The sequence below is a fragment of the Ostrea edulis genome, chromosome 1 (assembly GCF_947568905.1).
Source record: "Ostrea edulis chromosome 1, xbOstEdul1.1, whole genome shotgun sequence".
In the NCBI taxonomy this organism is placed as follows: Eukaryota; Metazoa; Mollusca; class Bivalvia; order Ostreida; family Ostreidae; genus Ostrea; species Ostrea edulis.
Window position 1 is genome coordinate 7,627,811 of NC_079164.1, and position 72,089 is coordinate 7,699,899.

General features: G+C 35.7%; 3 protein-coding genes across 3 annotated transcripts; all 3 read right to left on the minus strand.

Moving 5' to 3' along the window:
• Positions 1-7,073: 7,073 nt before the first annotated feature.
• On the minus strand, positions 7,074-10,987 carry LOC125664252 (toll-like receptor 2 type-1). Its single transcript, XM_056152557.1, has 2 exons — positions 10,803-10,987; positions 7,074-9,965 (listed from the first exon to the last, which is right to left on the minus strand). The coding sequence occupies exon 2, from the start codon at positions 9,957-9,959 to the stop codon at positions 7,872-7,874; it is 2,088 nt and encodes a 695-aa protein (XP_056008532.1). The 5' UTR covers positions 9,960-9,965; positions 10,803-10,987; the 3' UTR covers positions 7,074-7,871.
• Positions 10,988-12,085: 1,098 nt separating this feature from the next.
• On the minus strand, positions 12,086-23,610 carry LOC130051179 (solute carrier family 22 member 4-like). Its single transcript, XM_056152558.1, has 8 exons — positions 23,286-23,610; positions 22,633-23,054; positions 22,291-22,518; positions 22,059-22,193; positions 21,685-21,767; positions 20,685-20,811; positions 16,037-16,109; positions 12,086-15,159 (listed from the first exon to the last, which is right to left on the minus strand). The coding sequence occupies exons 1-8, from the start codon at positions 23,592-23,594 to the stop codon at positions 14,971-14,973; spliced, it is 1,566 nt and encodes a 521-aa protein (XP_056008533.1). The 5' UTR covers positions 23,595-23,610; the 3' UTR covers positions 12,086-14,970.
• Positions 23,611-49,465: 25,855 nt separating this feature from the next.
• Positions 49,466-56,852, minus strand: LOC130051180 (solute carrier family 22 member 4-like). The gene is made up of 8 exons (XM_056152559.1): positions 56,528-56,852; positions 55,876-56,297; positions 55,534-55,761; positions 55,312-55,446; positions 54,937-55,019; positions 53,938-54,064; positions 50,829-50,901; positions 49,466-49,908 (listed from the first exon to the last, which is right to left on the minus strand). Exons 1-8 carry the CDS (start codon positions 56,834-56,836, stop codon positions 49,720-49,722), a joined length of 1,566 nt encoding a protein of 521 aa, XP_056008534.1. The 5' UTR covers positions 56,837-56,852; the 3' UTR covers positions 49,466-49,719.
• Between the last annotated feature and the right edge of the window lie 15,237 nt (positions 56,853-72,089).

A 72,089-nucleotide genomic window follows, 5' to 3' on the forward strand; every position in this document is an offset into this window, starting at 1 on the left:
GTCACAGGAGGTGTGGTACTATAAAGATCCCTGCCTGCTAAAAGATCGTAAGCGCCGAGCATAGGCCTAAATTTTGCAGCCCTTCAGCGGTCTTGGTGACATCTCCATATGAGTGAAATATTCTCGAGAGGGATGTTAAACAATATACAATCAATCAATCATAAATTGCATACCATCTTACTGTATGAGTATTTTGTTGCATGTTGCCAAATTTTCCCTAGATTATTTTGTTCTTTGGTTAAAAATATTCTTAACGTAATTTTCCATTAAGCGTATAAAAGACATAATAACGATTTTACAATAAAATGAAAGTGAAAGTTATAAAGACCATGAAATTTGCGAAATGCTGACTTTAAACGAGACTTTTGAAACTCTTGTAATATTAACGTGGATGAAATCATCCCGTTTGTTATAGTTGAGTGGCTGCAACAAGGTAGCCCTATCCGACTTTTTTTTATTCTGACGTTTTCAGGAAAGGGCTACAATTCCATAGGATCTCCGTAATTGTTCAAAATAGTTTTACGAATAACCGATAATAAGCTTTGTGTATTAGTTCCCAATGTTGTTTACACTAAAAGGAGTACCAACTTTGTGCTCAGGCATGTCTAATAAAAGAATTTTTCATTAAATATCATGCACAGCATGCAAAATTCTTCGTCTGCTTCGTTATGCTTGTTATCGCGAGAATTTGTCGGTGGCTCTATTAAAACAAACCTAAACATTGATTGATTGAATATTATTTAACGTCCCTCTCGAGAAAATTTCACTCATATGGAGACATCACCACTTCTGGTGAAGGGCTGCAAAATTTAGGCCAATGCTCGGCGATTATGGCCATTGAGCAGGGAAGGATCTTTATCGTACCACACCTGCTGTGACACAGGACCTCGGTTTTGCGGTCTCATCCTAAAGACGCGATTTTGATTGTAAGACGCGACTAGATGGAGCGGTCCGTCGGTTGAGACCACAAACACCGAGGCCCCGTGTCATAGCATGTTTGACAAGTTAATATTCCCTCCCTGCTTTTTCAAGAACATAAAAGGAAGCACGAGCTATTGATACGATGTTTGTATAAAATATTCATGACCTGGCCTGGATGTTATAAAACTTCTACCGTACTCATACTCAAACTCAGCCATGTTTGTTTTGAGTACAACTCTGAGCAAACTCTCAGCATACTTGAAATATCTTGAGCATGTACTCCATTTGAGTGTGAGAATAATTTCATAAAAGTTTTATGACATTCACTTTTGAGATTGAGCACGATTTAGAGCACAGAGTTGGAGCTTGAGTATGAAAATGTGCTCAAAAAGTTTTATAACATCCAGGCTGCCTTACATACTGATAATGAGTTTACTTGATGACAATATAGAACTCACAACGTGTGCGACAGGGATGCCTACCGATCCTAGGCACCTCAGTATCAAACGGAATAAGGAATTCACAACACTTGAATTAGTTAGATTTAGGCTCTATTATTCCAATATTGAAATGCACACTTAGGGGTATAAATATTGACGATTTAGCCCTCCTAGGCACCTGACCCCACCTCTAGTGTGTCCAGGGGTCCGTGTTTGCCCAATTCTTGATTTTATATTCCTTGTCGGAGTTATGAGATTGATCACTGTTCGTTATCTTCGCCTTTCATTGAATAAAACAAATTTAGTAAAATCTTGTAGAACAGTGATTGTTGATTAAACAATCCTTCTACCACAAAATATAGACCTATCCAATCTCTTTCAAAAGTTTAATTGACATAGATATTGCCAACTGGATAGGTTTATTCAATAAACGTTTATTATAGTTGGACCGATGAATTAAGTGTTCTGTGCCTATACAGTTATAGGATCCTGCGAGGTTGAATTCAAAGACTAGGGAGCTTACGTCCTTAAAGAGGAGCAGATAATGTATTCGTGTTAAGTGTAAATAACACAAAAAACCCTAATGCAATGTACTAGGACATTAATCCCATCTGTATCATGTTGCGAACCGCATATTGTCACTTTCTACAAAGATAATTGTATCTATTTTCTACAAAGATAATTGTATATATTTCCTACAAAGATAATTGTATCTATTTTCTACAAAGATAATTATATCTATTTCCTACATAGTTGTTTGTACGTTTTCTCTATGAAAATATTTGTATCTACTCTGTCTACTTTTAACACATTATCTCTGCATTCCCGTCTACATTTTTAAGTCACAAAACTTCGGAAATCTGCTAATGAGATTTGTACAGTGTAAAACAGATATCATTAGTAAATGATTATCAACTTTTATACCAGTAATACCGTTGATTTTGATTAGGAGATATGAAAATATGTTCCTTGAAATCGGGCTTTAAAACGTCATATATTTTGAAATGCTTATTGATATAAATAACCATTTAATTTGTCAAATTTTATCATTGAGTACAAAATGGTTAATCTTCATTTTTAACACTTTATCCTAATTTGTAATTCATCAAAGAGCGAACATTTTCGCCGTGTTTTGGTCTGTAAACATATGTCCTTTGTGATACAACAAACGTTTTTGGTATAAATTTGCTACATGATATTTTATAATACCTGTAAAAAGGAAATTGTGTTTCACGGGCTGGGGTACATGTTTGTAAAATATATTTTCCGTTGACATTTATAGTGAAATACGTGATTTTAACCCAAATTATAGAATTATCTCTGTTTTGTTAAATAAAGACTTTTATGAAAATGCATATAAATATCTATATACGAGTAGACATAAAAATCATTTGAAAATGACAACATTTAAAAATTGACCAGAAGACAGGCGGCGAAACAATGCTATCGCTCGCAGTTCTTTGGGAATTATTACCAAATATGAATCACGTTGGGTGATTTTAATCTGAACTTACAGGGCAATAAATATCTATATCATAAGTACTTAAAGGTCATAGGAGACGGATTTTAACAATACCTTTTCTCTCCATAATTATTAACTTTGTTTCATAGACTCCTCATAAAAATGCTTTATTAAGATTAATAACGATATTAACTCGAAGAAATTGAAGTGAAAAGGTACTCGGATTAGAAAATCGTTACCCGATTATCGTTCCTGATTTCCTGAATTTGTGACGTCATAAGAGACCACACTCAGATTTGCGAATCAAAACAAAAGAACGCCGAGAGACGATTTATTCGCAACTGGAGGAGTTTTTTTAATGGGGAACCATAGTTTGTTGCACAAGGATATGACCTTGAACTCATAATCAATGCAATTGCGAGCCACATCTACGATTTTTCATCGGAGGACGAACAAAACGATCAATCAAGGTCCTATTTATTCCGAATCGGTTGAAATAATACTGACTGGTTAGCGGTTAATGATAAATGTATGATAATTTCAGAGTACATTCTCTGATGACAATTCGAAAAATATAGATAGTTATTACTTGTGCTATTTCTAACCCCATGCAGACACGCAACATCGTTTTGTTTTTTCCAAAGGGGGGGGGGTGTCAAGTTGAAGGTTGACTGACAAAAAAGGTGGGCAGCCCCTCACCCTCCTTTGGTTTTATTTGCCCAAGTCCCACCCTAACTCGGATATATTTTATAGCCAGATCGGAATTTCCTTTGCACACATCGTGAGCGCCGTATTTTGAATTTATTTTCATAAGATTTTTACAAGTATCGTGTGCAGCTATTTTAGTTTAATAGATGAATATAATAACAAATATAAGTAGCTACTTAACATTCTTTTACAATGAAATTTGCGATATTAGGGCCTATGTAGTGCTTCATTTGAAAAAGATAAATCATCCCCCAACTCTTGCATGACCGTGAAATTTGGTTTATTTCACTTAGTTTAAAAACATGTAATTTCAATATCGCTCCACCATTTGCTTTGAACATTCTTTTTCAAGAAGAAAAGGGGGGGGGGATTATGCAACTTTCAACATATAAAGTTAAACCTATCCATTTTCAATTTATTTACTTATATATTCAGAAAAAAAGATTCTGATCAGAAGAGATTCATATGACTATTTCATAGTCACATTTCATTTCTAAACAAATTACCGTAGATAATGTTGATGCTTAATTATGAATATTTGTACTACCGTCATTATACAGTCAACGTTTTGCGTTTTCGCCATGCTTGCAGTTGGTCTGTAGTCGAAAATAGTTAGAACTGCATATGGTCAAAGAATTGATTTCATAAACTCATTGGTTTTTGCCAAAGTAGAGTGTATACGATAACGAAACTGATCCTCATCAACCCCCGTAATCACGTAAATGATTGTCAAACAACTTCGAGTTTTGTGTTCTCGGTGTAAATTTCACAGCCAAGTCTTTCTGAACGTTGGATCATTTAGACAAAAGTATATTGAAATACCTGACTTGCTACATTACAGTTGGATGTAACCACATTGAACATTTTGATGGCTAAAACCCGCAGTTGTTAGTATAAACAAAGACACATTTGCGTCAGGCTGGTCTCTTTTGACGTCATCAAGCAAGGGAGATAAGTCATCTTACTATTTTGATACTTCACACCACAGCAACATTTGACACTCTGTAGTGTGTGTTAACTTACGATTTTTTCCCTGAATGACTTATTTACATATGTTAAGTAATTAAAGAACACATTTTCCTGCAAAACATTTTTTTTTTTTGAAAATCGTCTCCTATGACCTTTAAGCGAGTTCATATTTTAAAAATAACACAGAAAAAGTATTAAAATTAACATGTCTTTCTTTAGATTGTAAAATGCTATACAGTTGAGTTGTCAGTTTGCCGTTAATGTCTACTTTCAATAAAATATCCAAGTATGAAGCAGAAGTGGACGAATCTGTGGTGTCTTTTATTTCGAGCTCACAGGGATATATCCAATCGACATATGAATGAAAGTTATCATTGTTGATAAACAAAACATCGTCGATATATCTAAATGTCGAATTGAAGGCCACAGCAAGAAATTTCTTCTCGCGTATAAGTTTTTGAATTAATTCTGCTTCATATGAATATAGAAACAGGTCAGCTAACAAAGGAGCACAATCCGTGCCCATGGGAATTCCAACAGACTGTTGGAAGACTTGATCACCAGAGACCACGAAGATATTGTCAATGAGGAACTCTAGCATATTTTTTTTATTTTAACTTCAGAGTACTTGTGCGTGGAATCAGAGTGGAGTTTAACAAAGTAAGTTTTTGAATGACTGATCATTAGATATATGAATATTTCCTTTTTCCATTTTTGTTGAAAAAGCAACTGTCTATGATGTCAAAAATAAAAAATTCGTTAGTTCATTTCAAATGTACTTTCGTCATAATTCTGTTGTAATATTAGTTCAAGAATGCCATATTATTTACTTTCATGTAATGGTTAATGGAATCTATCAAATAATGCATGTACGAACTACGAAGTCCTTATTCTCCTAACCCTTACCCTCCTTATATTCATGTGTGATTAATGATATTATTTCGATAGTTTTCATACATCTTTCATCACTATTGCTTGGCTAAAATTGAATATATCATGCATAACTTTATTAACCATGTTGACCAATATTAAACTAAATGAAAGACATGAGATGGTTATGAGATTGATCACTGTTCGTTGTCTTCACCTTTCACATGCGGTGTCTGCTTTCATATCCGCAGTCTCATCGTCGTCCAACTGTATTGCTATCGATGCCTGATCCTTAAATATTTCTACCTTCTTTCACAAATAATGTGTGCGTTATTTTGACATTTTAGAGAATTTTATGTGCATGATAATTATTTCCTTGAAAAAAAAAATTTAACATACACTGCCAGTCATACTATATTCAACTGGGTATGGGAGTGGTAGTGAAGGCGCTATGCGATTCGACTCAAAAACCTGCAACATATTCCTTTTTCATATTTATTTTATATGATATTTTGAACAAAAATACACATACACGACCAACACACATACGTACTATAACTATGTTTGTCTATTAGAGACATTTGAAATGTTAATATATAGAAGTCAATTATACATGTTCGTAATATCAAGAAATGAAAAATATCTTCCATTAGCATTATGCAAGCGCTTCTATTTCACAGGATCTCATAAACTAATTTTATGATGCAAGAGTTGTTGTCCCTTTTACTGTAGTTTGTTGAGTACAATGTATTTAAAGCATGTATGTTCAACACACACAAATTATCTCCAACAAAATTAGAAAATTGGTCAATTCAAAATGACGATATGGATCTTGTAGTAGTAAGAATATCATCAAATGAAAAGTATGTAAAGAATATTACATCTGAACATTTTGACTCAACAACAGAAATGTATGTAAAGAATATTACATCTGAACATTTTGACTCAACAACAGAAATGTGTGTAAAGAATATTACATCTGAACATTTTGACTCAACAACAGAAATGTGTGTAAAGAATATTACATCTGAACATTTTGACTCAACAACAGAAATGTATGTAAAGAATATTACATCTGAACATTTTGACTCAACAACAGAAATGTGTGTAAAGAATATTACATCTGAACATTTTGACTCAACAACAGAAATGTGTGTAAAGAATATTACATCTGAACATTTTGACTCAACAACAGAAATGTGTGTAAAGAATATTACATCTGAACATTTTGACTCAACAACAGAAATGTGTGTAAAGAATATTACATCTGAACATTTTGACTCAACAACAGAAATGTGTGTAAAGAATATTACATCTGAACATTTTGACTCAACAACAGAAATGTGTGTAAAGAATATTACATCTGAACATTTTGACTCAACAACAGAAATGTGTGTAAAGAATATTACATCTGAACATTTTGACTCAACAACAGAAATGTGTGTAAAGAATATTACATCTGAACATTTTGACTTAACAACAGAAATGTGTGTAAAGAATATTACATCTGAACATTTTGACTTAACAACAGAAATGTGTGTAAAGAATATTACATCTGAACATTTTGACTCAACAACAGAAATGTGTGTAAAGAATATTACATCTGAACATTTTGACTTAACAACAGAAATGTGTGTAAAGAATATTACATCTGAACATTTTGACTTAACAACAGAAATGTGTGTAAAGAATATTACATCTGAACATTTTGACTTAACAACAGAAATGTGTGTAAAGAATATTACATCTGAACATTTTGACTCAACAACAGAAATGTGTGTAAAGAATATTACATCTGAACATTTTGACTTAACAACAGAAATGGATATATAACATTAGGAAAACAACAATTATTGTCATACAAGGTGAAGATAACGAACAGTGATCAATCTCATAACTCTCATAACTCACTATCTATTTTGTATTGCTTGTAGGAGTTATGAGATTGATCACTGTTCGTTATCTTCACCTTGCATAAGCAATACAAAATAGAAAGTCGGGCAAACACGGACCCTTGGACACATCAGAGGTGGGATCAGTTGCCTAGGAGGAGTAAGCATCCCCTGTTGACCGGTCACACCCACCGTGAGCCCTATATCCTGATATACTGTAAACGTATTATATTTGGCGTGTACGATATTTGGCGGAAATCGTTTTTTCAACAAGTTAGCGTAGATTTGATTTATCGCATTCCTGAATTACTTTAAACATCTAGATTTACGGATGGCATTTAGCGATGTACTTGATTTAGCGGAAGCTGCGTTCCTCCAAAGGCGCTAAATAGAATACACAGCCAAATGTAATACATTTACAGTATGACGTATATATATGATATATGTAATATGACGTAACATTAACATTTGAAGAAAAAAAGATTACTGTAGAATGACATTTAAAATAGCTGATGCATTATTTCAATTACAATTCAAAACGTAAATTTTGAATGTGACTATCTTATTCAAAAACAAATATAAGAAATATACTAATAACAAGCACCAAACTTATCTTCCCATGAATTGCTTCACGGTTTGCCAGAACAGCTTCTGGCCATTTCTATTCATTGTCCACTCCACGTGCGATACTGAATTTAGAAGTACCTTCAGAGATTTATTGATGTGTTCAGAATGAATGTCCTGTAACAGAATCAGCAATAACTTGTGTCCACCTCCGTCAACCAAAGTATGATTGGCAATGGCGGTTTCGTACTTACACCATTGATCGTCCATGAAATTATTGGACAACACCAACATAAATTTTCTGCTGACTTCAATGCTTTCTAAAATGTCATCTACAAAGATTCCACCCGGTAAAATATCTCTCTCGTGCAGACAAAGCTTGTACTTGTTATTTCTTTCCACCATCTGAACGAGTTCAGACATTATCCATTTCCTATCATTTGTGTTATAGGCAACAAAACCATCATACAGGAATTCATCATCTGTAAATCTTTTATATCCCATTGGTTTTCTGTTTTTGCATGTGTATATATAATATTTGATGTCCCAACGAAACTTTCTCAACAGAACAATAGTCACAATCACCAATGAGACAAATGCAAACGAAATGCACGCGAGGATGACATAGGGACTTATTTTGTGACATTCGGATATAGGATCAAAGTTTGCTATACTTTTGTCTTTTAAGTCTGATGGAGAGGCGCAAATGTACTGAGCAGGATATCCAACAGTTCTATTTTGGTTGTTTTCGACCCAGAGTCGGAACCATTCAAGCTGGCATCCACAGTCCAATGGATTGAATGATACATCGATCCAAAAATCCTTCTTCTTCCAAAGTAAAGCCGACAGAGAAGACTCCTTCATATTGCTCAAACGATTGCCACGCAAAACCAATAGTTTCAATGTAGTTAAATTTTGAACAACGCTTTTTCGGATTTCCTTTATCCTGTTGAAACTGAAGTCAATAGAAGTTAAGTTTGTAAAACTATTTAGTGCAGTCATTTGCTCGATTTCACCATTAACAATAGCTAGATATGACAGATCCTTTAATGGTGATAACATCTCTACTACATCCGTTTTGGATAAACCGGTGTTCATTATTTTCAATGATTTTATATTTCTACATTCAGAGAAAATATCTGCAAAGCCTATTAAACTATTTTGCACCATACGTCCGATAGAGAGTGTCCGGAGTGATTTTGAAGATAATGACCTACTATCTAAAGTGACTCCATGCAAGTTATCGATGATCAAAATTTGCAAATGACTCAGACTCAAAAAGGAATACAAAGAAATTTCCTGAAATGAAGTATGTGATACGTTTAAGAATTCAACATATTTCAGACAGAAACCCTCTTTTATAAAATTTGCTGTTTCCCGGATATCGTTCACTGCCAGATGCAATGTTTGCAAATTTGGGAAAGCAGGTATACGTCTGGCATAGTCTAGACAAAACCCGGGGACCTTCTTAAAATAATTGTCTGTAAAATTCAATTCTTGTAAGGAGGGTACCGAAGTATTGGGCAGTATATAGTTTGAGATCAAGTTGTTCCCTAAATCGATTTTGCTGATATTGGTTAACTTAGCGAAAGATTTAAAAGAAAAATATCGTATGCCACAAGACCGGATGACTACTTCCCGCAGACTTCTCAACCAACGCGTTAGAAATACATTATTATTTCTTACAGGAAAAAGTCTAGAGTCGAAAAGAGTTCCTGACATGTTAAACACTCGTAAGCTCGACTTTCCGAGATATTTTATACCATTATTGATATCCTTCACATTCAAATTATTAAATGATAGGTCGAGGTATTCTAATTTTTCTAGACTTGCGAAAGAGCGTTCCGAAATATTTTTCATCTGACAGTTGTCCATTACCAAATTCGTAATATTGAAATTTGTAATAGGATCAAATGTGTCATTCCTGAGAATGTGAAACTTATTTCTTGACAATATGAGAGTTCTGATACTGGAAGGTAGTCCTGCTGGTATAGATTGAAGATTTCTGTTTGAACAATCGGCCGTCAATACATCAGGACAAAAGCACAAGCTATCGGGACAAAAGGAGCTTTTCACTGGCCCCAAAGCAATCACCGTCAGGGCGAGGACGGAGACAATGAACCCCCTCTCCATGAGTATCTGAAAATTAAGTGAAACTGAATGAGCAAAATCGAGTCCTTTAATCGAATCAAGTAAAGACTCATCATAGATGCTTACTTAACGCTTAAGTAGCAGTAGCTAGATTTTCACATTTATTTTGAAATTGAATTTAATAACGTGATGAAGACACCAATAAAGATTTTTTCTCCGGACGTTTGTACACTCAACAACTTTAAGGGACCATATACTTTAGTATTTGCAGCATTGAAATCCTAGTTTAACATAAGCAGCTAGCATATTTGCAAAACACTACAAATGAGTTCGTTGTCAATTACAAGTGAATATATTTTTTTCAGATGAGGTTTTCAATTCATTGGGGGTGCAATAAGTCAGTAATTTTCCAATATATATTTTTTCTTCGAATAGAAGAAAAGACGGTTACATTCAGGAACAAGGACATATAATTTGATTTTCTAGAAAAATAAGACGGTTAAACAGGGAAATAAAAAAACTTTGAAATTATTTTCTGTGAGCGAGATTTATATCCACACTTATAAATTATCAGATAGGAAAATTCTAGATTTGTAAAGACAAAGCGTTTGATTAGCTAATCAATTTAGAAATAAATATACCTTGCAGCAGCTGATACTTGTTTCATGTAGAACTAACATATCTCATGACGTGTGTTTGACACTTGTACATCTACATGTATATGCCGTGTTTTTTTTTTTTAAATTACGTGTAGATACAATGAAATGTATACACATGAAAATATTCTAAAATCAAACATTAAGCGCCCTAACTAACAACCTCAAATATCCCCTTATAGTCTCTTGTCCTAGAAGTTCTTCTGTAACTGTAGATTAAACCACATACCTTTCGTTTGGAAACTGGAAAGGTTATTCGCAATGTGGAATATCTAAAACTTCAGGTTTACCTCTGCCTTTAGATATTGTACAGTTTCCTGAAATTTAACAAAGCACATTGAGAAAATAAGTGTGGTACGTTAATCGTTCATTTCCGGGTTAGCACTTGTTCTATAATTAAAGCGCTGAGTATGTTGAAATCTGAGTGACTATATAAACATGTGATATAATTGTATTGAATCATACCAAAAGCCTTCAGTGACAAATGCCTTTGGGTCCGATAACATTACATCCAAATTGATATATATACATGTATATATTACCAGAAGGGACACGAACCGGGCGTGTGTCTTGAGTGTGCAATGTGGCTTCTTACACATATGTCTATGGAGATTATCATTTCGCAGATATTTTTATTAGTTGTATTCTTCTTCAACGGTCTATTTTCCATGAAAGTTATACAAGTTTCACTTTCCTCAATCTGAAACGAATGAGGTAATTTAAACACATTTGTTTCCTTGACTTTGAGCGAGAGTAGAAATCCACGAATGATTTCGGACAACCTTCGGACTTCCCTGATTAAGAGATGACTATCACATGCCTCTCTCTGTAAGTGAGTGTTGGTATTTTTGAGGTTTTGTATCCTCATTTCATCGTTTCTGACTAGTACGTTCATTATGTTTGTATAATGATTGTTGAAGTTTAATTGAAGAACATCATGTTTTCTAACTTTGATATATTCTTCTGACACAAAACGACAAGTTTTGGATAACAAAATGTAACGCAATATTTTAAATTCAAGATGAATTAAGTATTAAAAAACTAACGATAACGAACAGTGATCAATCTAATAAACCGTATGAAGAATATGAAATTGAGAGTTGGACATAAACGGACCCCTGAACATCCGGGAGGTGGTTTAGGTGCACTAAAAGAAGTAAACATCTCTTGTCGGACCGTCACACCCGCCGTAATCCACATACTATTACGACTAGATAAAGCTTTACTGAAGTTAAAACTTGTTTGATGTCTTGTAATTCCGTTTGCAATGTTCTGCAACATAAAAGGGTGAATAACGAACAGTGATCAATCTAAACTCCTAAAAGGAATACAAAGTAGAGAGTTTGGCAAACACGGACCCCTGATGGAGGTGGATCAGTTGCCTAGGAGTAGTAAGCATCCCCTGTCAACCGGTCATACCCGCCGTGAGTCCTATATCACGATCCTGTACGGGTGTATGTAACATGTTAGTATCTTTTTATAGGTATACAAATAAGTCAACAGGATTGGATCTAATGTTCTAGATTTTAATTAATGATATGTTTTGATAAAACATCGCCCAAATATCAAAGAAATAGAATGCTTCTTCTAAATGCTTGAATACATAAATATCCACTTGAAGTATGGTTTAATTGTAGTGGAATTAAAAACCTACCACAATCCCCATCATTACAGATTAGTAATACTGAACGAGCTACCCAATAGCAATCTCAAATCGAAATAGCAATCTGATATGGACAAGAAACTGCAAAAAGACATCAATGAAAGGCAATGATACTAAGTAAAGCAGTGATAAAAACTACCCCAAATGCATGAAAGGTTAAGATAACGAACAGTGGTCAATCTGATAACTCCTATATGCAATACAAAATAGAGAGTTGGGCAAAATCGGACCCCTGGATATACCAGAGGTGGGATTTATACAGGGTACTAGTAGTGAGACTGAATTAATTACAGAAATGTATCTACGCAATGTAGTAACACTAAAAAAATATTCTGAGATTACTATGAAAGAAATACACGTCCCCTACTGGCGCCCCAAGTTATTAAGCGAAGTTATTATATGCAGAACATGTATATTGGTAGATTGGAAGAGAGAGTGGATATCATATATGTAATACCAGGAAGTAGTTATATTTTCTAGATCTCATACATAGATGCAGCGAATCCGAAGGACTCGATAACAAATTGATATACATTAGATTATGAATATCAAATTACAGGAGTTATGAGATTGATCACAAATTATATGAAATATAAGATATAGTATAGAACTTAATTCTGTCAACCATGAGGATAAGTGTAACAATTTTAAAAGAATAATTCAACTGTAACCAGAGTGAAACTTAAAGTACATCTAGTAATTCAATAACCACATAAAATCACATTCCTTAACTTAGGCATTGTAGAATAAAGTCTGGAAACTACATTTGGCATAAGGTCGCATGAATTTGTAAAAGAAAAAACACCAGTCTAATGTGACGAAACTTAAAAGTTGATTGGTAACCGTATATTAGTAAATCACATATTCTCATCAGGTAACCACATATCAAATTTCAGATTCCCAAGTTAGATCATAGTGGAAAATGATTCGGAAAACAATATTCGGCACAACATCCCATAAACCTACAAAAAAACCATTCAACATTCAAATAAAACACACTCGATCTATCAACAAACAGTTGTAAACAACAAACCAACTGCAAATTTCAGCTTCCTTAAACGAATTGAAGCATGGTGAAAAATGCGAACTATACATGTATCAGACACAAAGTCCCATAAATCTCGCAAAAATCACTCAATTGTGATGAAACGACATTTCTGAATCTGTAAACCTGCAATCGTAAACTACATACCAACTTTCAGCTTCTTAAGTTACAAAAAGTGTGGAAAAGCTAGTGGGACAGAAAAGACTGTTAGAGAATGTTAGTGGGGCAGACAGACAGAAAAACGTTAGTTGGACAGACAGACTGACAAACGAAGAAACCTTTAGTTCTTTTCAATAGTGATGCTAACAAAAGTGATCCTTAAAAACGACCCTAACCGCATCTACACAGGGTAGTGACACTAAACAAAGTAGTGATACTAACAAAAATTATTATTCCAAACACATCTACACTGAGTAGTGATACTGAAGAAAAATGACCTTAAACGACTTTACACAAAGTATTGATAATAAACAAAGTAATTATACTAAAAACTAACCCGAACGTAGCTACATAGGGCAGTGATACTAAATAAAAACTACTACAAACATATCTACTCAATTTAGTGATACTAACAAAATTACCCAAATACATCTATAGAAAGTAGTTCTACAAAATAAGCCTACCCTAAAGTCGTATACGTAGGTTAGTGATACTATCAGATTATCCACAACACATCTACAAAAGGTAGTGATACCGACAGCCTACCCCAAACCCATCTATAGCGGTCTTAATTCCAGTGCACTGCCCTACATCCATCTACACGGGTAACCATGTTAACACGTGACCCACACTATGCATTCTTCCTTCATCATAAGATCCATGTCTAGCAAAACGACTGCCTGAAGAGAATGCCAATCACGCAAACAGCGCATACACGTTAGAGGTACTGGATGTTTAACACATACACGTTAGAGGTACTGGATGTTTAACACATACACGTTAGAGGTACTGGATGTTTAACACATACACGTTAGAGGTACTGGATATTTAACACATGAAAAAGAGTTTGGGGTACTGGATATTTAACACACGAAAAGAAGTTAAAGGTATTGGATATTTAACACACGAAAAGAAGTTAGAAGTACTGGATATTTAACACACGAAAAAAAGTTAGAAGTACTGGATATTTAACACACGAAAAGAAGTTAGAGATACTGGATATTTAACACATACACGTTAGAGGTACTGGATATTTAACACATGAAAAAAAGTTAGAGGTATTGCATATTTAACACATGAAAAAGATCCCGGTAAATGGCAACACATGTATCACCCGTCAGATACATATATTTTTGTTTTCTCTTTTATCTTAATAAAATAATACTTTGCTGAATTTTCTTTTGCATGGATTTAACATGCTCTGAAGCTTAATCTCATCAAATACTCCTATTATTTCCCTTCCAATGTGAATATGAAAAACACCATTTGTGACGAGAATGTAAAAACGAGAGTAAACTACAGAGTTTAAAATGTTAATACGTTTATAGTAGATCCCTTTGTTTATTACACTTATCTCAGAGAAAGGATATTGACTTTTTTGGCCGTGGTGATGAAATAGAATGCTGATATTTTTTAAATACACGGTGATTTGATCTACCGTTCAACGATAAATCTCGGGGGTCAGACAAACATTCATCTATTTCACTAATTGTAATTAAACTGATACGTTGCACATTGACATTCATTGTTTTAAGTGTTTATCTCATCATTTTCCCTTTGGCTATTTGCTATAAGCTGCATTTGTTCGACAGACTCTTCAACCACAACATGGTCCTCCAGAGGGCGCCCTTTAGTTTCCGGAAGAAGAAAGGCAAACACACTAGAGACCAGCAAAGTGCTCCCGATCACGAAATACAATAGACCAGGAATTGTCTTGCTCTACAAAAGATATATAATGAAAGGTGAAGATAACGAACAGTGATCAACCTCACAACTCCTATAAAGGTGAATATAACGAACCGTGATCAATCTCACAACTCCTATAAGCAATACAAAATGGAGAGTTGGACAAACACGGACCCCTGGACACACCAGAGGTGGGATCAGATGCCTAAGGAGGAGTAAGCATCCCCTGTTGACCGGTCAAAATCAAGCATCGATAAACAATGAATTAACTTCACATCGTATTGTTCTTGTCATTTAAAAAAAGAAAAAGAACACTGGGTTAGGATCGCCACCATTCCTCCATTTCAGGGTAGTTCATCGAAAACAAAAGTACGTTTTTAATTGATTTTACAATACATTTTGTATTTACTAATCAAGCAAGATTCTGATATAACTTACAGACATATGAAACAATATTAAAGGTACAAGCAGTAGCTCTGGAGCAAGTCTTTAGGAGTTTATTGGCAAAATTTGTTAATAGATAAGTATAGATATTTTCTGTAAAAGAATTGTTAAATCTTCGAATTCTTTGTGATTAATTTTCGCTGGCCTTCTGTTATTCTACCGTAATGGCAAAACTTAGTCTGATTTCTGCCATTGATCAAACATACTGTCTAATACGACATATATATCTTCAGGCGTTAATCCCTTGTATTGGACACCCAGGGAAAAGTGCATAGTATGGAACCAACTCCCCTGGGGGAAAAAGCTGGAACCTATCAAGTATATGAACCTACGCTTCCCTAACGGTAATAACATCAGCACTATATACATGTAACCCTCCTTGTATTCAATACAAATTCTAAGGCCTATCCTATCCAAAAAAAGTCAAAATACCTATCTATCTATTTATTAATCTATCTATACTTACAAGGAAAATAACTTGTGGGGCCACCATCGCACCCACTCGTGAGACAGCACTGAAAAATCCGTAAGAAATGTTCCTGAAATACAGTGGAATAATAGTTCTTAGAATAGTTTTATAACAAGAGGCCCATGGGCCACATCGCTCACCTGAATCACCTTGGTTCATATAAGAAGATTTTCCATATCTATTTGCATGTAAAACCATAGTCCCTATTATGGCCCCAAACCTACCCCTGGAGGCCATGGGTTTTGCAAACTTGAATCTACACTATGTCAGAAAGCTTTCATGTAAATGTGAACTTCCTTGGCCCAATGGTTCTTGAGAAGAAGATTTTAAAAGATTTTTCCTATATATTTGTATGTAAAACTTTGATCCCCTATTGTGGCCGCATCCTACCCCAGGGGACCATGATTTTAACAAACCTGAATCTGCACTATATCAGAAAGCTTTCATATAAATCTCAGCTTTTCTGGTTTAGTGGTTCTGGGAAGAAGATTTTTAAAGATTTTTCCTATATATTTGTATGTAAAACTTTGACCCTCTATTTTGGCCCCATCCGACCCCCGGGGGCCATGATCTTAACAATTTATAATCTGCACCATATCAGGAAGCTTTCATATAAATCTCAGCTTTTCTGGCTCAGTGGTTCTTGAGAAGAAGATTTTAAAAGATTTTTCCTATAAATTTGTACGTAAAACTTTGATGCCCCCCTTGAGGCCCCATCCAATCCCCGGAGTCCATGATTTTAACAAACTTGATCTGCACTATATAAAAAAAACAACAAAAAAACAACAACAAAAAAACCGAAAAAAAAACAAACAAACAAAAAAAAGAAAAGAAAAAAAGATAAACTTTGACCCCTATTGTGGCCCCATCCGATCCCTGAGGGCCATGATTTTAACAATTTAGAATCTGTACTATATCAGGAAGCTTTCATATAAATCTCAGCTTTTCTGGCTCAGTGGTTCTTTGGAAGAAGATTTTTCCTATATATTTGTATGCAAAATTTGACCCCCTATTGTGGTCCCATCCGACCCCCGGGGGCCATGATCTTAACAATTTAGAATTTGTTTTATATCAGGAAGCGTTCATATAAATCTCAGCTTTTCTTGAGAAGAAGATTTTTAAAGATTTTTCCTATATATTTGTATGTAAAAGTTTGATCCCCTATTGTGGCCCCATCCTACCCCAGGGGGCCATGATTTTAACAATTTAGAATCTGCATTATATAAGGAAGCTTTCATATAAATCTCAGCTTTTCTGGCCCAGTGATTCTTGAGAAGGAGATTTTTTAATGACCCTACCCTATTTTTACCTTTTCTTGATTATTTCCCCTTGGAAGGTGGCCTGGCCCTTTATTTCAACAATTTAGAATTCCCTTTACCTAAGGATGTTTTGTGCCAACTTTGGTTGAAATTGACCCAGTGGTTGTTGAGAAGAAGTTGAAAATGTGAAAAGTTTACAGACGGACAGACGGACAGAGGGACAGACGGACGAACAGACGGACGGACGCCGGAATACGGGTGATCAGAAAAGCTCACTTGAGCTTTCAGCTCAGGTGAGCTAAAAACAAAAACAAACTAAACTGCACACAATGAAGAAGTGCATGCAAAACTGGAACATTTATTCCATGGTTTTCATTCAAAACGGAGAACTAAGAAAATGAATATTGCAAAAAGCACCACCCCTTCAATTTTCTTGATGCAAAGTTTTGAACAAAGTTAATTACCCTATATTCCTAATTCTGAAAAAAAATTGTAAACAAGATTTCTACTTTTAGAGAATGCATATGTTAGCCTCTAAAGTTCGATGGTCGCTCCAAAGTGCGATAGTCACGCCGAAGTGCGACGTTCTGCGCCAACTGCAATGGTTTGTTGACATTCATCGTTGGAAACCTACGGTTGATTCCTGTCTCCATCACCCGTGCCTACATTCATTCATACTCGCTCGTTCTCATGAATAACATATTTAAAATATCGTCCACTGAAAGTTATCTTTATAGTAAAGGCACTTTTCAGTTTTTAAAGGTAGCATTAACTTAACTTTGCTATCACAACAAGTACATACCGTAATTGGGCTGAAAGCGTCTTTTTGATTAGACAAATTTGCTCAGGGTGTACTATAAGCGCCCAATCAATTTGCCTCAATAATTATTAATGAGAACGAGTGAGTAGGAATGAATGGACCCACGAGTGATGGAAAGAGGAACGAAGCGTAATCAACCGTGGGTTTCCGACAATGGTTGACATTGCAGAGGCCAAAGTGCGATGGTAACGCCAAAGTGTGATGATCTGACACGCCAATGGTGAGGGGGTTTAGTAACATTTGTGACGTTATGTTATTGTGATGTCGTTTGTAACGTCTTTCATAATCTAACCGAAGAAATGCAACTGCAGTTTTCACCAACGAAGGTTCTTTGTGTTGGCACCAACGTGTTCGGGATATTGTAGGAAGACATGGGTGCTTAAGATTGACATGGACGATAACAAGGTCAAGTTTACAAGGTTGAGAATTGTGAGACCAGCAAATTACATTTGTTGTCGAACTATCTTCTTCGCTTGAGCATGCTTTGATTCATGATCATGAACATTTGATACTTGTTATATACACGTAATAAATTCCTGGGGGAAGGTTATGCTATAATGCAAAACATTCTATGGGATTTCGCGTTTGTAAAGTTTGTGTTTAATAACACAACTAAACGGTAATGAAATAAATTATCATCTACTATTATTTTGCATTGTCATTTTGGTGAAACAAAACACGGTTTGTATAATTTGTACCAAAACACTATCCATTCAGTTTCACAAAGCAACGGACTTGTACCATCGGACTTTGACGTGTCACACCATCGGGGTATGGCGCAGATCATTGCACCTTAGAGTACTACATACATAAAATCTTCATCATGAATTTATGAAACATAAGAAGGCAGTTTAGAAGGTAATGAACACCGGCTTTTTTGCTATAATAACTAGAACATAGTTAAATCATTGCTGCAAATCTTCATTTAAATTCGCTCGTAATTAAATTGAAGTTTGTTGCAAGTTTGATTGAAACAATAATCGATAATGAAATGACAAAAGATACATAAAAACAACAATGAGGACGTTGGAACAATGTTGATACAATGTATGTACTTAGGAAAGCCACGCATCGTTTTTTGAAGTGTCCAATGAAAAGATGAAGATAAAGAATAATGATCAATGTCAACTCCAATACGGAATACACCATTAATGTAGATCGCGGGTTTGCTTACGTCATCGTTTTCGGGTACGCAAATCCTATGACTCAACGTTTTTTACGTGCACATTCCATTGTGACGTAACAGTTGACTAAATAAAGTGTACATGGGTCATTGACTGAATATAAAGAACGTAATACTTTACCGATATCACATAAATATTACCAACAGTTATTATCGAAGTAGAACATGCTTCGTTTGATTTTGTTGTCTTTCTTTCGTTTCCGGTGCAAAGTCTCGGCTAGTAATATGTTTTATCCTGTTACTGTATAAAGTTTAGCAGCGGAGAACTTGGGGAAGCGAGACAGCTGGCGATGTTGGGAATGCAAACACGGACCCCAGAGGTGTGGTCAGATTCCTAGGAGGAGTAAGCATCCCCTGTCGACCGATTATATTCGCCATGAATCCCATATCTTCATCAGGTAAATGAAATAATCCGTTGTCAAAATCAGTGTGTAAAGTACGGCCTAACAATAAGTGTATTTGCAAATGGTCAACGTGCGTCATTCGTTAACGATTGAATATTTTTGACTTTTTGATAACTACCATTCTTATTTTCTATTTGTTATGGAATATCATTGAGACAAGGGTGAAGCTAAATCGATACTTAGAGCGAACAGGTACATGTAGTTCCTTACCAAAATTGTAAATTTCATGATTCCAGGGGTAGGAGTTTTGGTATCTGTGGGACCAACATTGTCAATTACCAGATGTGTTAACGTTTGAACATTTTCAACTTGTTGATACATGCAAGGTACATGTAACTAGCATTTCGATTCTTTTCAAATTTGGTGTTAAGTATCTTTGGGTCAAAAGTGACATAAATTGTAATTTTCAGAAAACAATGATATGATGGCATATTTCTGTCACCAACTGACAAATTCTAAATTAGCTTTCTTATGCCATCTTGTCAGACACTTCGTCGGCTCATCAGTCAAAGGAAATTTCAAAGTTAACGTAAAACGTAAAAATAGACAGTGTTTGCTATTCATTTGTCATCATAATTTTCAGAGTGATCTGACAAGTTGACATAAATATCTGATAAGGCAAATAAGGGAACATAATCATCTGACACAACAGCATAGATACTTCTCAGAAACTAAAGTTGTGTCAGATAGTTATAACGATTTGTAAGAAAAGTATGTTAACAAGTGGATAGAACTTATACCATTTTTAGGAGATACGAGGGTACTGTTTTCAAGAGTATTAGTTGACAAGCCTACATAAATATCTGACATGTAGGCGGTAGAAATAATCTACCATGACACGAAATTATATAAATTACGAAGCCGTATAGATTACGACGCCATTTGAATTATGAAGTCTTGTAAATTATAAAACTGTATGATTATGAAGCCGTGTAAATTATGAAGCCGTATAAATTATGCAATCGTATATATATTTTACCTGATGACGGTGGGGTATAATTCTGTTGTCATGGTGATGATGGACGTCCAGGCTGCGGAAATGGCAAGTTTGGCAGTAATAGCAAGGGCAGTGACAATCAGACCGTGGTTTGGAACAGATTCAGGATCTAATAATAAAACAAGATCTATTGTAGTCTCACTTTTCCCAAACTCTCGCTCTCGAGACTTTGCATGAGCAGGAGTCTGCTACGGTTCCTATTTTATTTTTGTGATTTGAAATCGAGGTTACCAAGAAACCGATATGGTTTCTGATTGGCTGATAGAGAAAGGAGGAGGAACTGAAGTGGCAATGTTTGTTTACAAAGACGAAATTTACATTCTCAACTGAAAGACTTTCAATTATCAATGCTAAGTTACATTTTGGTTCAACACACAATAAAATAGCTCCGTTTGCTTTGTAATGAACAAAAACGCATATATCCTTATCAAGAGTAGTCATTGCTATTGTTTTGGTTTAACGCCCTCACAACAATTACATGGGAATTGTACCAGCCTCTCGCTTGTGCAAAGTCTCGAGAGCGAGAGTCTGGGGAAAGCGACACTGGATCTAATGATAAAACTGAATGCGGATCGAATGGTAAAATACAGTTTCGACTGAATGATAAAACAGATTTCAGATAATGATAAACAGAATCAGGATCGAATAACACAAATCTGTTAACTTCGAAATTAGTATGTGTAGTTGTTTCCAAGATTATTCAATCATATCCTGACACAATTAATATATCATTAACTCAACTAGAAATAGTATATAACAGCTGTGATATTCAACGTAAAACACAAAAGATGAACGGAAGGGAAAAAGTACAGCTGAAAAAGGATCAGCTGGACTGTTAAATACTTGTATATTTTGTTGTTTTTGCTGTTTATACTAAAGCTAGCTCTTTTTCAAAGACATCTTCCCCGACTGCAAGGGCCATGAAAGGGGTCGATATCACGAGTCCTCACTATCATCTCTATGACATTCAAATCATACTTGCCTAAAGTTTGGACAGTTCCCGTTGCTAAGCCGCCTAAAGATGACAATAACAGCAGAACCAAACATGTCCATCGTCTCCCAAACCTAAATATTACATACAAGCTATCTAAACAAGATTGTGAATAAGCTTCGTTTCTTTGAATATCGTTAGTGTTGCACCTGAGAGGCGAGAAAGCAATAATGTGAAGAGAATTCCAAGATTTGTTATCATATATGATCGATAATTTTTATATACACAATCATATATTTACATTAGTTAATGTTGATGATAGATCTATTCACACCACGTTTTAGATAAACATATTTATATGGAGAGGCAACTGTTAGTCGTGGTCAGCTCACGCTGTTGCTATTAAGAGTTTTCTAAATACAAACTGGTTGGTGAGACACCACGTGCTAAAGGTTCCGGGGATTTCTACTGCAGACAGAAGGAACATGTTGATATAGAGACTCCCTGATAGCTGACCAACTCCAAAAGCCAGTCCGTAGTAGGAAAAACCACAGGATATCCTGATAATGATAAAATTCTAACGAGTTGTTTCATATTGTTTCAAAATCATCCGCCATTAATTTAAAATGCAGAGAAATTAGTGTTTTGAAAACTTACCAACAAAACCACAGCAACACTGTCCTTTTAAGTAAATATTTCTCTCGGAATATATCAATGACGGAATATTTCCTGTCTTTGAGTTTGTTTTTGTTCTGTAAGGCTTGCTGGATTTTGCTGACGTCTGGTGGCGGACATCCGTTCATCCAAGCTATCTTGTTTATCACTTTCCCCGCCTGTTTTATTTTGAAGCGGGAAGCTAACCACCGAAAACTCTCTGGGATTACGCTTTAAAAGAAACAACCAATTGAATGTCTAACGATGTCCTCTATCTGTAGCCAGATGTATTAAATTGACGTAAAATTGTTTGTGGAGTGATTTCTTTCCTGTAAGAATACTTACAAAATTCCCAATAATGACGGCAAGGTCAAGGCAGCGGTCACAAAGTGTAAATGTCTCCAGTCCTTTATCAGGTAGGAGACTAGGGCTAACACGGCTGCAAATATTGGGAAGGTTGGTAGAGCTGCAATTAGTGACCGATGTTTCTTAGGAATAAACTCTATCATGTAAATATATAACGTAGCCAAAAACTGTCCGGCACCGAACCCGATCACAAATCTCAAGACAGCAAACATCTGCCACGAGACGGAAAAGGCAGCTATGAAATTCCCTATCATCATGACAACCAAAGAGAGGAAGAAGGTTAACTTCCGGCCGAATGTGTCCGCCAAATGTCCGGACAGAAGACCGGCGACTAACAGTCCGCCCATTTGAATAGTGGTGATGGTGGACGTCACCCAGTCCTTATCACAGATCAACGCCCACTACAGAAAACGGTAAGCAGAACATTACATACTGTAGCTATATTTCAGAAAAAAAAACTACTGCCTTAGTGTGCCATATTGACAACGGTTACAATTAGAATTTAATTTATTAGAAAATTTGGTATGAAAGATGAATGTTATATCATGTACTTTTCTAACTTTACAAATGCAGTGAATCATGTGATAGTTTGCAAATACAGTGACTCATGTGATATTTTAAACATAGTTTACCTCGTTAACGATGGTCTTAATTTCTGATGAAAATCGAAAATCTGAACATTGTCCTGTGGCAGATTGATTTGCTAGTGGTTTACACACCTTCATGTCCTCCAAACTCGTATTACCGAAGTAGTCAAGTGAAGTATTTGTGGTCCACGTGCACCACCATTCCGGGGTGGATCCGGCAAACTGCATCATCAGGATACTCCATGCACACGTCACTTTCACCAGAAAAGCCACAGCGATGACAATATACTGGAACCTACCAAAGCCACCACATTCTGTAATGATATCCTCCAGGACAACGTTAAGGGATTCCATTTTTATGAACAACACTCTCCCTCTATAACAAAAAACAAAAAGGTTTTAAAACGTAACGATGCAAAGCATCAATATCATAATAGAAATGCTGCACACTGATAATTCAACACTGCGTAAATCAAAAATACTACCTCCAACATACGTAAGATAAAACTGAATTGGCATATATTGAAAGATGCTAAATTGCTGGTATCTGATTGGTGTATTATTAACAACACCCTTCGTTAAATAACACCACTGTTTACCCCTAAAAGAGAGAATATTCCTACGTATGACTAACCAAGCGGGTCATATTGATGGTTTAAGAAGAAAATGTCGAGGTAATGCTTGGGTTGTCTGTCATTGCTATATAGAGGTGTTCATTCTGCGTGTGTTTGAAATCCTTTAGATTTAAATCTTTACAGATACAATCGACAAAGATCACAGAGAATTTGTATGAATTATTATGTCATCCATTCAAATTATGGGTAGCTAATAAAAACTTTATAAAAGTGCGTGTAACACACGCACACATTTTGTCACTTAAACCACACTTAAAAAGTGATTTAATAATAATGATAGCCAAGGAAATGTTTTAGTAAGCCAGAGAGGAGATTTATAGTCGGTTTGCTTAAAGTCACAAGCAATGATAATTACATTTCCCCTGAATATCTATAAATGCTAAGTTACCACTGTTGTGCGAACCATTACGAAACATTCGTAGCTGATCGCAAAAATGTTCTGGAATTCAACTTTTGATACGAGGTGATGCGAGTTAATACGTTCTTACACGATTTGTTGTGCTTTGATGTGGTGAGGACATGGTAGATTCAGGGGACACGATGTGTCACGATCTGAACACCCATTCATATACAAGCACATGCTTTCTGATAATATTGTCCCGATCAAGTTCATCAATAGACCTCCATCTCATACCATCATCACGATCCGCGTCACCTATTTTGGACGATGGTGCACGTGCACATATGTTATGATATGTTAATCATGAACCGATGCGCTGTGTTGCAATAGGATACCATTGTGATAGATATGCCTTACAGGATCAGAATTGAAAGATGATCATGGTTTGAGCTATGGTTGAACCCGAGGGGTATATATGCAGCACAACTGGCCATTTTCTAAACATTTAGAAAGTGAACAAGACAACCCACTGCGAATGGAAGAAATTGGGGATGATGACAATGTTGCAGTTTCATCATCATTGTAAGCTTGTATCACAAAACGTTTCTCAAATCAACAGCATGAAAACATACGACTTTTCAATATTTTACATAAGCATTCCACATGGTAAATTAAAAACTAGACTTTTTGACATCCTAGACAGTTGATTCTTCAACAAAAATGGATAAGGGAAATATTTTTTATGTAGTGATCAGTCATCCAAAAAAATAAAAACCTTTCTGATTCTATATACCAAACAAATTTTTTTTGAAGTTCCTCATTTATAATATCTTCGTAGTCTTTGGTGATCAGCTTTTTCAACAGTCTGTTGAAACTCTTTAGGACACCGATTGTGCTTCTTTATTAGCTGACCTGATTCTATATTCTAATGAGGCAGAATTTATTCAAAACCTCCTACATGAGAAGAAGCAATATCTTGTGGTGACTTTCAACTTGACAATTCTATTTATTTATGACGTTTCATCTATTAACAATCATCCTTTTCATTCATATGTCGTCGATTCAATATATCCCAGTGAACTCGAAATAAAAAAAACCACCAGTCTTCCACATCTGCTTCGTTCTTAGATATTTGTTAGTAGCAAACTAAAAACAGTCAAAAAATGTTCTACGATCAACACGATTGTCAAGACACAAATATAGGTAGTCTTTGCTCTTTAGCCAAACGCTTGACATTCAAAAGTTATATACAGAGGCCCCGTGTCGCAGCAGGCATTGGCAGATTAAAGAATCTTCATTTCTACAGCCCTGAGCGCTAAGCAGAGGTCTAAATTTATGGTACTTCATTTAGAGCTGTTGACATTCCATATGAGTGAGAAACAAAAACATATCGAAGGTATATAAAATCAGCTAACAAGCACCATTCCAAGGAGACATGCAGGATGAAAGTAAAGACTACTTAATTTGAAATTATAGCCGGGTACATGAAGAAAACACACGATGAAATACCACCATTCGGTCAAATGAATGGTGACTGAATTATTGCGGGAGGATACTTGAATTATCACTGATAAAGATCTTTTCAGCCAGTTTCCAATTCTGTTCAGTGCCTATACATTCAATTGAATGGCGGGAACATTTCAGTGATCACTCACTCACATTGTAGTATCCATTTAGTCACCTTTTCAGTTATAGTTTTGTCACCTTTTAGCTATCATTCATTCAGCTTTTACACGTAGTTGTCAGTCAGTCACCCTATTGTGACCATTCACTCACCTTTAGTTATCTTTAATTCTCCATTTAGTTATCATTCAGTAACCCTGGAGTGAACATTTAATAACCTTATAGTGACCATTCAGTCACATTTAGGTAGATGTCTCATTCAGTCATTTTAGTGACCATTTAGTGGGCTACATGATACATAACTAAAGCCCTTACACCCTCTGTACGTTATGGATCTCCTGTTCAATACTGACAAGAAGATAGACGGAGGCCATTCAAATCAGGTCTTAACCAAGTCCACGACAGGGGTTTAGTACCCTATTTGAAAAATTCAAACATTTCGTAGTTTGCACTTAAATAAACATAGCCAAAATAGTTTTCCAATATTTAGATGATTATCAATTACATTATTGTAAGTTTAATTTTCATTGTATTCTGTATTTAGCGGAAATCAATACTTCCATCAATTTCCTTTTGGACACGCGCAGAGAGTTATCATCAACCACTGTTTGCAAATTCATCTGTATTAAGTATGTAAGGCTATATGAGTCATATCTAACCGCATTTTATCGATGTATGGAAACAAGATCAAACTTTTGTCAGTATGATAAACTATCAAAAATAATATCTGAAAATTTCAACGAGTTAGACATTGGTATTGATGGAGTACTGGTCTATTCAATGCAAGGGAAAACGGTGATTTTCTGATGCATATTTATGACGGAATGACGTACATGGTACATCTGCACTAGCGCGTGGGAAAGTATCATTAGAAACATCACGACAGAAGAAGATTTCGTTAACAGTACGTGGTCGTATTAAGATCACTTTATGCTAAACAAACGTTAACGCCCCTTACATTGCTTACAGTGGTTTTCTATACCTCATTTTCCGTTTGACTGACTTTAATCGTAGTAGGTGTCCCGGTAACAGCCAACAAGTCACCCTGTAATTACATTTGTATTTACTTTCTAAATTCAGCTAGCGTCGTCACATACTCATCAATACATCAAACTAGGGCGCTTTGTATCCGACTCCGAGAAGAATTTAAAACTCAGTAGGAAATTAGGTTCATTACTTTTTGATCCGATCGGGTTAAACTGTATAATATTCATAAAGTGTAATAATAATAATAGCTTTATTTATCCAGGATAACACAAATTAGCTAGCATATAGCTAGTTTCCATTGTGATCCTGCATTAAAACATATACACAAACATAAAATTAACATCTAAAATTAGTATCTAAACATGAAAACATATACACAAACATAAAATTAACATCTAAAATTAGTATCTAAACATGAAAACATATACACAAACATAAAATTAACATCTAAAATTAGTATCTAAACATCAAAACATATACACAAACATAAAATTAACATCTAGAATTAGTATCTAAACATGAAAACATATACACAACCATAAAATTAACATCTAAAATTAGTATCTAAACATGAAAACATATACACAAACATAAAATTAACATCTAAAATTAGTATCTAAACATGAAAACATATACACAAACATAAAATTAACATCTAAAATTAGTATCTACACATGAAAACATATACATAAACATAAAATTAACATCTAAAATTAGTATCTAAACATGAAAACATATACACAGACATAAAATTAACATCTAGAATTAGTATCTACACATGAATACGAGATAAAAGGAAACGGGAGAAATATAGCATAAGACACATCTAATTAGTGATAAAATTATTACCTAAATATGAATACATGACATAAAAGGAAAGAAGAAAAATAGCATAAGACACACGCACACACAGTGCCATAAGCACGATGTTTAGGTGCTACTTCTATTAAAATATTCCATCAAATACACAGATTCACATTAGATTTACACCAAATACCCCGACAATTCAAATCCATCAAATGTACAACTTCTATAGCTTGGCAAAACTACATGCGTTTTATTCCTTCGATAATATCCCATCACTACGAGTATACAACTTTTAGTGAGAAAAGCTGAATACTGCCATCTTAATATTTGTATAGCTACACAAACACCAACAAACGGACGATTCATAGTAACATCAGACTATTTAAAAATAGATTCTAGTTTAGCCTAGTTTGACGAAGACCTCTTAAAGATAGGGTAAAATATACGATTTTGACAGACTATTCAATTTAATGCAATTTCACTTTATACCCATCAGAGCCCCGCCGTAAATCCCTCACCCCTCACCCATGTGGAAAGTTTCATAATTTGGGAAGTTATGGCATGTTTTATACCACCATATATACAGTATTTTCTTGCAGTGTACAGAAGTAAATATTACTACCGACAGGGAAAGCACAGCAACATAAGCATGCACGAGTCCAGAAAATTTTCCAAGGGGAGTATATTCACCCCCATGTATTTTTTGTGGGGCTTCAACCTTCTACGGACTAACAAATGAAAATGCATCAAAGTACTTGAAAATTGACAAATTCGTTTCTATCAGGCCTAGAGGGGAGTGGTATGGTGTCCGGATAGGGCCATTTGCAAAAGCGTAACTACACGTTGGTCACAACACGACAACACGCCAACAAGCAACTCGCCTTTGTGCTAGCACGCCATTAAGCAACGCGCCTTCGCACCAACAAATAACGCTCCTTCACGCCGTCACGCCAACAAGCAACGCGCTTTCGCGCTGACAAACAACGCGCCTTCACACTAACACAACTCTACACAACTCGTCTTCGCGCTGACAAGCAACAAGCATTCGCGCCGTCACGCCAACAAGCAACACGCCTTCGCGCCGTCACGCCAACAAGCAACACGCCTTCGCGCCGTCACGCAAACAAGCAACACGCCTTCGCGCCGTCACGCAAGCAAGCAACACGCCTTGCGCCGTCACACCAACAAGCGAAGGCGCGTTGCTTGTTGGCCCGTTGTGTAAAGTTGTGTAAGTGTGACGCGCAGTCACGTTTTTGCAATTGGCTCTATACTGACATCATAGAATGGACTCCCCTCTATGAACACGCTTGGTATAGTACGGAAACGTATAACCGCCTGGTGTTGTTGTGTTATACCTCAAAATGGCAAAATAAAACTAGTGTCATCTTCCAATGAAATGTTTATAACGTCGAAATTATGTCGACTTGTACAAGGAGATCAGAAAAAATCGATATACTTTGTATGATTTTACCGCCCTCTTCCAGCTTTATTGACTTTAATCATGTCATGATAACTTTTTGCGTAATAATATTTGCTGCAATAAAAATGCGTAGAAATATTCTCGCAACTCTATACAAGGAGAATTAATCAGTTCAATATGATACGTTTTTCAGGTTTTACGTCCATATTTTGATAACTTCTTGTCTGTTGATAAGGAATGTTAATTTGAGTTTGTCGTCCAAATTTTGAGCATTGGTATAAAAGCTTATGTTTAGTGTATGTACTTATAACATCCATAAATAAATCAATGAAATCTTACATTATGACATTTAATTTTTGTCCTTGCATATAAAATAATTTAGGAAGAAAACAATATGAAAAATAAAAGTATTTTATGATATGGTGTTTATATCTCTCAGCTAATTTGATACGCAAGAGCTTGTTCTGCGTATGGTTAGTTTTCAAAGCGAAGCATACTAATGACAAACAAGTTGATGGTGCAGGGGTTCCAACAGTCTCGTTTAAAGTTAGCATTTCGCAAATTCTATGGTCGTTATAATGATCTAGTTTGCCAATACAATATATCATGGGGTCAAATGATGTCTGACATGTTTCATATCGATTGTTAGGCCGTTCTTGACACACTGATTTTGCCTACAGATAACTCCGTTTACCTGATCAAGATATAGGGCTCACGGCTGGTGTGACTGGTCGACAGGGGATGCTTACTCCTCCTAGGCACCCAATTCCACCTCTGGGATATCCAGGGGTCCGTGTTTGCCTAACTCTCTGTTTTGTTTTGCTTATAGGAGCTATGAGATTGATCACTGTTCGTTATCTTCACCTTTCATCACGTTGTTTAATGTACAGCAATAGAGAGGTCGATATTTTAATCGGGTAGGGGTAAAAAGGGAATCACCAAAATTACTTGCGTATTACATGTACGTCATTGCTTTGATGATGTCAAAGTTTCTTCACGTTCTCATAACTTGTGGAGCGGCGTCTGCCCGTAAGTACAAACTTGTAACTTGTACGACAAAAACTAGCTGAGTGATGTATGAAAATGTGATTTTTAAGTATGGTATAGGATTTTTAGTTTCATTTACCATGTTTTGAACATGTTTAACCATTAACTGTAGTCAACCTGATGTCACAAGACATAATAGTTGAATACCCCTGATCGCTTTTCATATTAAACCAAACTGATACAATACATAAACACAAAAATGGCTACAATGTAAATGTATGTTAATGTATTATTAAGGACACAAAAAGAAAGTGTGCGAAGCCCTCGTACTCGTTTATAATACACGTCATGAAAATTTCAACAGAGAAAATACAAAACACGTGTACAATGTACGTGTAGATATTGTACACGAAAACGTGTGAAATTCCAACCTCTCCATACAATTGAAGTACGTTACATTAGATGCTGCCATTTAAGACAGAAATACTCGCACACACACTGATTTTGACTACGGATAACTTCGTTTACCTGATCTAGATATAGGGGTCACTGCGGGTGTGACCGGTCGACAAGGAATGCTTTCCTCTCCTAGGCACCTGATCCCATCTCTGGTGTGTCCAGGGGTCCGTGTTTGCCTAACTCTCTATTTTGTATTGCTTATAGGAACTATGAGATTGATCACTGTTCGTTATCTTCACCTTTCATACAAATAATTGCCTTTAAATATATTCTATACCATATCTATTCTTGCTGCATATATGGAAGGTGAAGATAACGAACAGTGATCAATCTCATAACTCCTATAAACAATACAAAATAGATAGTTGGGAAAACACGGACCCCTTGACACACCAGAGGTGGGATCAGGTGCCTAGGAGGAGTATGCATCCCCTGTTGACCGGTCACACCCGCCGTGAGCCCTATATCCTGAGCAGGTAAACGGAGTTATCCGCAGTTAAAATCAGTGTGCCAAGAACGGCTGAACAATCGGTATGAAACACGTCAGACAGCATTTGACCCTATATTTCAAGATGCTTAGTGTATTCTGTTGGGTAAGTGTCCTGGGGTCATCCTAAACCGTATTTCATACTTGTTGAAATATGATTGAAACAATTGAAGTGATGAGCTCTAAACCATATATATTCCTGCTGCACAAGAGTATTCTGATAGGCAAATGCCCCGGAGTCATCCCAACCCCTATCTCTTTTTTTATTGCTCAAATATCTTTAAATCAGTCTTGTTGGACATGACACAATGCACTGAGCACCAGATGTTTGTTCGTGGTTTCCCATCCCATTTGCCCATTTTGAAAAAGAAATTTCTGAAATTTTACTGCACATTTAAACGATATTGCTAATCATCTCACAAAAGATGAATTGGTTATGCATAAAATGTAAGAAGATATCTAGGAACCAGCTTTTTCTAAAGTAAAACAATTTCAATCCCAATTGGCTTCCTGGGTGAAAATGTAAATTCTGAAATCTCATTACACATCTACAGGATACCACATAACATATTCCAAAATATTAATGAGGTACTGATTAATATGAAAGAGGAATTTGAGGCAGAAGAAAATGTGACAAACGGACGGACCATGGTAGCAACAATACACCAGAACTTTCTTTGGAAAAGGCGGGTACAGCAATGCCAGTATAAGTATTCTTAAAATTAAAAATGATTAAAGGTCAAGTACGGTGATTTTCCCAACTTGACTTTTACACAGAAAAATTTCTGTCGTACACTTATGGATTAATTTCCATGGCAATGTTGATAAAAATCACTTGGCGTGAAGTACACGGCGCTATCAAACTTTTCCTGAGCGATCGATAGATGTGTCGTGACGTGAGTTATCGCTCGTAGCTTATGACGTCATCTGAGACAACTTTCGATTGCATTGATAGGGTTTTATAGTATTTACATAGAAAAGTCCTGTATTTATGGTACAATTCGCTGCTTTGAACTGCAATGTCAAATCGGGACAGGGATGATTAAGTATGTTTCTTTTCCCAAAAGACCCTAAATTTCGAAGAATTTAGAGACAGAAACTGAAAAGAGACACTGATATTTGTGACAAGCCACGAGGATCAGTGAGTGACACTTTAATTAACGAGGATCAGGTTTCCATGAACCCCAACGCATCATCCTGTTTGACTCCAAACAAAGTACAAAGTGATGATTAACATCCTACAAAACAAGTGGAGGGATGTATTTTAATTATATAAAAAGGTCAACCCAAATTAAGGGGTGATGCAATCCACCACTGAATGCTTTAATGCGACATTGTATTCAATGGGTTTGCGACTGCACATAAAAATTAATGTCACCTATTACCTAGTTCAAATTGATTTTATTTCTTTTATTAAATGAAATATCTTTCGAATATTGTCGTACTCATACTATATTTATAAGGGACTCATCATTTCATTTCTTCACTATATATATTTTGAAAAAATAAAATATAGTAAGAATGGAAATGAATTCAATTTAAAAAAACCCATTTTGATAAGACCTTTTTTATTAGGTCAGTCCAATTTCCAAAGCTTTTTCGTCAAGTTCATTATGAAAACAAGTACAAGTTTTTCCTTTTCCTAATATGGTTTTAAGTGCTACATTAATTGATATATCATGAATCATTAAGGCAAAATTTCACAACTCAAAATGCTACAATTCGTTAACTTTGTGCCGTAATATTTCAATTTCGCATTTGACGTGTGTTGTGAAGAAATTACATGTACTAATAGGCCTAATTTACATTTTATGATATTGTATCTACATGTAGATATTTTTCTTTAAAAAAAAAGGGGGGGGGGTACAAATAACGTTGTGCACAATAAGTATTTTTTTCCCTTTTGTCTTTTGTTGTTCTTTTTTCAAAAAGGCATTTTTCAATTAAATATATATCTAGCTAAACACATTATAATCTGAATCTGATCAATCTCATACCAGTAAATTCCATTAAAAAATACAAACGTGAGAGTCAATCTAGTTATATTACGCTCACAATCGCTACAATAGAGTATACGGCGAGTATCTATGAAGTCTGATTTTGATTAGCCTAGATTGTGTAAAATACAAAGGTTATCTTTTGATAGAACATTTTTTCCAACATCATTCCCACTTTTCTATGGACTGGCTCGGTAAATAATTTCTAACTGAGACTATCGGATAGTTTCGAAACGGGTGCAGGTACAAATATAAAAGGTTGAATCCCTAAACTCAAGTGTATCTACGGTATTTCACCGTCACTATCCACGGTGTTGCTAACACTAGCAATTTCTCATAGAAATTAAAACGATGATATACAGGCGTAAACAACTACAATTGTCTCAGATGACGTCATAGGAAATGGCGATAATTCCTTCATTCGTTTCTATAAACAACGATTTTGGAATAGGTATTTTGCGCATTTACCTGGATTTAAAAAAAATGATAAACACATCAATAAACTTTCAAAACGGGTTTTAATGAATTATAAACTTTATTTTCAAATCTATTTTTATTACACTTGACCTTTAAGGTATGAATTGGTACTGAATAATCAGTGAAATGTTAATTACAAATATTCTTGGCACACTGTTTTAGACTACGGATATCTCCGTTTACCTGATCAGGATATAGGTTCACGGCAGGTGTGACCGGTCGATAAGGGATGATTACTCCTCCTAGGAACCTGATCCCACCTCTGGTGTGTTCAGGGGTCCGTGTTTGCCCAACTATCTATTTCGTATTGCTTATAGGAGTTATGAGATTGATCACTGTTCGTTATCTTCACCTTTCATGAAGGTTATAAAATAAATAACATGAAATAAATTAGAACCATTAAAATGATGCAGGAAAATTGCAAACAACATCTACAACCAATGTGTATTTAGCAGACAGGTTTGCGAATGGTCTTGTATATGCAATGAAGTCATTGAATGATCATTGATATAGGAGGTGACAAATTCAGTATTGAACACCAAGGGTAACTGAATGGTCACTAAATGTAACTGAGTGATAGCTAAAAGGTGACTAGATATGACTGAATAATAGCTAAACAATGACTGAATGTTCACTAAGAGGCTACTGACTGATAACTAAAAATGTTTGAATGGTCACTAAAGCTTAACTGAATGATAACTAAAAGGTGATTAATGAATGGTCACTGAAATGTGCTTGAATGATAACTGGTCACTGAACAGTAACTGAATCGTTAGTGAAAGGTGACTAAATGATCATTCAGAGGTGGCTGAATGACCAAGTAGAGGTGACTGAATGATCGAGGAGAGGTGACTGAATGATCAAGGAGAGGTGACTGAATGATCAAGGAGAGGTGACTAAATGATCAAGAAGAGGTGGTTAAATGATCAAGTAGTGGTGACTACATGATCAAGTAGTGGTGACTGAATGATCAAGGAGAGGTGACTGAATGATCAAGTAGAGGTGACTGAATGATCAAAGAGAGGTGACTAAATGATCCAGGAGAGATGGTTGAATGATCAAGGAGAGGTGGCTAAATGATCAAAGAGAGGTGACAGAATGATCAAGTAGAGATGACTAAATGATCAAGTAGAGGTGACTGAATGATCAAGTAGAGGTGACTAAATGATCAAGTAGAGATGACTGAATGATCAAGGAGAGGTGGCTGAATGATCAAGGAGAGGTGACTAAATGATCAAGTAGAGGTGACTAAATGATCAAGGAGAGTTGACTGAATGATCAAGGAGAGGTGACTGAATGATCAAGGAGAGGTGACTAAATGATCAAGTAGAGGTGGCTGAATGATCAAGTAGAGGTGACTAAATGATCAAGTAGAGATGACTGAATGATCAAGTAAAGGTGGCTGAATGATCAAGGAGAGGTGACTAAATGATCAAGTAGAGGTGACTAAATGATCAAATAGAGGTGACTGAATGATCAAGGAGAGGTGACTGAATGATCAAGGAGAGGTGACTAAATGATCAAGTAGAGGTGGCTGAATGATCAAGTAGAGGTGACCAAATGATCAAGTAGAGATGACTAAATGATCAAGTAGAGATGACTGAATGATCAAGTAGAGGTGGCTGAATGATCAAGGAGAGGTGACTAAATGATCAAGTAGAGGTGACTAAATGATCAAATAGAGGTGACTGAATGATCAAGGAGAGGTGACTGAATGATCAAGGAGAGGTGACTGAATGATCAAGGAGAGGTGACTGAATGATCAAGGAAAGGTGACTAAATGATCAAGTAGAGGTGGCTGAATGATCAAGTAGAGGTGACTAAATGATCAAGTAGAGATGACTGAATGATCAAGGAGAGGTGGCTAAATGATCAAGGAGAGGTGACTAAATGATCAAGTAGAGGTGACTAAATGATCAAATAGAGGTGACTGAAAGATCAAGGAGAAGTGACTGAATGATCAAGGAGAGGTGACTAAATGATCAAGTAGAGGTGGCTGAATGATCAAGTAGAGGAGATTAAATGATCAAGTAGAGATGACTGAATGATCAAGGAGAGGTGGTTGAATGATCAAGGAGAGGTGACTAAATGATCAAGGAGAGGTGACTAAATGATCAAATAGAGGTGACTGAATGATCAAGGAAAGGTGACTGAATGATCAAGGAGAGGTGACTAAATTATCAAGTAGAGGTGGCTGAATGATCAAGAAGAGGTGACTGAATGATCAAGGAGAGGTGACTAAATGATCAAGGAGAGGTGGTTAAATGATCAAGTAGTGGTGACTGAATGATCAAGTAGAGGTGACTGAATGATCAAGTAGAGGTGACTGAATGATCAAGGAGTGGTGACGAAATGATCAAGGAGAAATGACTGAATGGTTACTAAAATTTATTGAATGGTCACTGAAATGTGAATGCCTGCATGCATTCAATCACTAAATGGTACCTTTACATTTCAACTGAAAGATATGAAAACTTATATATATACCTCATTCAAATTTCGAACAAAATTAGGATAAATATACTCTGAATTTTCTGCAAAAGAATGTGTCATGACATTGATAACGTTATAAAGAAATAAGATTTCAATCTCTGTGAGTGTGGCGTGTTGAATTTGCTACATGATATTTTATAATACCTGTAAAAAGGAAATTGTGTTTCACGGGCTGGGGTACATGTTTGCAAAATATATTTTCCGTTGACATTCATAGTGAAATACGTGATTTTAACCCAAATTATAGAATTATCTCTGTTTTGTTAAAGGAAGACTTTTATGAAAATGCATATAAATATCTATATACGAGTAGACATAAAAATCATTTGAAAATGACAACATTTAAAAATTGACCAGAAGACAGGCGGCGAAACAATGCTATCACTCGCAGTTCTTTGGAAATTATTACCAAATATGAAGACAGGTCGGGTGATTTTAAGCTGAACTTACAGGGCAATAAATATCTATATCATACGAGTTCATATTTTTAAAAAAAATACAGAAAAAGTATTAAAAATAAAATGTCTTTCTTTAGTTTGTAAAATGTTATACAGTTGAGTTGTCAGTTTGCCGTTAATGTCTACTTTCAATAAAATATCTAAGTATGAAGCAGAAGTGGACGAATCTGTGTGTCTTTTATTTCGAGCTCACAGGGATATATCCAATCGACATATGAATGAAAGTTATCATTGTTGATAAACAAAACATCGTCGATATACCTAAATGTCGAATTGAAGGCCACAGCAAGAAATTTCTTCTTCTTGCGTATAAGTTTTTGAATAAATTCTGCTTCATATGAATATAGAAACAGGTCAGCTAACAAAGGGGCACAATCCGTGCCCATGGGAATTCCAACAGACTGTTGGAAGACTTGATCACCAAAGACCACGAAGATATTGTCAATGAGGAACTCTAGCATATTATTTTATTTTCAACTTCAGAGTACTTGTGCGTGGAATCAGAGTGGAGTTTAACAAAGTAAGTTTTTGGATGACTGATCACTAGATATATGAATATTTGCTTTTTCCATTTTTGTTGAAGAAGCAACTGTCTATGATGTCAAAAATATAAAATTCGTTAGTTCATTTCAAATGTACTTTCGTCATAATTCTGTTATAATATTAGTTCAAGAATGCCATATTATTTACTTTCACGTAATGATAAATGCAATATATCAAATAATGCATGTACGAAGTCCTTATTCTCCTAACCCTTACCCTCCTTATATTCATATGTGATTAATGATATTATTTCGATAGTAGTCATACATCTTTCATCACTATTGCTTGGCTAAAATTGAAGATATCATGCATAACTTTATTAACCATGTTGACCAATATTAAACTAAATGAAAGACATGAGATGGTTATGAGATTGATCACTGTTCGTTGTCTTCACCTTTCACATGCGGTGTCTGCTTTCATATCCGCAGAGTCTCATCTTCTTCCAACTGTATTGCTATCGATGCCTGATTCTTAAATATTTCTACCTTCTTTCACAAATAATGTGTGCGTTATATTGACATTTTAGAGAATTTTATGTGCATGGTAATTATTTCATTTAAAAAAAACATTTGACATACACTGCCAGTCATACTATATTCAGCTGGGTATGGGAGTGGTAGTGAAGGCGCTCTGCGATTCGACTCAAAAACCTGCAACATATTCCTTTTTCATATTTATTTTATGATATTTTGAACAAAAATACACATACACGACCAACACACATAGGTACTATAACTATGTTTGTCTATTAGAGACATTTCAAATGTTAATATATAGAAGTTAATTATACATGTACGTAATATCAAGAAATGAAAAATATCTTCCATTAGCATTATGCAAGCGCTTCTATTTCACAGGATCTCATAAACTAATTTCATGATGCAAGAGTTGTTGTCCCTTTTACTGTAGTTTGTTGAGTACAATGTATTTAAAGCATGTATGCTCAACACACACCAATTATCTCCAACAAAATTAGAAAATTGGTCAATTCAGAATGACGATATGGATCTTGTAGTAGTAAGAATATCATCAAATGAAAAGTATGTAAAGAATATTTCATCTGAACATTTTGACTTAACAACAGAAATGTATGTAAAGAATATTACATCTGAACATTTTGACTCAACAACAGAAATGTGTGTAAAGAATATTACATCTGAACATTTTGACTTAACAACAGAAATGTATGTAAAGAATATTACATCTGAACATTTTGACTCAACAACAGAAATGTGTGTAAAGAATATTACATCTGAACATTTTGACTCAACAACAGAAATGTGTGTAAAGAATATTACATCTGAACATTTTGACTCAACAACAGAAATGTGTGTAAAGAATATTACATCTGAACATTTTGACTCAACAACAGAAATGTGTGTAAAGAATATTACATCTGAACATTTTGACTCAACAACAGAAATGTGTGTAAAGAATATTACATCTGAACATTTTGACTCAACAACAGAAATGTGTGTAAAGAATATTACATCTGAACATTTTGACTTAACAACAGAAATGTGTGTAAAGAATATTACATCTGAACATTTTGACTTAACAACAGAAATGTGTGTAAAGAATATTACATCTGAACATTTTGACTCAACAACAGAAATGTATGTAAAGAATATTACATCTGAACATTTTGACTCAACAACAGAAATGTGTGTAAAGAATATTACATCTGAACATTTTGACTCAACAACAGAAATGTGTGTAAAGAATATTACATCTGAACATTTTGACTCAACAACAGAAATGTATGTAAAGAATATTACATCTGAACATTTTGACTCAACAACAGAAATGTGTGTAAAGAATATTTCATCTGAACATTTTGACTCAACAACAGAAATGTGTGTAAAGAATATTACATCTGAACATTTTGACTCAACAACAGAAATGTGTGTAAAGAATATTACATCTGAACATTTTGACTCAACAACAGAAATGTGTGTAAAGAATATTACATCTGAACATTTTGACTCAACAACAGAAATGTGTGTAAAGAATATTACATCTGAACATTTTGACTCAACAACAGAAATGTGTGTAAAGAATATTACATCTGAACATTTTGACTTAACAACAGAAATGGATATATAACATTAGGAAAACAACAATTATTGTCATACAAGGTGAAGATAACGAACAGTGATCAATCTCATAACTCCTATAAGCAATACAAAATAAACAGTCGGGGAAACACAGACCCCTTGACACACCAGAGGTGGGATCAGGTGTCTAGGAGGAGTAAGCATCCCATGTTGACCGGTCACACCCGCCGTGAGCCCTATATCCTGATATATGACGTAAATATATGATACAGTATAATTTGTTTAAACCGGCCTCTGAGTACTCCGGCGCTCTGTCAATTCCAGCCACAAAATATAGTCCCTAACATTTCTTTAACAAATCTTTTATTAATAATTCCCTGTACTCCGGATACTGCGTATTCTGTATATCGGCCGGCTTACACAGTTCCAACTGCTATCAATTAACTTTAATTATCCTGTGTAAACCGGCCTAATTGTTACGGTCAATTGTATTCAGTGTACACGAGGTCCCAACTGCTCGTAATTAGCTCTAATTATCGCATTTAAACTAGCCACCCCATGATGACCAACCTGTCGGTATTCGGTCGATCACACGCGGTGTACACAAAGGGTGTCTCAAGGGAAGCCACAGGTAAGTAAAAGAGTGCAACTGGCGATGAGTCGCGATCAATTTAAAATAAAATCTGATTTTTGGGCGGTGCACTTTTCAATTATGACAGCACCACGCACGAGGTAATGGCGCCCTCCCCTTAACAACAGAGGCAAGAACTGACATTAAAAGACAAAGTTCAATTAATCGATGAATTGATACATTCTTTGAATGAAACAAAATCGGCAAGAATCCTGTTATATGTTTTCCAAAAGCAGGGTTTCCCTCGTGGACTTCTCGGAGCTCTCCGGCGAGTCAGACAGTGATGATATGCAGTTAGTTAGCACAACTCGCCATGTCCCGTCGATCACTCGGCATTATATTAGCAACAACCACGCTCGCTAGGTGGCGCGTCATGTTCTATTTTTATTTCTACAGGAAAAGTGGGACGAGGTTCCACCCTATTTTTTACGGGCTAGTATGGATAAACCTAGAGCCTACGAATGATGCGAAGTTGATCGTTCGGATCTAAAATAGCTATATTTAGCGTATCTCACGTGATTAGGCACATTCCAGAAAATCCCTTTGAGATTGAAGCGATTAAGCAGAGCGAGTATATGTAAACATTTACTTAACGGTGAAATACGCAACAAAGAGTGACAGATTAATACATTTTATGCATAAACAAATTATACTGAGGTCAAACATGGACGATAATTGCCCGTGTTCATATAGTATTTGATTGATTTAGATATCCAAGGAAAGATAACTCCCATTATTAACGTACTCACAACGTACCGGTGGTATACAATAATACAATGTTTATACATTTCTGAATGATGAGTGAATCTTTATTTTCATCAGAATCTTTTCCATCACACTCACAGACCAGGTCCCCATACCCCTACCAGTGTCAATATGTGACTGATAGCAGTGCGGTATTTAATTTGATATAGTCTAAAGGAAATTCGAAATATGGTAGTGACATTTTTTCCTCACTGAATTAGCTGGATTTTTAACGTTTAAAGAAAAGTGGGGTATGGACTGGGGGGGGGGGGTGGGTTAAAAATGCTATTTGACAAATTTTCAACAATATTAATTACAAGGCAAGGCAAAAGGGGTCATAAGCTACAGATGATGCAATTTTCACTTGCAAGTTGCACTGCCACCAGTTACACTTAATTAGTGACTTACTTAAAGATAAATAAAGTAACTTACAAATATTTTATTTATTTATTTATCTATCATTATTTCATTTCATTTTTTTTAATATCATGGTTTGTACTTGAAGAGTCATCGCAATAAAGGGACATAATTATTAGTGTTACAAAAAAATCTGATCATGCAGTTTTTAAATTTCTGAATTTTGAAAAAATAAAAATAAATAAATAATAGATTCTGATACCACTCAGCCCCCCGACTGGCCAGAGAGTTTTGCTTCTGTCAGTTCTGATGCAACTAGCTCAGCCCCCAGACTGGCCAGAGAGTCCACTGTTTCGGTAAATTCTGATAATGATACAACTCAGCCCCCCCCCCTCCCCGAGACAGCTCCACCAGAAGTTCTCGGAAAAGACTTGCTGATGTTTAATAAATCAGTTTTCCCATTAATTTTACTTTTGCTCCTGTTCATCAGTTCATTAGGCTATGGCCCAATCTGATTAAATTTAAGATCGTTGATCCGCTCCGTATTCCTCTTCCTTTCCTGTATCTGTGAAGTCCAGAGGTGAGATATATTCTTTCCAAAACAACTAAGAATGTTCATGGAACAATTCAGTATTAATTGTTTTCCTTTTCTGTTGTATGCCTTATTTCAAGAAATAACTTTCAGGTCACTTTTTAATGTGAAATGGAACATTTTCAATTTTTTGACAACCTGACGGTAGGGGTGTTTAAGACACTATACCTCATTTTCTGTAAGGAAGTGGAGTAAAAGGAATTCGGAATTGAATTCAGCATACTCAAAATTGGTAATTACATCTGCTTTTTATTGTTTTGGTTAATGGCGTTTCAAGAAATAAAGTTGGGTCACTTTTTGATGCGAAATGAAACATTTTCCGTTTTTGTCAACCTGACGGTAGGGGTGTTTAAGACACTATACCTCATTTCCTATAAGAAATTGGAGTAAAAGGAATCCAGATTTGAAATCAGCATACTCAAAATTGGTAATTACACCTGATTTTTATTGTTTTGGGTAATTTTTAAAAAATGGGTGGTGATTGCTAATTATATCAGTTTCCGTTTCACAAATTGAGACAGTTGAAAGCGATACATTTACAACGAAAGCTGGGAAAGACAAATTTTAGACGAACTCAACACAAACTTGACGAACGCACAGAATGTAGCACTTGATGACGGCGATGATGTAGACGAAATCGACAATTTACCAACAGAAAAGTGCGCGAATAATTCCCAGATTTTAAACTGTTTAATAAAAATTGATTTTTTTTCAAATGAGCACGAAAATAAAACACTGACATTTATATTTTTAGATTTTGAATTCTTTTGTGATGTAATAAAACGTTAGCAATCATTACACATGTATGCATAGATAGTGAATACAAGGGAAGCAACTCTCACTCTTGTCAACATTCTGCACTCCGGACTCTGTGTAAACCGGCCAATTTCTTTGGCACCACACATAGCCAGTTTAGACAGATTATACTGTATATGTAATATGACGTAACATTAACATTTGAAGCAAAAAAGATTACTGTAGAATGACATTTAAAAATAGTTGATGCATTATTTCAATTACAATTCAAAACGGAAATTTTGAATGTGACTATCTTATTCAAAAACAAATATAAAGAATACACTAATAACAAGCACCAAACTTATTTTCCCATGAATTGCTTCACGGTTTGCCAGAACAGCTTCTGGCCATTTCTATTCATTGTCCACTCCACGTGCGATACTGAATTTAGAAGTACCTTTAGAGATTTATTGATGTGTTCAGAACGAATGTCCTGTAACAGAATCAGCAATAACTTGTGTCCGCCTCCGTCAACCAAGGTATGATTGGCAATGGCGGCTTCGTACTTACACCATTGATCGTCCATGAAATTATTGGACAACACCAAAATAAATTTTCTGCTGACTTCAATGCTTTCTAAAATGTCATCTACAAAGATTCCACGCGGTGAAATATCTCTCTCGTGCAGACAAAGCTTGTACTTGTTATTTCTTTCCACCATCTGAATGAGTTCAGACATTATCTATTTCCTATCATTTGTGTTATAGGCAACAAAACCATCATACAGGAATTCATCTTCTGTAAATCTTTTATATCCCATTGGTTTTCTGTTTTTGCATGTGTATATATAATATTTGATGTCCCAACGAAACTTTCTCAACCGAACAATAGTCACAATCACCAATGAGACAAATGCCAACGAAATGCACGCGAGGATGACATAGGGACTTATTTTGTGACATTCGGATATAGGATCAAAGTTTGCTATACTTTTGTCTTTTAAGTCTGATGGAGAGGCGCAAATGTACTGAGCAGGATATCCAACAGTTCTATTTTGGTTGTTTTCAACCCAGAGTCGGAACCATTCAAGCTGGCATCCACAGTCCAATGGATTGAATGATACATCGATCCAAAAATCCTTCTTCTTCCAAAGTAAAGCCGACAGAGAAGACTCCTTCATATTGCTCAAACGATTGCCACGCAAAACCAATAGTTTCAATCTAGTTAAATTTTGAACAACGCTTTTTCGGATTTCCTTTATCCTGTTGAAACTGAAGTCAATAGAAGTTAAGTTTGTAAAACTATTTAGTGCAGTCATTTGCTCGATTTCACCATTAACAATAGCTAGATATGACAGATCCTTTAATGGTGATAACATCTCTACTACATCCGTTTTGGATAAACCGGTGTTCATTATTTTCAATGATTTTATATTTCTACACTCAGAGAAAATATCTGCAAAGCCTATTAAACTACTTTGCACCATACGTCCGATAGAGAGTGTCCGGAGTGATTTTGAAGATAATGACCTACTATCTAAAGTGACTCCATGCAAGTTATCGATGATCAACATTTGCAAATGACTCAGACGCAAAAAGGAATACAAAGAAATTGCCTGAAATGAAGTATGTGATACGTTTAAGAATTCAACATGTTTCAGACAGAAACCCTCTTTTATGAAATTGGCTGTTTCCCGAATATCGTTCACTGCCAGATGCAATGTTTGCAAATTTGGTAAGGCAGGTATACGTCTGACATAGTCTAGACAAAACTCGGGGACCTTCTTAAAATAATTGTCTGTATAAATTCAATTCTTGTAAGGAGGGTACCGAAGTATTGGGCAGTATATAGTTTGAGATCAAGTTGTTCCCAAAATCGATTTTGCCGATATTGGTTAACTTAGCGAAAGATTTAAAAGAAAAATATCGTATGCCACAAGACCGGATGACTACTTCGCGCAGACTTCTCAACCATTGCGTTAGAAATACATTATTATTTCCTACAGGAAAAAGTCTAGAGTCGAAAAGAGTTCCTGACATGTTAAACACTCGTAAACTCGACTTTCCGAGATTTTTTATACCATTATTGATATCCTTCACATTCAAATTATTAAATGATAGGTCGAGGTATTCTAAGTTTTCTAGACTTGTGAAAGAGCGTTCCGAAATATTTTTCATCTGACAGTTGTCCATTACCAAATTCGTAATATTGAAATTTGTAATAGGATCAAATGTGTCATTCCTGAGAATGTGAAACTTATTTCTTGACAATATGAGAGTTCTGATACCGGAAGGCAGTCCTGCTGGTATAGATTGAAGATTTCTGTTTGAACAATCGGCCGTCAATACATCAGGACAAAAGCACAAGCTATCGGGACAAAAGGAGCTCTTCACTGGTCCCAAAGCAATCACCGTCAGGGCGAGGACGGAGACAATGAACCCCCTCTCCATGAGTATCTGAAAATTAAGTGAAACTGAATGAGCAAAATCGAGTCCTTTAATCGAATCAAGTAAAGACTCATCATAGATGCTTGCTTAACGCTTAGGTAGCAGTAGCTAGATTATCACATTTATTTTGAAATTGAATTTAATAACGTGATGAAGACACCAATAAAGAATTTTTCTCCGGACGTTTTTACACTCAACAACTTTAAGGGACTATATACTTTATAGTATTTGTAGCATTGAAATCCTAGTTTAACATAAGGACATATAATTTAATTTTCTAGAAAAATAAGGCGGTTAAACAGGGAAATAAAAAAACTTTGAAATTATTTTCTGTGAGCGAGATTTATATCCACACTTATAAATTATAAGATAGGAAAATTCTAGATTTTTAAAGACAAAGTGTTTGATTAGCTAATCAATTTAGAAATAAATATACCTTGCAGCAGCTTATACTTGTTTCATGTAGAACTAATATATCTCATGACGTGTCTTTGACACTTGTACATCTACATGTATATGCCGTGTTTTTTTTTTAAATTACGTGTAGATACAATGAAATGTATACACATGAAACTATTCTAAAATCAAACATTAAGCGCCCTAACTAACAACCTCAAATATCCCCTTATAGTCTCTTGTCCTAGAAGTTCTTCTGTAACTGTAGATTAAACCACATACCTTTCGTTTGGAAACTGGAAAGGTTATTCGCAATGTGGAATATCTAAAACTTCAGGTTTACTTATGCCTTTAGATATTGTACAGTTTTCTGAAATTTAACAAAGCACATTGAGAAAATAAGTGTGGTACGTTAATCGTTCATTTCCGGCTAGCACTTGTTCTATAATTAAAGCGCTGAGTATGTTGAAATCTGAGTGACTATATAAACATGTGATATAATTCTATTGAATCATACCAAAAGCCTTCAGTGACAAATGTCCGATAACATTACATCCAAATTGATATATATACATGTATATATTACCAGAAGGGACACGAACCGGGCGTGTGTCTTGAGTGTGCAATGTGGCTTCTTACACAGATGTCTATGGACATTATCATTTCGCAGATATTTTTATTAGTTGTATTCTTCTTCAACGGTCTATTTTCCATGAAAGTTATACAAGTTTCACTTTCCTCAATCTGAAACGAATGAGGTAATTTAAACACATTTGTTTCCTTGACTTTGAGCGAGAGTAGAAATCCACGAATGATTTCGGACAACCTTCGGACTTCCCTGATTAAGAGATGACTATCACATGCCTCTCTCTGTAAGTGAGTGTTGGTATTTTTGAGGTTTTGTATCCTCATTTCATCGTTTCTGACTAGTACGTTCATTATGTTTGTATAATGATTGTTGAAGTTTAATTGAAGAACATCATGTTTTCTAACTTTGATATATTCTTCTGACACAAAACGATAAGTTTTGGATAACAAAATGTAATGCAATATTTTAAATTCAAGATGAATTAAGTATTAAAAAACTAACGATAACGATCAGTGATCAATCTCATAAACCGTATGAAGAATATGAAAGTGAGAGTTGGGCATAAACGGACCCCTCAACATCCCGGAGGTGGTTTAGGTGCACTAAAAGAAGTAAACATTTCTTGTCGACCGGTCACACCCGCCGTAATCCACATACTCTTACGACTAGATAAAGCTTTACTGAAGTTAAAACATGTTTGATGTCTTGTAATTCCGTTTGCAATGTTCTGCAACATAAAAGGGCGAATAACGAACAGTGATCAATCTAAATTCCTAAAAGGAATACAAAATAGAGAGTTTAGCAAACACGGACCCCTGATGGAGGTGGGATCAGGTGCCTAGGAGGAGTAAGCATCCCCTGTCAACCGGTCACACCCGCCATGAGTCCTATATCACGATCCTGTACGGGTGTATGTAACATGTTAGTATCTTTCTACAAATAAGTCAACAGCATTGGATTTAGTGCTCTAGATTTTAATTAATGATATGTTTTGATAAAACATCGCCCAAATATCAAAGAAATAGAATGCTTCTTCTAAATGGTTGAATACATAAATATCCACTTGAAGTATGGTTTTATTATAGTGGAATTAATAACCTACCACTATCCCCATCTTTACAGATTAGTAATACTAAACGAGCTACCCAATAGCAATCTCAAATCGAAATAGCAATCTGATATGGACAAGAAACTACAAAAAGACATCAATGAAAGGCAATGATACTAAGTAAAGCAGTGATAAAAACTACCCCAAATGCATGAAAGGTTAAGATAACGAACAGTGGTACAATCTGATAACTCCAATAAGCAATACAAAATAGAGCGTTGGGCAAAATCGAACCCCTGGATATACGAGAGGTGGGATTTATACAGGGTACTAGTAGTGAGACTGAATTAATTACCCAATTGTATCTACGCAATGTAGTAACACTAAACAAATATTCTGAGATTACTATGAAAGAAATACACGTCCCCTACTGGCGCCCCAAGTTATTAAGCGAAGTTATTATATGCAGAACATGTATATTGGTAGATTGGAAGAGAGAGTGGATATCATATATGTAATACCAGGAAATAGTTATAATTTCTAGATCTCATACATAGATGTAGCGAATCTGACGGACTCGATAACAAATTGATATACATTATATTATGAATATCAAATTATATGAAATACAAGAGATAGTATAGAACTTAATTCTGTCCACCATGGGGATAAGTGTAACAGTTTTAAAAGAATAATTCAACTGTAACCAAAGTGAAACTTAAAGTACATTTAGTCATTCAATAACCACATAAAATCAGATTCGTTAACTTAGGCATTGTAGAATAAAGTCTGGAAACTACATTTGGCATAAGATTGCATGAATTTGTAAAAGAAAAAACACCAGTCTACTGTGACGAAACTTAATAGTTGATTGGTAACCGTATATTAGTAAATCACATATTCTCATTAGGTAACCACATATCAAATTTCAGATTCCCAAGTCAGAGCATAGTGAAAAATGATTCGGAAAATAATGTTCGGCACAACATCCCATAAACCTACAAAACATTATTCAACATTCAACTAAAACACACTCGATTTATCAACAAACAGTTGTAAACAACATACCAACTGCAAATTTCAGCTTCTTTAAACGAATTGAAGCATGGTGAAAAATGCGCGGGAAACCAAGAACTATACATGTATCAGACACAAAGTCCCATAAATCTCGCAAAAATCACTCAATTGTGATGAAACGACATTTCTGAATCTGTTAACCTGCAATCGTAAACTACATACCAACTTTCAGCTTCTTAAGTTACAAAAAGTGTGGAAAAGTTAGTGGGACAGACAGACTGACAAACGTTAGTGGGACAGACAGACTGACAAACGTTAGTGGGACAGACAGACTGACAAACGAAGAAGAAACATTTAGTTCTTTTCAATAGTGATGCTAACAAAAGTGATCCTTAAAAACTACCCCAACCGCATCTACACAGGGTAGTGACACTAAACAAAGTAGTGATACTAACAAAAATTATTATCCCAAACACATCTACACTGAGTAGTGATACTGAAGAAAAATTGCCTTAAACGACTTTACGCAAAGTATTGATAATAAACAAAGTAGTTATACTAAAAACTAACCCGAACGTAGCTACATAGGGCAGTGATACTAAGTAAAAACTACTACAAACATATCTACTCAATTTAGTGATACTAACAAAATTACCCAAATACACCTATAGAAAGTAGTCAAACAAAATAAGCCTACCCTAAAGTCGTATACGTAGGATAGTGATACTATCAGATTACATCTGATTACACAACACATCTACAAAAGGTAGTGATACCGACAGCCTACCCCAAACCCATCTATAGCGGTCTTAATTCCAGTGCATTGCCCTACATCCATCTACTCGGGTAGCCATGTTAACACGTGACCCACACTATGCATTCTTCCTTCATCATAAGATCCATGTCTAGCAAAACGACTGCCTGAAGAGAATGCGAATCACGCAAACATCACATACACGTTAGAAGTACTGGATGTTTAACACATACACGTTAGAGGTACTAGATGTTTAACACATACACGTTAGAGGTACTGGATGTTTAACACATACACGTTAGAGGTACTGGATGTTTAACACATACACGTTAGAGGTACTGGATGTTTAACACATACACGTTAGAGGTATTGGATGTTTAACACAGACACGTTAGAGGTACTGGATGTTTTACACATACACGTTAGAGGTACTGGATGTTTAACACATACACGTAAGAGGTACTGGATGCTTAACACATACACGTTAGAGGTACTGGATGTTTAACACATGAAAAAGAGTTTGGGGTACTGGATATTTAACACACGAAAAGAAGTTAGAAGTACTGGATATTTAACACATACACGTTAGAGGTACTGGATGTTTAACACATGAAAAAGAGTTTGGGGTACTGGATATTTAACACACGAAAAGAAGTTAGAAGTACTGGATATTTAACACATACACGTTAGAGGTACTGGATATTTAACACATACACGTTAGAGGTATTGGATATTTAACACACGAAAAGAAGTTAGTACTGGATATTTAACACATACACGTTAGAGGTACTGGATATTTAACACACGAAAAGAAGTTAGAAGTACTGGATATTTAACACATACACGTTAGAGGTATTGGATATTTAACACATACACGTTAGAGGTACTGGATATTTAACATGCGAAAAAAAAGTTAGAGGTACTGCATATTTAACACATGAAAAAGATCCCGGTAAATGGTAACACATGTATCACCCGTCAGATATATATATTTTTGTTTTCTCTTTTATCTTAATAAAATAATATTTTGCTGAATTTCTTTTGCATGGATTTAACATGCTCTGAAGCTTAATCTCCATCAAATACTCTTATTATTTCCCTTCCAATGTGAATATGAAAAACACCATTTGTGACGAGAATGTAAAAACGAGAGTAAACTACAGAGTTTAAAATGTTAATACGTTTATAGTAGATCCCTTTGTTTATTACACTTATCTCAGAGAAAGTACATATTGACGTTTTTGGCCGTGGTGATGAAATAGAATGCTGATATTTTTTAAATACACGGTGATTTGATCTATCGTTCAACGATAAATCTCGGGGGTCAGACAAACATGCATCTATTTCACTAATTGTAATTAAACTGATACGTTGCACATTGACATTCATTGTTTTAAGTGTTTATCTCATCTTTTTCCCTTTGGCTATTTGCTAATAGCTGCATTTGTTCGACAGACTCCTCAACCACAACATGGTCCTCCAGAGGGCGCCCTTTAGTTTCCGGAAGAAGAAAGGCAAACACACTAGAGACCAGCAAAGTGCTCCCGATCACGAAATACAATAGACCAGGAATTGTCTTGCTCTACAAAAGATAGATAATGAAAGGTGAAGATAACGAACAGTGATCAATCTCATAACTCCTATTAAGGTGAAGATAACGAATAGTGATCAATCTCACAACTCCTATAAAGGTGAATATAACGAACAGTGATCAATCTCACAACTCCTATAAGCAATACAAAATGGAGAGTTGGACAAACACGGACCCCTGGACACACCAGAGGTGGGATCAGATGCCTAAGGAGGAGTAAGCATCCCCTGTTGACCGGTCAAAATCAAGCATCGATAAACAATGAATTAACTTCACATCGTATTGTTCTTGTCATTTAAAAAAAGAAAAAGAACACTGGCTTAGGATCGCCACTATTCCTCCATTTCAGGGTAGTTTATCGAAAACAAAAGTACGTTTTTAATTGATTTTACGATACATTTTGTTTTTACTAATCAAGCAAGATTCTGATATAACTTACAGACATATCAAACAATATTAAAGGTACAAGCAGTAGCTCTGGAGCAAGTCTTTAGGAGTTTATTGACAAAATTTGTTAATCCATAAGTATAGATATTTTCTGTAAAAGAATTGTTAAATCTTCGAATTCTTTGTGATTAATTTTTGCTGCCCTTCTGTTATTCTACCGTAATGGCAAAACTTAGTCTGATTTCGGCCATTGATCAAACATACTGTCTAATACGACATATATATCTTCAGGCGTTAATCCCTTGTATTGGACACCCAGGGAAAAGTGCATAGTATGGAACCAACTCTCCTGGGGGAAAAAGCTGGAACCTATCAAGTATATATACCTACGCTTCCCTAACGGTAATAACATCAGCACTATATACATGTAACCCTCCTTGTATTCAATACAAATTCTAAGGCCTATCCTATCCAAATAAAGTCAAAGTACCTATCTATCTATTTATTAATCTATCTATACTTACAAGGAAAATAACTTGTGGGGCCACCATCGCACCCACTCGTGAGACAGCACTGAAAAATCCGTAAGAAATGTTCCTGAAATACAATGGAATAATAGTTCTTAGAATAGTTTTATAAAAACAAAAACAAACTAAACTGCACACAATGAAGAAGTGCATGCAAAACTGGAACATTTATTCCATGGTTTTCATTCAAAACGGAGAACTAAGAAAATGAATATTGCAAAAACCACCACCCCTTCAATTTTATTGCTGCAAAGTTTTGAAAAAAGTTAATTACTCTATATTCCTAATTCTGAAAAAAAAAATTGTAAACAAGATTTCTAATTTTAGAGAATGCATATGTTAGCCTCTAAAGTGCGATGGTCGCTCCAAAGTGCGATAGTCACGCCAAAGTGCGACGTTCTGCGCCAACTGCAATGGTTTGTTGACATTCATCGTTGGAAACGTACGGTTGATTCCTCTCTCTATCACCCGTGCCTGCAATCATTCATACTCGCTCCTTCTCATGAATAACATATTAAAAATATCGTCCAATGAGAGTACTCTTTATAGTAACGGCACTTTTCTGTTTTTAAAGGTAGCATTAACTTAACTTTGCTATCACAACAATTACATACCGCAATTGGGCTGAAAGCGTCTTGTTGATTAGACAAATTTGACATTTGCAGAGGCCAAAGTGCGATGGTAACGCCAAAGTGTGATGATCTGACACGCCAAAATCCGATGGTGAGGGGGTTTAGTAACGTTTGTGACGTTATGTTATTGTGACGTCGTTTGTAACGTCTTTCATAATCTAACCGAAGAAATGCAACTGCAGTTTTCACCAACGAAGGTTATTTGTGTTGGCACCAACGTGTTCGGGATATTGTAGGAAGACATGGGTGCTTAAGATTGACATGGACGATAACAAGGTCAAGTTTACAAGGTTGAGAATTGTGAGACCAGCAAATTACATTTGTTGTCGAACTATCTTCTTCGCTTGAGTATGATTGGATTCATGATCATGAACATTTAATACTTGTTATATACACGTAATGAATTCCTGGGGGAAGGGTATGCTATAATGCAAAACATTCTATGGGATTTCGCGTTTGTAAAGTTTGTGTTTAATAACACAACTAAACGGTAATGAAATAAATTATCATCTACTATTATTTTGCATTGTCATTTTGGTGAAACAAAACACGGTTTGTATAGTTTGTACCAAAACACTGCCCATTCAGTTTCACAAAGCAACGGACTTCGGTGTGTCACTCAATCGCACTTTGGTGCATCAAAGTGTACCATCGGACTTTGATGTGTCACACCATCGGGGTATGGCGCAGATCATTGCACCTTAGAGTACTACATACGAAAAATCTTCATCATGAATTTATGAAACATAAAAAGGCAGTTTAGAAGGTAATGAACACCGGATATTTTGGTATAATAACTAGAACATAGTTAAATCATTGCTGCAAATCTTCATTTAAATTCGCTCGTAATTAAATTGAAGTTTGTTGCAAGTTTGATTGAAACAATAATCGATAATGAAATGACGAAAGATACATAAAAACAACAATGAGGACGTTGGAACAATGTTGATACAATGTATGTACTTAGGAAAGCCACGCATCGTTTTTTGAAGTGTCCAATGAAAAGATGAAGATAAAGAATAATGATCAATGTCAACTCCAATACGGAATACACCATTAATGTAGATCGCGGGTTTGCTTACGTCATCGTTTTCTGGTACGCAAATCCTGCAACTCAACGTCTTTTACGTGCACATTCCATTGTGACGTAACAGTTGACTAAATAAAGTGTACATGGGTCATTGACTGAATATAAAGAACGTAATACTTTACCGATATCACATAAATATTACCAACAGTTATCATCGAAGTAGAACATGCTTCGTTTGATTTTGTTGTCTTTCTTTCGTTTCCGGTGCAAAATCTCGGCTAGTAATATGTTTTATCCTGTTACTGTATAAAGTTTAGCAGCGGACAACTTGGGGAAGGGAGACAGCTGGCGATGTTGGGAATGCAAACACGGACCCCAGAGGTGTGGCCAGATTCCTAGGAGGAGTAAGCATCCCCTGTCGACCGATTATATTCGCCATGAATCCCATATCTTTATCAGGTAAATGAAATAATCCGTTGTCAAAATCAGTGTGTAAAGTAAGGCCTAACAATAAGTGTATTTGCAAATGATCAACGTGCGTCATTCGTTAACGATTGAATATATTTGACTTTTTGATAACTACCATTCTTATTTTCTATTTGGTATGGAATATCATTGAGACAAGGGTGAAACTAAATCGATACTTAGAGAGAACAGGTACATGTAGTTCCTTACCAAAATTGTAAATTTCATGATTCCAGCAGTAGGAGTTTTGGTATCTGTGGGACCAACATTGTCAATTACCAGATGTGTTAACGTTTGAACATTTTCAACTTGTTGATACATGCAAGGTACATGTAAGTACCATTTCGATTCTTTTCAAATTTGGTGTTAAGTATCTTTGGGTCAAAAGTGACATAAATTGTAATTTTCAGAAAACAATGATATGATGGCATATTTCTGTCACCAACTGACAAATTCTAAAATAGCTTTCTTATGCCATCTTGTCAGACACTTCGTCGGCTCATCAGTCAAAGGGAATTTCAAAGTTAACGTAAAACGTAAAAATAGACAGTGTTTGCTATTCATTTGTCATTATAATTTTCAGAGTGATCTGACAAGTTGACATAAATATCTGATAAGGCAAATAAGGGAACATAATCATCTGACACAACAGCATAGACACTTCTCAAAAACTAAAGTTTTGTCAGATAGTTATAACGATTTGTAAGAAAAGTATGTTAACAAGTGGATAGAACTTATACCATTTTGAGGAGATACGAGGGAACTGTTTTCAAGAGTATTAGTTGACAAGCCTACATAAATATCTGACATGTAGGCGGTAGAAATAATCTACCATAACACGAAATTATATAAATTACGAAGTCGTATGGATTACGACGCCATTTGAATTATGAAGTCTTGTAAATTATAAAACTGTATGATTATGAAGCCGTGTAAATTATGAAGCCGTATAAATTATGCAGTCGTATATATATTTTACCTGATGACGGTGGGGTATAATTCTGTCGTCATGGTGATGATGGACGTCCAGGCTGCGGAAATGGCAAGTTTGGCAGTAATAGCAAGGACAGTGACAATCAGACCGTGGTTTGGAACAGATTCAGGATCTAATAATAAAACAAGATCTAATGTAGTCTCGCTTTTCCCAAACTCTCGCTCTCGAGACTTTGCATGAGCAGGAGTCTGCTACGGTTCCTATTTTATTTTTGTGATTTGAAATCGAGGTTACCAAGAAACCGATATGGTTTTTGATTGGCTGATAGAGAAACGAGGAGGAACTGTAGTGTCAATGTTTGTTTACAAAGACGAAATTTACATTCTCAACTGAAAGACTTTCAATTATCAATGCTAAGTTACATTTTGGTTCAACACACAATAAAATAGGTCCGTTTGCTTTGTAATGAAAAAAACGCACATATCCTTATCAGTAGTAGCCATTGCTATTGTGTTGGTTTAACACCCTCACAACAATTACATGGGAATTGTACCAGCCTCTCGCTTGTGCAAAGTCTCGAGAGCGAGAGTCCGGGGAAAGCGACACTGGATCTAATGATAAAACTGAATGGGGATCGAATGGTAAAACACAGTTTCGACTGAATGATAAAACAGACTTCAGGTAATGATAAACAGAATCAGGATCGAATAACACAAATTTTTTAACTTCGAAATTAGTATGTGTAGTTTTTTCCAAGATTATTCAATCCTTTCCTGACACAATTCATGTATCATTAACTCAACTAGAAATAGTATATAACAGCTGTGATATTCAACGTAAAACACAAAAGATGAACGTAAGGAAAAAAGTACAGTTGAAAATGGATCAGCTGGACTGTTAAATAGTTGTATATTTTGTTGTTTTTGCTGTTTATACTAAAGCTAGCTCTTTTTCAAAGACATCTTCCCCGACTGTAATGGCCATGAAAGGGGTTGATATCACGAGTCCTCACTATCATCTCTATGACATTCAAATCATACTTGCCTAAAGTTTGGACAGTTCCCGTTGCTAAGCCGCCTAAAGATGACAATAACAGCAGAACCAAACACGTCCATCGTCTCCCAAACCTAAATATTACAGACAAGCTATCTAAACAAGAATGTGAATAAGCTTCTTTTCTTTGAATATCGTTAGTGTTGCACCTGAGAGGCGAGAAAACAATAATGTGAAGAAAATTCCAAGATTTGTTATCATATATGATCGATCAATTTTTATATACACAATCATATATTTACATTAGCTAATGTTGATGATAGATCTTTTCACACCACGGTTTAGATAAACATATTTATATGGAGAGGCAACTGTTCGTCGTGGTTAACTCACGCTGTTGCTATTAATAGTTTTCTAAATACCAACTGGTTGGTGAGACACCACGTGCTAAAGGTTCCGGGGATTTCTACTGCAGACAGAAGGAACATGTTGATATAGAGACTCCCTGATAGCTGACCAACTCCAAAAGCCAGTCCGTAGTAGGAAAACCCACAGGATATCCTGATAATGATGAAATTCTAACGACTTGTTTCAAAATCATCCGGCTATTATTTAAAATGCAGAGAAATTAGTGTTTTGAAAACTTACCAACAAAACCACAGCAGCACTGTCCTTTTAAGTAAATATTTCTCTCGGAATATATCAATGACGGAATATTTCCTGTCTTTGAGTTTGTTTTTGTTCTGTAAGGCTTGCTGGATTTTGCTGACGTCTGGTGGCGGACATCCGTTCATCCAAGCTATCTTGTTTATCACTTTCCCCGCCTCTTTTATTTTGAAGCGGGAAGCTAACCACCGAAAACTCTCTGGGATTACGCTTTAAAAGAAACAACCAATTGAATTTCTAACGATATCGTCTATCTGTTGGCAGATGTATTACATTGACGTAAAATTGTTTGTGGAGTGATTTCTTTCCTGTAAGAATACTTACAAAATTCCCAATAATGACGGCAAGGTCAAGGCAGCGGTCACAAAGTGTAAATGTCTCCAGTCCTTTATCAGGTAGGAGACAAGGGCTAACAGGGCTGCAAATATTGGGAAGGTTGGTAGAGCTGCAATTAGTGACCGATGTTTCTTAGGAATAAACTCTATCATGTAAATATATAACGTAGCCAAAAACTGTCCGGCACCGAACCCGATCACAAATCTCAAGACAGCAAACATCTGCCACGAGACGGAAAAAGCAGCTATGAAATTCCCTATCATCATGACAACCAAAGAGAGGAAGAAGGTTAACTTCCGGCCGAATGTGTCCGCCAAATGTCCGGACAGAAGACCGGCGACTAACAGTCCGCCCATTTGTATAGTGGTGATGGTGGACGTCACCCAGTCCTTATCACAGATCAACGCCCACTACAGAAAACGGTAAGCAGAACATTACATACTGTAGCTATATTTCAGAAGAAATACTACTGCCTTAGTGTGGCATATTGACAACGGTTACAATTAGAATTTAATTTATTAGAAAATTTGGTATGAAATATGAATGTTATATCATGTACTTTTCTAACTTTACAAATACAGTGAATCATGTGATATTTTGCAAATACAATGACTCATGTGATATTTTAAATATAGTTTACCTCGTTAACGATGGTCTTAATTTCTGATGAAAATCGAAAATCTGAACATTGTCCTGTGGCAGATTCATTTGCTAGTGGTTTACACACCTTCATGTCCTCCACACTCGTATTACCGAAGTAGTCAAGTGAAGTATTTGTGGTCCACGTGCACCACCATTCCGGGGTGGATCCGGCAAACTGCATCATCAGGATACTCCATGCACACGTCACTTTCACCAGAAAAGCCACAGCGATGACAATATACTGGAACCTACCAAAGCCACCACATTCTGTAATGATATCCTCCAGGACAAAGTTAAGGGATTCCATTTTTATGAGCAACACTCTCCCTCTATAACAAAAGACAAAAAGGTTTTAAAACGTAACAATGCAAAGCATCAATATCATAATAAAAATGCTGCACACTGATAATTCAACACTGCGTAAATCAAAAATACTGCCTTCAACATATGTAAGATAAAACTGAATTGGCATATATTGAAATATGCTAAATTGCTGGTATCTGTTTGGTGTATTATTAACAACACCCTTCGTTAAATAACACCACTGTTTACCCCTAAAAGAGAGAATATTTCTACGTATGACTAACCAAGCGGGTCATATTGATGGTTTAAGAAGAAAATGTCGAGGTAATGCTTGGGTTGTCTGTCATTGCTATATAGAGGTGTTCATTTTGCGTGTGTTTGAAATCCTTTAGATTTAAATCTTTACAGATACAATTGACAAAGATCACAGAGAATTTGCATGAATTATTATGTCATCCATTCAAATTATGGGTAGCTAATAAAAACTTTATAAAAGTGCGTGTAACACACGCAGACATTTTGTCACTTAAACCACAGACTTAAAAAGTGATTTAATAATAATGAGAGCCAAGGGAATGGTTTAGTAAACCAGAGAGGAGATTTATAGTCGGTTTGCTTAAAGTCACAAGCAATGATAATTACATTTCCCCTGAATATCTATAAATGCTAAGTTACCACTGTTGTGCGAACCGTTACTAAACATTCGTAGCTGATCGCAAACATGTTCTGGAATTTCAAGTTTTGATACGAGCTAATGCGAGTTAATACGTTCTTACACGATTTGTTGTGCTTTGATGTGGTGAGGGCATGGTAGATACAGGGGACACGATGTGTCACGATCTGAACACCCATTCATATGAAACCACATGCGTTCTGATAATATTGTCCCGATCAAGTTCATCAATAGACCTCGATCTCATACCATCATCACGATCCGCGTCCCCTATTTTGGACGATGGTGCACGTGCACATATGTTACGATATGTTAATCATGAACCGATGCGCTGTGTTGCAATAGGATACGATTGTGATATATATGCCTTACAGGATCAGAATCGAAGGATGATCATGGTTTGAGCTATGGTTGAACCCGAGGGGTATATATGCAGCCCAACTGGCCATTTTCTAAACATTTAGAAAGTGAACAAGACAACCCACTGCGAATGGCGGAAATTGGGGATGATGGCAATGTTGCAGTTTCATCATCATTGTAAGCTTGTATCACAAAACTTTTCTCAAATCAACAGCATGAAATCATATCACTTTTCAACACTTTACATGACATCCTAGACAGTTGCTTCTTCAACAAAAATGGATAAGGGAAATATTTTTTATGTAGTGGTCAGTCATCCAAAAAATAAAAACCCTTCTGATTCTATATACCAAACAAAAAATTGTTGAAGTTCCTCATTTATAATATCTTAGTAGTCTTTGGTGATCAGCTCTTTCAACAGTCTGTTGAAACTCTTAAGGATATCAATTGTGCTTCTTTATTAGCTGACCTGTTTCTATATTCTAATGAGGCAGAATTTATTCAAAACCTCCTACATGAGAAGAAGCAATATCTTGTTGTGGCTTTCAACTTGACAATTCTAATTATTTATGACTTTTCATCTATTAACAATCATCATTTTCATTCACATGTCGTCGATTCAAAATATCCCAGTGAACTCGAAATAAAAAAACAACCCACCAGTCTTCCACATCTGCTTCGAACTTAGATATTTGTTAGTAGCAAACTAACAACAGTCAAAAAATGTTCTACGATCAACACGATTGTCAAGACACAAATATAGGTAGTCTTTGCTCTTTAGCCAAACGCTTGACATTCAAAAGTGAGAATCAGGGGTCCGTTTTACAGAAAGTCGTAAATCTGAAGTCCTAAGTCATAAATTTGAAGAACTTACGACAGATCGTAGGACCGTTTTACAAAACGTGTCGTAATCGTATATCGTAAATTCTTTTGTCGCAAGTCGTATATGGAACTCTTCAGCGCAAGAAGTTGTAGAAATGAACATAAATACCGCGCGAAACCCGACGCTTTGACGCGCAGACAATGGGGAGGAAAGAAAACCGGAGCGTCAGTGAAACGCCGCGCTCGTCGATGGAATGTTAACTATTTGAAGCTGATCAATACATGTACATATAAACAATTCTTAATTACTGCACAGCATGTTATGAACAAGCATTTTGTTTTTACATACATTGTATATACAAATGCACATGCATTTATATTTGAATTACAACACTAAGGTGAGGGTGTGTGTGTGTATGTGTGTGTCCGGATTGCTTATAAGTTAGCTGTGCTAATACATGCATACTATATGAATAATTAGACTTATTATTTGATCTCAAATTATATATATTCCTAATTATCTTAATATCAATTAAAGATTTCCAATATCAAGGAAATTAACTGGATTATTTTTAAAGTTAGATATAAGAGTTATTCTTGTGTATTGTAATATAGGCCTACATGTATATATGCTGTACTGGGCTATATAAAATCATGATTCTACAGGTACGTGGCTGTATCAAGAGGTCTAATATAGCACTGTTGATTTAAAAAGAAAGGTGAATCTTTCAGTTCATTAATGGCTATATAACAAGCAATATGATGGCACATGTACTTGTTGAGGGGTGGGGCGGGGGGTGGGGGGATGGGTGTCATTCAATCACACTTTTAAAAGAAATGCAACACCGTCTATTTTTCACAAATACTAATAGCTGGTATAATGGGGGGGGGGGTGTGTAGTTATTAATTAATTCACTTTTTCCATTTGAAGTACATGTACAAACATACTAATAGGTAATGATAATTTAATGGACGGGGGTGGACGTGGAAAAGGGTTAGGAATTAATTCACTCACAATTTGTTCCCGATACAGTGTCTTTCTCATACATACAAATAATTTGTATAAATGTACCATGGTATTGGATGACGCTGTGGATATAAATGATGTTCTAGTGCGTGCATACATGTATAACATAGGCGTACATAACTATAGGCAGACGTGTGGATGGGTGTGTCGAAATAAATAAGATCTGATATGACATGCATACTTTCTTTTAAAAAACGTAGTCGACATCATTGAAAAAAGTATGGTTTATGCGGAAATATACAAACATTGCATGGATCCTATGGCACACACTTGCTACATTTCTTTGATCCGCGCACTGACGAAAATATACGAGTACGTAACCACATTTTGTGTGACGAAGTCATCAGAGGAAGTGACGCATTGTAGTAAGCAAAGGAGGCAAGACAGACCTTTATATGTGCAGAGAATAATGAATCATGGTACGTACTTGAATAATAGCTGGTACAGCCTTGCTTTGGTTTGTAGGATGCTCTACGTCTCCCCGCACTAAATCTGTTAACTCGTAAAGATACCGCCTGGGCAAACGAAACATCTCGACTACCTCAACATCATTGAGGTAGTCCGACGGATTATTTCTATCGCGAAACACCCTCAACGTACGTTTTTTATGAGTCTCATTCATACTATTTAACATTAGAAATGCAGCCATGTTGAATTATTTTAATAACCATAGTAACAAAGATTTTATGGAGCACTTACGACAAAACTTGGGACATAGGGTCGCCCCGGACGGTCGTAGACTTAAGGCCGAATTTCATTGTAACTCGTAAATCCTAAATCTTTGTAAAACGGTCGCACATCGTAAGCTATGTCTTACGACTAATTTTAAGACTTACGACCTTTTGTAAAACGGGCCCCTGGAGCCTTATATACTGAGGCCCCGTGTCGCAGCAGGCATTGGCAAATTAAAGAATCTTCATTTCTACAGCCCTGAGCGCTAAGCAGAGGTCTAAATTTATGGTACTTCATTTAGAGCTGTTGACATTCCATATGAGTGAGAAACAAAAACATATCGAAGGTATATAAAATCAGCTAACAGGCACCATTCCAAGGAGACATGCAGGATGAAAGTAAAGACTACTTAATTTGAAATTATAGCCGGGTACATCAACAAAACACACGATGAAATACCACCATTCGGTCAAATGAATGGTGACTGAATTATTGCGGGAGGATACTTGAATTATCACTGATAAAGATCATTTCAGCCAGTTTCCAATTCTGTTCAGTGCCTATACATTCAATTGAATGGCGGGAACATTTAAGTGATCATTCACTCACATTATAGTACCCATTTAATCACCTTTTCAGTTATAGTTTTGTCACCTTTTAGCTATAATTCATTCACCTTTTACACGTAGTTGTCAGTCAGTCACCCTATTGTGACCATTCACTCACCTTTAGTTATCTTTAATTCCCCTTTTTGTTATCATTCAGTAACCATGTAGTGAACATTTAATAACCTTATAGTGATCATTCAGTCACATTTAGGTACATGTCTCATTCAGTCATTTTAGTGACCATTTAGTGGGCTACATGATACATAACTAAAGCCCTTACACCCTCTGTACGTTATGGATCTCCTGCTGAATACTGACAAGAAGATAGACGGAGGCCATTGAAATCAGGTCTTAACCAAGTCCACGACAGGGGTTTAGTACCCTATATGAAAAACTCAAACATTTCGTAGTTTGCTTGATTAAACATAGCCAAAATAGTTTTTCAATATTTAGATGATTATCAATTACATTATTGTAAGTTTAATTTTCATTGTATTCTGTATTTAGCGGAAATCAATACTTCCATCAATTTCCTTTTGGACACGCGCAGAGAGTTATCATAAACCACTGTTTGCAAATTCGTCTGTATTAAGCATGTAAGGCTATATGAGTCATATTTAACCGCATTTTATCGATGTTGGAAACCAGATCAAACTTTTGTCAGTATGATAAACTATCAAAAATAATATCTGAAAATTTCAACGAGTTAGACATTGGTATTGATGGAGTACTGGTCTATTCAATGCAAGGGAAAACGGTGATTTTCTGATGCATATTTATGACGGAATGACGTACATGGTACATCTGCACTAGCGCGCGGGAAAGTATCATTAGAAACATCACGACAGAAGATTTCGTTAACAGTACGTGGTCGTATTAAGATCACTTTATGCTAAACAATCCTTAACACCCCTTCCATTGCTTACAGTGGTTTTCTATACCTCATTTTCCGTTTGACTGACTTTAATCGTAGTAGGTGTCCCGATAACAGCCAACAAGTCACCCTGTAATTACATTTGTATTTACTTTCTAAATTCAGCTAGCGTCGTCACATACTCATCAATACATCAAACTAGGGCGCTTTGTATCCGACTCCGAGAAGAATTTAAAACTCAGTAGGAAATTAGGTTCATTACTTTTTGATCCGATCGGGTTAAACTGTATAATATTCATAAAGTGTAATAATAATAATAGCTTTATTTATCCAGGATAACACAAATTAGCTAGCATATAGCTAGTTTCCATTGTGATCTTGCATTAAAACATATACACAAACATAAAATTAAGATCTAAAATTAGTATCTAAACATGAAAACATATACACAAACATAAAATTAACATCTAAAATTAGTATCTACACATGAAAACATATACACAAACATAAAATTAACATCTAAAATTAGTATCTACACATGAATACATATACACAAACATAAAATTAACATCTAGAATTAGTATCTACACATGAATACGAGATAAAAGGAAACGGGAGAAATATAGCATAAGACACATCTAATTAGTGATAAAATTATTACCTAAATATGAATACATGACATAAAAGGAAAGAAGAAAAATAGCATAAGACACACGCACACACAGTGCCATAAGCACGATGTTTAGGTGCTACTTCTATTAAAATATTCCATCAAATACACAGATTCACATTAGATTTACACCAAATACCCCGACAATTCAAATCCATCAAATGTACAACTTCTATAGCTTGGCAAAACTACATGCGTTTTATTCCTTCGATAATATCCCATCACTACGAGTATACAACTTTTAGTGAGAAAAGCTGAATACTGCCATCTTAATATTTGTATAGCTACACAAACACCAACAAACGGACGATTCATCATAACATCAGACTATTTAAAAATAGATTCTAGTTTAGCCTAGTTTGACGAAGACCTCTTAAAGATAGGGTAAAATATACGATTTTGACAGACTATTCAATTTAATGCAATTTCACTTTATACCCATCAGAACCCCGCCGTAAATCCCTCACCCCTCACCCATGTGGAAAGTTTCATAATTTGGGAAGTTATGGCATGTTTTATACCACCATATATACAGTATTTTCTTGCAGTGTACAGAAGTAATTATTACTACCGACAGGGAAAGCACAGCAACATAAACATGCGCGAGTCCAGAAAATTTTCCAAGGGAAGTATATTCACCCCCATGTATTTTTTGTGGGGCTTCAACCTTCTACGGACTAACAAATGAAAATGCATCAAAGTACTTGAAAATTGACAAATTCGTTTCTATCAGGCCTAGAGGGGAGTGGTATGGTGTCCGGATAGGGCCATTTGCAAAAGCGTAACTACACGTTGGTCACAACACGACAACACGCCAACAAGCAACTCGCCTTGTGCTAGCACGCCATTAAGCAACGCGCCTTCGCACCAACAAATAACGCTCCTTCACGCCGTCACGCCAACAAGCAACGCGCTTTCGCGCTGACAAACAACGCGCCTTCACACTAACACAACTCTACACAACTTGTCTTCGCGCTGACAAGCAACAAGCATTCGCGCCGTCACGCCAACAAGCAACACGCCTTCGCGCCGTCACGCAAACAAGCAACACGCCTTCGCGCCGTCACGCCAACAAGCAACACGCCTTGCGCCGTCACACCAACAAGCGAAGGCGCGTTGCTTGTTGGCCCGTTGTGTAAAGTTGTGTAAGTGTGACGCGCAGTCACGTTTTTGCAATTGGCTCTATACTGACATCATAGAATGGACTCCCCTCTATGAACACGCTTGGTATAGTACGGAAACGTATAACCGCCTGGTGTTGTTGTGTTATACCTCAAAATGGCAAAATAAAACTAGTGTCATCTTCCAATGAAATGTTTATAACGTCGAAATTATGTCGACTTGTACAAGGAGATCAGAAAAAAATCGATATACTTTGTATGATTTTACCGCCCTCTTCCAGCTTTATTGACTTTAATCATGTCATGATAACGTTTTGCGTAATAATATTTGCTGCAATAAAAATGCGTAGAAATATTCTCGCAACTCTATACAAGGAGAATTAATCAGTTCAATATGATACGTTTTTCAGGTTTTACGTCCATATTTTGATAACTTCTTGTCTGTTGATAAGGAATGTTAATTTGAGTTTGTCGTCCAAATTTTGAGCATTGGTATAAAAGCTTATGTTTAGTGTATGTACTTATAACATCCATAAATAAATCAATGAAATCTTACATTATGACATTTAATTTTTGTCCTTGCATATAAAATAATTTAGGAAGAAAACAATATGAAAAATAAAAGTATTTTATGATATGGTGTTTATATCTCTCAGCTAATTCGATACGCAAGAGCTTGTTCTGCGTATGGTTAGTTTTCAAAGCGAAGCATACTAATGACAAACAAGTTGATGGTGCAGGGGTTCCAACAGTCTCGTTTAAAGTTAGCATTTCGCAAATTCTATGGTCGTTATAATGATCTAGTTTGCCAATACAATATATCATGGGGTCAAATGATGTCTGACATGTTTCATATCGATTGTTAGGCCGTTCTTGACACACTGATTTTGCCTACAGATAACTCCGTTTACCTGATCAAGATATAGGGCTTACGGCTGGTGTGACTGGTCGACAGGGGATGCTTACTCCTCCTAGGCACCCAATTCCACCTCTGGGATGTCCAGGGGTCCGTGTTTGCCTAACTCTCTGTTTTGTTTTGCTTATAGGAGCTATGAGATTGATCACTGTTCGTTATCTTCACCTTTCATCACGTTGTTTAATGTACAGCAATAGAGAGGTCGATATTTTAATCGGGTAGGGGTAAAAAGGGAATCACCAAAATTACTTGCGTATTACATGTACGTCATTGCTTTGATGATGTCAAAGTTTCTTCACGTTCTCATAACTTGTGGAGCGGCGTCTGCCCGTAAGTACAAACTTTTAACTTGTACGACAAAAACTAGCTGAGTGATGTATGAAAATGTGATTTTTAAGTATGATATAGGATTTTTAGTTTCATTTACCATGTTTTGAACATGTTTAACCATTAACTGTAGTCAACCTGATGTCACAAGACAGAATAGTTGAATACCCCTGATCGCTTTTCATATTAAACCAAACTGATACAATACATAAACACAAAAATGGCTACAATGTAAATGTATGTTAATGTATTATTAAGGACACAAAAAGAAAGTGTGCGAAGCCCTCGTACTCGTTTATAATACACGTCATGAAAATTTCAACAGAGAAAATACAAAACACGTGTACAATGTACGTGTAGATATTGTACACGAAAACGTGTGAAATTCCAACCTCTCCATACAATTGAAGTACGTTACATTAGATGCTGCCATTTAAGACAGAAATACTCGCACACACACTGATTTTGACTACGGATAACTTCGTTTACCTGATCTAGATATAGGGGTCACTGCGGGTGTGACCGGTCGACAAGGAATGCTTTCCTCTCCTAGGCACCTGATCCCATCTCTGGTGTGTCCAGGGGTCCGTGTTTGCCTAACTCTCTATTTTGTATTGCTTATAGGAACTATGAGATTAATCACTCTTCGTTATCTTCACATTTCATACAAATAATTGCCTTTAAATATATTCTATACCATATCTATTCTTGCTGCATATATGGAAGGTGAAGATAACGAACAGTGATCAATCTCATAACTCCTATAAACAATACAAAATAGATAGTTGGGAAAACACGGACCCCTTGACACACCAGAGGTGGGATCAGGTGCCGAGGAGGAGTATGCATCCCCTGTTGACCGGTCACACCCGCCGTGAGCCCTATATCCTGAGCAGGTAAACGGAGTTATCCGCAGTTAAAATCAGTGTGCCAAGAACGGCTGAACAATCGGTATGAAACACGTCAGACAGCATTTGACCCTATATTTCAAGATGCTTAGTGTATTCTGTTGGGCAAGTGTCCTGGGGTCATCCTAAACCGTATTTCATACTTGTTGAAATATGATTGAAACAATTAAAGTGATGAGCTCTAAACCATATATATTCCTGCTGCACAAGAGTATTCTGATAGGCAAATGCCCCGGAGTCATCCCAACCCCTATCTCTTTTTTTGTTGCTCAAATATCTTTAAATCAGTCTTGTTGGACATGACACGATGCACTGAGCACCAGATGTTTGTTCGTGGTTTCCCATCCCATTTCCCCATTTTGAAAAAGAAATTTTTGAAATTATACTGCACATTTAAACGATATTGCTAATCATCTCACAAAAGATGAATTGGTTATGCATAAAATGTAAGAAGATATGTAGGAATCAGCTTTTTCTAAAGTAAAACGATTTCAATCCCAATTGGCTTCCTGGGTGAAAATATAAATTCTGAAATCTCATTACACATCTACAGGATACCACATACCATATTCCAAAATATTAATGAGGTACTGATTAATATAAAAGAGGAATTTGAGGCAGAAGAAAATGTGACAAACGGACGGACCATGGTAGCAACAATACACCAGAACTTTCTTTGGAAAGGGCGGGTACAGCAATGCCAGTATAAGTATTCTTAAAATTAAAAATGATTAAAGGTCAAGTACGGTGATTTTCCTAAAACTTGACTTTTACACAAAAAAATGTCTGTCGTACACTTATGGATTAATTTCCATGGCAATGTTGATAAAAACACGGCGCTATCAAACTTGTCCTGAGCAATCGATAGATGTGTCGTGACGTGAGTTATCGCTCGTAGCTTATGACGTCATCTGAGACAACTTTCGATTGCATTGATAGCGTTTTATAGTATTTACATAGAAAAGTCCTGTATTTATGGTACAATGCGCTGCTTTGAACTGCAATGTCAAATCGGGACAGGGGATTAAGTATGTTTCTTTTCCCAAAAGACCCTAAATTTCGAAGAATGTGGACACAGTAACAGAAAAGAGACACTGAGATTTGTGACAAGCCACGAGGATCAGTGAGTGACACTTTAATTAACGAGGATCAGGTTTCCATGAACCCCGATGCATCATCATGTTTGACTCCAAACAAAGTGCAAAGTGATGATTAACTGGACATCCTACAAAACAAGTGGAGGGATGTATTTTAATTATATAAAAAGGTCAACCCAAATTAAGGGGGGATGCAATCCACCACTGAATGCTTTAATGGGACATTGTATTCAATGGGTTTGCGATTGCATATAAAAATTAATGTCACCCATTACCTAGTTCAAATTGATTTTATTTCTTTTATTAAATGAAATATCTTTCGAATATTGTCGTACTCATACTATATTTATAAGGGACTCTCATTTCATTTCTTCACTATATATATTTTGAAAAAATAAGATATAGTAAGAATGGAAATGAATTTAATTTAAAAAACCCATTTTGATAAAACCTTATATATTAGGTCAGTCCAATTTACAAAGCTTTTTCTTCAAGTTCACTATGAAAACAAGTACAAGTTTTTCCTTTTCCTAATATGGTTTTAAGTGCTACATTAATTAATACATCATGAATCATTAAGGCAAAATTTCACACCTCAAAATGCTTCAAAATGAATGATCAAGTAGAGGTGACTGAATGATCAAGTAGAGGTGACTGAATGATCAAGTAGAGGTGACTAAATGATCAAGTAAAGGTGACTAAATCACCAAGTAGAGGTGACTGAATGATCAAGAAGAGGTGACTGAATGATCAAGGAGAGGTGACTGAATGATCAAGTAGAGGTGACTGAATGATCAAGTAAAGGTGACTAAATGACCAAGTAGAGGTGACTGAATGATCAAGTAGAGGTGACTGAATGATCAAGGAGAGGTGACTGAATGGTCAAGCAGAGGTGACTAAATGATCAAGTAGAGGTGACTAAATGATCAAGTAGAGGTGACTTAATGATCAAGGAGAGGTGACTAAATGATCAAGTAGAGATGACTGAATGATCAAGGAGAGGTGGCTGAATGATCAAGGAGAGGTGACTAAATGATGAAGTAGAGGTGACTAAATGATCAAATAGAGGTGACTGAATGATCAAGGAGAGGTGACTGAATGATCAAGGAGAGGTGACTAAATGATCAAGTAGAGGTGGCTGAATGATCAAGGAGAGGTGACTAATCATTGAGTAGAGGTGACTGAATGATCAAGTAGAGGTGACTGAATGATCAAGGAGAGGTGACTAAATGATCAAGTAGAGATGACTGAATGATCAAGGAGAGGTGACTGAATGATCAAGCAGAGGTGAGTAAATGATCAAGGAGAGGTGGCTGAATGATCAAGGAGAGGTGGTTAAATGATCAAGTAGTGGTGACTGAATGATCAAGTAGAAGTCACTGAATGATCAAGTAGAGATGACTGAATGATCAAGGAGAGGTGACTGAATGATCAAGGAGAGGTGGTTAAATGATCAAGGAGAGGTGGTTAAATGATCAAGTAGAGGTGACTAAATGATCAAATAGAGGTGACTGAATGATCAAGGAGAGGTGACTGAATGATCAAGGAGAGGTGACGAAATGATCAAGGAGAGGTGACTGAATGGTTACTAAAATTTATTGAATGGTCACTGAAATGTGAATGCCTGCATGCATTCAATCACTAAATGGTACCTTTACATTTCAACTGAAAGATATGAAAACTTATATATATACCTCATTCAAATTTCGAACAAAATTAGGATAAATATACTCTGAATTTTCTGCAAAAGAATGTGTGATGACATTGATAACGTTATAAAGAAATAAGATTTCAATCTCTGTGAGTGTGGCGTGTTGAATTTGCTACATGATATTTTATAATACCTGTAAAAAGGAAATTGTGTTTCACGGGCTGGGGTACATGTTTGTAAAATATATTTTCCGTTGACATTTATAGTGAAATACGTGATTTAAACCCAAATTATAGAATTATATCTGTTTTGTTAAAGAAAGACTTTTATGAAAATGCATATAAATATCTATATACGAGTAGACATAAAAATCATTTGAAAATGACAACATTTAAAAATTGACCAGAAGACAGGCGGCGAAACAATGCTATCGCTCGCAGTTCTTTGGAAATTATCACCAAATATGAAGACAGGTCGGGTGATTTTAAGCTGAACTTACAGGGCAATAAATATCTATATCATACGAGTTCATATTTTAAAAAATATACAGAAAAAGTATTAAAAATAAAATGTATTTCTTTAGTTTGTAAAATGTTATACAGTTGAGTTCTCAGTTTGCCGTTAATGTCTACTTTCAATAGAATATCTAAGTATGAAGCAGAAGTGGACGAATCTGTGTGTCTTTTATTTCGAGCTCACAGGGATATATCCAATCGACATATGAATGAAAGTTATCATTGTTGATAAACAAAACATCGTCGATATACCTAAATGTCGAATTGAAGGCCACAGCAAGAAATTTCTTCTTCTTGCGTATAAGTTTTTGAATAAATTCTGCTTCATATGAATATAGAAACAGGTCAGCTAACAAAGGGGCACAATCCGTGCCCATGGGAATTCCAACAGACTGTTGGAAGACTTGATCACCAAAGACCACAGAGATATTGTCAATGAGGAACTCTAGCATATTGTTTTAATTTCAACTTCAGAGTACTTGTGCGTGGAATCAGAGTGGAGTTTAACAAAGTAAGTTTTTGGATGACTGATCACTAGATATATGAATATTTCTTTTTTCCATTTTTGTTCAAGAAGCAACTGTCTATGATGTCAAAAATATAAAATTCGTTAGTTCATTTCAAATGTACTTTCGTCATAATTCTGTTATAATATTAGTTCAAGAATGCCATATTATTTACTTTCACGTAATGGTAAATGCAATCTATCAAATAATGCATGTACGAAGTCCTTATTCTCCTAACCCTTACCCTCCTTATATTCATATGTGATTAATGATATTATTTCGATAGTTTTCATACATCTTTCATCACTATTGCTTGGCTAAAATTGAAGATATCATGCATAACTTTATTAACCATGTTGACCAATATTAAACTAAATGAAAGACATGAGATGGTTATGAGATTGATCACTGTTCGTTGTCTTCACCTTTCACATGCAGTGTTTGCTTTCATATCCGCAGAGTCTCATCGTCTTCCAACTGTATTGCTATCGATGCCTGATTCTTAAATATTTTTACCTTCTTTCACAAATAATGTGTGCGTTATATTGACGTTTTAGAGAATTTTATGTGCATGGTAATTATTTCATTTAAAAAAACATTTAACATACACTGCCAGTCATACTATATTCAGCTGGGTATGGGAGTGGTAGTGAAGGCGCTCTGCGATTCGACTCAAAAACCTGCAACATATTCCTTTTTCATATTTATTTTATATGATATTTTGAACAAAAATACACATACACGACAAACACACATAGGTACTTTAACTATGTTTGTCTATTAGAGACATTTCAAATGTTAATATAAAGAAGTTAACTATACATGTACGTAATATCAAGAAATGAAAAATATCTTCCATTAGCATTATGCAAGCGCTTCTATTTCACAGGATCTCATAAACTAATTTTATGATGCAAGAGTTGTTGTCCCTTTTACTGTAGTTTGTTGAGTACAATGTATTTAAAGCATGTATGCTCAACACACACCAATTATCTCCAACAAAATTAGAAAATTGGTCAATTCAGAATGACGATATGGATCTTGTAGTAGTAAGAATATTATCAAATGAAAAGTATGTAAAGAATATTACATCTGAACATTTTGACTCAACAACAGAAATGTATGTAAAGAATATTACATCTGAACATTTTGACTCAACAACAGAAATGTATGTAAAGAATATTACATCTGAACATTTTGACTCAACAACAGAAATGTGTGTAAAGAATATTACATCTGAACATTTTGACTTAACAACAGAAATGTATGTAAAGAATATTACATCTGAACATTTTGACTTAACAACAGAAATGTATGTAAAGAATATTACATCTGAACATTTTGACTCAACAACAGAAATGTGTGTAAAGAATATTAGATCTGAACATTTTGACTCAACAACAGAAATGTATGTAAAGAATATTACATCTGAACATTTTGACTTAACAACAGAAATGTATGTAAAGAATATTACATCTGAACATTTTGACTTAACAACAGAAATGTGTGTAAAGAATATTACATCTGAACATTTTGACTTAACAACAGAAATGGATATATAACATTAGGAAAACAACAATTATTGTCATACAAGGTGAAGATAACGAACAGTGATCAATCTCATAACTCCTATAAGCAATACAAAATAAACAGTCGGGGAAACACGGACCCCTTGACACACCAGAGGTGGGATCAGGTGCCTAGGAGGAGTAAGCATCCCATGTTGACCGGTCACACCCGCCGTGAGCCCTATATCCTGATATATGACGTAAATATATGATACAGTATAATTTGTTTAAACCGGCCTCTGAGTACTCCGGCGCTCTGTCAATTCCAGCCACAAAATATAGTCCCTAACATTTCTTTAACAAATCCTTTATTAATAATTCCCTGTACTCCAGATACTGCGTATTCTGTATATCGGTCGGCTTACACAGTCCCAACTGCTATCAATTAACTTTAATTATCCTGTGTAAACCGGCCTAATTGTTACGGTCAATTGTATTCAGTGTACACGAGGTCCCAACTGCTCGTAATTAGCTCTAATTATCGCATTTAAACTAGCCACCCCATGATGACCAACCTGTCGGTATTCGGTCGATCACACGCGGTGTACACAAAGGGTGTCTCAAGGGAAGCCACAGGTAAGTAAAAGAGTGCAACTGGCGATGAGTCGCGATCAATTTAAAATAAAACCTGATTTTTGGGGGGTGCACTTTTCAATTATGACAGCACCACGCACGAGGTAATGGCGTCCTCCCCTTAACAACAGAGACAAGAACTGACATTAAAAGACAAAGTTCAATTAATCGATGAATTGATACATTCTTTGAATGAAACAAAATCGGCAAGAATCCTGTTATATGTTTTCCAAAAGCAGGGTTTCCCTCGTGGACTTCTCGGAGCTCTCCGGCGAGTCAGACAGTGATGATATGCAGTTAGTTAGCACAACTCGCCATGTCCCGTCGATCACTCGGCATTATATTAGCAACAACCACGCTCGCTAGGTG

Excerpts from the sequence above, each read along its gene's own strand:
- LOC130051180 (XM_056152559.1), bottom strand. The coding sequence starts at position 56,836 with ATGGAATCCCTTAACTTTGTCCTGGAGGATATCATTACAGAATGTGGT. Across the intron at positions 56,298-56,527 it reads TTAAGACCATCGTTAACGAG|TGGGCGTTGATCTGTGATAA; the intron begins GTAAACTATATT and ends CGTTTTCTGTAG. Across the intron at positions 55,762-55,875 it reads CCGTCATTATTGGGAATTTT|CGTAATCCCAGAGAGTTTTC; the intron begins GTAAGTATTCTT and ends TTTCTTTTAAAG.
- LOC125664252 (XM_056152557.1), bottom strand. The coding sequence starts at position 9,959 with ATGGAGAGGGGGTTCATTGTCTCCGTCCTCGCCCTGACGGTGATTGCT.
- LOC130051179 (XM_056152558.1), bottom strand. The coding sequence starts at position 23,594 with ATGGAATCCCTTAACGTTGTCCTGGAGGATATCATTACAGAATGTGGT. Across the intron at positions 23,055-23,285 it reads TTAAGACCATCGTTAACGAG|TGGGCGTTGATCTGTGATAA; the intron begins GTAAACTATGTT and ends CGTTTTCTGTAG. Across the intron at positions 22,194-22,290 it reads GTGTTGCTGTGGTTTTGTTG|GATATCCTGTGGTTTTTCCT; the intron begins GTAAGTTTTCAA and ends TATCATTATCAG.